Consider the following 72089-nt stretch of genomic DNA (forward strand, 5'->3'; position numbering starts at 1 on the left):
TCTTTGGGGCAAGGGATCACCAGCCCATTTCAAGTTCAAGTAGCCTTTATTGGCATTAAAAAAAAAGAAAGAACAGTAACATAATAGACTGACAACATATTTATATTTAGTGGACACCTAGCCTTTTGGGGTCCCAACTACTTGTTGGCTAGGTTTGTTCTTTTTTTTTTTTTTTGTAACACTATACCCTGTTTGTTTTCCTTGATTTTGGGCTTTGGGCCTGGGGATGTCAACATTTGAGGTGAGGAGCAACCTCAGCAAGGCATTGAGACCAGCCTCCAAAGCACCAGGGGAACTGAACAGACGGTCTTTAACAGCATAGGACCGTTCCTTATCATGGACGCTTTAGGCTGATCCTGCACTGAGTAGAGGATTGGACTAGGTGGCCTGTATAGCCCCTTCCCACACTGAGATTTTATGTACTTCATAATCTAGACTCCAACAGCGAGTGCTACCTAGAGGTTGGCAACCCCTCCCACAGATGAGTGCTGCATATTTCTCAGGATTCGATGCTGGGTCCTGCAGACCCACTCTGCTGTCCTCCAGAAGAAGGAGCCTTCCCATGATGCAAAAGGTTCTTCTGGCAGGAGAAGGCTCCTTCCACCCGAGGAAAGTGCAAGCACAAACAATGCAAGGAATTCAACACATGCTCAATATGCTTGGAAACACAGTAAGGCCCCAATGCATTGCTGTAGCTTTATGGATGTGGATTAAGAATCATAGAATCCTAGAGTTGGAAGGGGCCACACAGGCCATCTAGTCCAACCCCCTGCTCAACGCAGGATCAGCCCTAAGCATCCTAAAGCATCCAAGAAAAGTGTGCATCCAACCTTTGCTTGAAGACTGCCAATGAGGGGGAGCTCACCGCCTCCTTAGGCAGCCTATTCTGCCAATGATGTCATGCATCAGCTGAAATGCTGAAGTAACTTCCAAATTATGCCCCTTCCAGAGGCAGAACGGAAAGCTGGAGACATACAATGGAAAACTGGGCGGGAGGAGCAAGTCACCTTAGTAACTCGGCGATGCAGGAACAAGGATACAGCCAGGCAGATTTAAAAACCATTAGGAGTCCCCCCCCCCACTCCCACCCTTGCAGCAGAACTGGTACCCTCTTTACTGAGTACATACAGTTTTGTAATCACTTGCTGAGTAGCAGCTGTTATTTGGATCATACAGAGGCCTCATGTACCAGATTGCATCCAAAGTACTGTGTGTTTTCGAATGCTTGGCACGGCCTGAAGATGGAACAACAACAACTCATATAGGAACAAATGTAAATTATCAAGTGGTGGAGTATACTTTATCGAATGTCAGGACTGTGTTGCAAATGCAGTCCCTCAGCTTTCACTTGATCATTAGCTTGGAAAGAAAGGGGGGGGGGGAAACACGGTGAATTGCACTTTGCATAAATTTAGCAAGCAGCATTCCCTCAGCATGCGTTTCCTGTGTCCGAATCTGGCTCCACCCACATGCAGCAGCTGTCACCAAGAGTGTGTGATCCCCCTGCCGACCAAACAATGCATCCAACCAGTACAGCGTTCCCCATTTAAACACTCTGACATAAAGCTACTTTTGCACAGGTGTCCTTGTTTAAGAGCCTATGCAGTATTATGGTCACAGCATCTGACTAGTATCTAGGAAATTAGGCATGGATCTACCCCATTTTGCACCTGGGGCAAGTGAATGGGCAGGGCTTGGTGATGTGAGGGGTGGGGCTTCTGCAGAGAAACACCTGCCCGTGAACCAGACCCCTCCTCAGTGCCCAGCATTCTGACACTACCTACCTCTTAGGGGGCAGTGGCAGAGGGGCCAGCCACCTCAGGCCATGAATCCCTCAGCTCAAGAAGGTGGGATGGGGGACTGGCAGCCATCAGGGAGTGGCCCCCGTCAACACCTGAGCCAGAAGGAGGCCGCTGTCAGGCATTGTTCCATCTGAGGTGAGCAGCCTCTGGTCCACAGCAGTGGGAGGAGGGGCCAGACCGCTCATGTTCCGGCCACAGCCTGCCAAGCCATCCTCCGTTGTCAGTATGAATGTCACTGGGCCTGGGCCAATTGTGGACCCTGGCTCTCACAGGCCTGCAGGGTCTCGACAGGGCCCGGGACACCCCATCAAGTTTGGCACCTAGGGCGTGAGCCCCGGCTGCCATACTCTAAACCAGGGGTAGTCAAACTGCGGCCCTCCAGATGTCCATGGACTACAATTCCCAGAAGCCCCTGCCAGCATTCGCTGGCAGGGGCTTCTGGGAATTGTAGTCCATGGACATCTGGAGGACCGCAGTTTGACTACCCCTGCTCTAAACATTCCATTGTAGGAAACCCAGGTTCAGAACCTCTGCCATGGAAGTTTGTTGGGTGACCTCGGGCTAGCCACATACTCTCAGCCTAACCTACCTCACAAGGTTGTTGTGAGGATGATGTGGAAGGAGGAAGGACCAAGGTGAAAGGTACCTCGTGCCCTCAGTGGGCAAGGAAGCAAGGGGTGAATGAATGAATGAATGAATGAATGAATGAATGAATGAATGAATGAATGAATGAATGAATGAATAGACTTGCCTCACATTCCTCAGGTTCCGATTTTCATGACATAATTCTGCCAGACCTACCTTCATCATTCCTTTCTCCAAGCATGTCAATCTTTGCACTGAAAATAGATTATGACCTTGTGAACTAAACGTTTAAAACACTATCCAACATATTTTACTTGATTTCCCTTTGTCTATGGTCCAACGAAGGCATGTCATACTTCTTATACCTAAATGGAGAACTCATCAAAAGATCTGATCTTCCAATGTTTAAAGGTAAAGATATCCCCCTGTGCAAGCACCGGGTCATGTTTAACCCTTGGGGTGACGCCTTCTAGCGTTTTCATGGCAGATTCAATGCGGGGTGGTTTGCCAGTGCCTTCCCCAGTCATTACCATTATCCCCCAGCAAGCTGGATACTCATTTTACCAACTGTGGAAGGATGGAAGGCCGAGTCAACCTTGAGCCAGCTGCTGGGGTCGAACTCCCAGCTTCAAATAGCATGTCGGCTGCCTTACCACTCTGCACCATGTTTACTGAGTGATAAAGATGCTAATGTCACTTTTATTATGGCTGATGTTTTTGTCTAAAGCTTTCAGATCTAAAATGTCTGGTGTATTATGATGATTTTTATTTCTGTTCCCTCTGCTCCCAGCTTGTTTTATGCTAATAAACGTATTATGTGTGTGCCTTAAAGTTACCCAGTAAAGTAAATGACATCCTTCTAGGGTACTCGTTTTAAAGTACCTTGAATGGTGGCATCAAAATCTTCAATTTCCACCTCTGTTTTTATCACGGACGGCACCCACCCCTTTCTCCTCCCAACTTGGCCTTAGGGCTTTATTTTATACCACAGAGCGGTTACAGATGATGAAGAGAGGGCTGAACTGCTTAACTCCTATTTCTCCTCAGTCTTCTCTTGTGAGGGAAATAGTAATCAATGTGGTAAAACGAAACACAACACGGGGGGACGGGAATGGTGTCCTAGGATCACTGTTGGAGCAGTCCACAAACACCTAGTTTCTTTAAGACCATTTATGCACTGGAGGTTTCATACCAGTCTGCAGGCTGGAGTTTTAGTCATGGCAGGTTGGCCCACCTCTTCCTGTACCCACATGGGAGAGCATTTGGACTGGTGCACCTCATCTGCCCCCGATTTGTTCTCCTGCACAGGAGCTGGGGCAGTGAAGTTCCCAGTGCATAAACGGTCTAAATGAAACAAAGTCTTCTGGGCCATATGAACTGCATCCAACGGTACTAAAAGAACTTGCAGATGTCATCTCTGAACCTTTATCCATTATTTTTGACATTTCTTGGAGAACTGGTGAGGTGCCAGATGATTGGAGATGGGCAAATGTTGTCCCCATCGTCAAGAAAGGGAAAAAGGAGGATCCGGGTAATTATCGACCCGTCAGCTTGACATCTGTAGCTGGCAAAATTTTGGAACAGATAATCAAACAGTCCTTGAGCAGCTGGAACTGAGAGCTGTGATTTCTAAGACTCTGTACGGGTTTCGCAAGAAAAAGTTATGTCAGACCAACCTTATCTCTTTTTTTGAAAAAGTGACTACCTTGCTGGATCAGGGGAATGCCATGGACATAGTTTATCTGGATTTCAGTAAAGCTTTTGATAATGTTCCACATGATATTCTTGTTTACAAGTTGGTAAAATGCGGTATGGATCCTAATGCTGTCAGGCGGATCAATAACTCATTGACAAATTGTACCCAGAGGGTACTTGTTAATGGTTCAACATCTTCTTGGAAAAGAGTGACAAGTGAAGTACGCCAAGGATCTGTCCTGGGGCCTGTGTTGTTCAACATATTTATAAATGATTTGGATTAGAAGGAATACTTTTTAAATTTGCAGACAATACTAAACTGGGAGGGGTAGCAAACAAAACTGAAGAGCAACAGAATACAGGATGATCTTGATAGTCTCGAGAAGTGGGCTAAACTGAATAAAATGAAGTTCAATAGGGACAAATGTAAAGTTCTGCATTTCGGTAGGAAAAACCAAATACACCAATATAAGATGGGGGAGACTTGTCTTGGTAGTAGCATGTGCAAAAAGGATCTACGAGTCTTAGTAGACCATACATTGAACATGAGTCAGCAGTGTTACTCAGTGGCTAAATAGGCAAATGGGATTTTGGGTTGTATCAAACAGAGTATCGTGTCCAGATCACGGGAGGTGATGGTACCGCTTTACTCTGCTCTGGTTCGGCCTCACTTGGAGTCCTGTGCTCAGTCTTGGGCACCCCAGTTGAAGGGTGATGTTGACAAACTGAAACATGTCCAGAGGAGGGCAACAAAGATGGTGAGGGGTTTGGAGACCAAGACGTATGAAGAATGGTTGGGGGAGCTTGGTCTGTTTAGCCTAGAGAGGAGACAACTGAGAGGGGATCTGATAACCATCTTCAAGTATTTAAAAGGGTGCCATATGGAGGATGGAGCAGAATTGTTCTCTCTTGTCCCAGACCAGAAGGAATGGGATTAAATGAATTCAGAAGAAAATCCATCTAAACATCAGGAAGAAGTTCCTGACAGTTAGAGTGGGTATCTCAGTGGAACAGGCTTCCTCGGAAGCTGGTGGGTTCTCCATCTTTGGAAATTTTTAAACAAAGGCTAGATAGCCATCTGACGGAGAGGCTGATTCTGTGAAGGCAAAGGGGTGGCAGGTTACAGTAGATGAGTGATTGGGATGTAAATGTCCTGCATAGTGCAGGGGGTTAGACTAGATGACCAATGAGGTCCCTTCCAACTCTATTATTCTATGATTCTATGAGAGTTGAATGAGGTTAGCATTCGTAGTGAGATAAGAAACCTATATCCTTGTTGAGTTGGGTACTCTGCTGTTTTGAGTGTTGTAATAACTTGCATTTCTGCAGTCTCCCTTTCTAGTCTGTTCTTGTAGTTCCTTTGCAATAAAACAGCTACTTTGAAGTCCCTAATTGAATATCATGGAAAGCCGAAGTGTTTCCCTACAGGTTTTTCAGTCCTGTGATTTTTTATGTCATATTTATGCACATTAATTCTTTGGTGGAGCGTTTGACCTCTTTGCCCTATGTAGATAAGAGCATTGTTGGCAATTAATGGCATAAACAATGTTATGTTGGTACAACCCAGTTACAGTTGTGACCCTCTCTTCCCGTAAACTCCATTTTCCAAACATGTATTCTGCTTTTCCTTAATGTGCCTTTCATTCAGGGTATAACAGAATGTTGTAGCAAACATTAATAATTTGGGCCAAAGAAAACACGATTAAAAGCAGCAGAAGATAGCAAAACAAAGCAAAACAAAACAAGAATGTTTCCTCCTGAAAAGATCTCACTACAGCCAGTCACTAAAAGCAGAGGACAATACAATACAGAACTATAATTAGACTGAACCTGCACTGATCAGGGGGTTGGACTAGATGGCCTTTATGGTCCCTTCCAACTCTAGGGCTCTGTAATAAAGCCCTGTTACATAAAGTCCCTCTGAAGGGAGCACTGAATGCTTGCAGCATGCGTGAGCTACAGGAGAAAATGGAAGATTCACATGCCTCTTACATTCTTGTCCTTTTGGTTTGGAAGCAGACAGAGAGAGCTGGATGAGGAACTGGGTGTCGAAGAAAAGAAGAAGAAGAAGAAGAAGAAGAGTTGGTTCTTATATGCCACTTTTCTCTACCCAAAGGAGGCTCAAAGCGGCTTACAGTCGCCTTCCCTTTCCTCTCCCCACAACAGACACCCTGTGGGGTGGGTGAGGCTGAGAGAGCCCAGATATCACTGCCTGGTCAGAACAGCTTTATCAGTGCCGTGGGGAGCCCAAGGTCACCCCGCTGGCTGCATGTGGGGGAATGCAGAATCAAACCCAGCTCGCCAGATTAGAAGTCCGCACTCCTAACCACTACACCAAACTGAGAGGTGGGAAGTCTGCTCCCCCCCCCCCATCAAGCCTTTTAAACAACATGTGCGCAAGCAAAGAGAGACAGGGAAAAACTGATTTTAGGGCATTTTTTCAGTCAGTACACCTACAAGTGGACTGCCTTCTGCCCTACCTGTTTATTGTCTGTTCTCTGGCGTAAGACTCTTTTTGTCTAAGTAACAGCATAAACATTTGAGAATGAGTAAATAAACCCAAGCAGAAGGAAGTAGCTCATCAGACTTAATGTGTTTTCTCCTGCGGCTTTCAAAGCCAGTCCTAATTAACAATGGCTTAAAATACGCTGAGATGAAGGGAGTGTGTTCTGCAGAGCCTGCGTGGTTGCTATCGGCTCTAAGCAAAATAGACTCCGCCCCCCAATCAAGTACAATTATTTACCTGGGGAATGCAGTTCCATTGTATCATTTGTTCCAGAGCAGAAGTGCTGGTGCAAGTTGCAGAAGTTATTTTCAAATGTTTGCATCTTGTAATTGTTTCTACGAGAAAAGCCAGAAACATCAGCAGCCTTTTTGGGGAGAAGGGACAGAATTTTAAATAGTCGCTTTCTGACTTTGCACACGTCGGTAGTTAAGATGCTCATAAAACAACTCCTCATGGTCTCATTGTACTTCTTGCTCCTCATACTCCTGACTCAGCTCCTCATAGAATCCTCATACTTCTGACTCCTCATATTTCTGACTCTTCATCCTACTGACTCAATCCTCATCGTCTGGTAATTTTGACTCTTCATACGTCTCATAGTCTCCTCATACTTTGAACACATTGGTAGTAAAGAATGTCAGGATCAGTGCCTGCTCTCTGCCATGAATTGTCTATGGGCAGGGGTGACTCCATCTTGCCTGTATTTTGGTGTCCCTCTACTTGTATTTCATGTAACCCAAATCTATTCTCTGTTCCCATGTTATCATGTTTTGTAGTGCCCACTCTGAATTGTTTGTACTTTGATCTCTGACTGCTCTGCCGGCTCGCTCTCCATATTGTAACAGCAACAGAGTAACTGAAACCCTGGGGTGCCTGTGAGCGGCGTTATCTTGTTGCTGGCGCCGCCCAGTCCAAGGACGCGTGAATTGTAGCACCTCTGGCAGGAAGCCTGGGATGGCACCTGGGAGAGGAGATACTCCTCCCCTGGGAACATTCAAGTGGCAGTAGGCTGGATATGGGCCCTCCAAGATGTACCTATGAGGATCCTAGCTGCTGCATTCTGCAATAGCTATTTTCTGCACAAGCTGCTATTTTCAGGTCAAGTCAAGGGTAGGCCTGCATAGAACAAGTTACAGAAGTCCACTCTGGAGGTGGCTATTGCATGAATCACTATGGCCAAGTGATCTGAAGACAGATAGGATACTAGTGACCATGCCTGGTGAAGATGGTAGAATGCTGAGGAGGCTACTCTTGTGACCTGGATCTCCACAGTTGTACCCCAGCCAAGATGCACTTCCTGGTCTGTCCTCTTCCCATCCGGCCACAAGAGGAAGAGTTGAATTTTAGGTAACTCTGCTCCAACCATCCAGCCGCTGCTTACAAACATCTGGCTAATGACTCCAGGGGAAAGTCTGGGTGGCCGTCCATCAGGAGATAGTGCTGGGTATCATCCACATATTGGTGACAACCCACCCCATAGCTCCAGACCAGCTGGGCCAGAGGTTGTATGTAGATGTTAAACAAAGTGGGGGAGAGAATACCCCCCCTGTGGTGGATGGTCTAAGGGGCCCCCTTGTGTGCTCCTTAGCATCTTTTTTAGACACAACCTCAGGAAAATTGCTGGCGGATTTCAAGTTATCACAGTCCACAGAAACCCTGAGGCCTGTAAATGGGATCTGGAACCAACCCGTAAACCCCTCCCTCGGGTATTTCACAGTGGTTCAGGACATTTAGGTATTGTGACCAAAGGGACAACAGGGCCCACAAGCAAACTGGACTTCTTGCAAGGCAGCCATCAAAAATTGACAGTCCCATAGAACTACATGCCCTTGGATGCTGCTGCGTGGTCACTGGTCCCTAATCCTCATTCCTTATTAATACCAGAGCCAGGGGATTTAGGGTTATGATGACCCCCCCCACACACACACACACAGAGGCAAAATAGTTGAGGGTGTGGTCTAAAGCAGGCACCCTCAGCTATTGCTCAAGCACGGAAAACATTAGCTAGGTGGCTGGACAAGCTATGGACAAGATATAGATATAGGACCCATTCCTGGTAAACTGATTGTACGGTGCTCATAAACATGATGTATCCTGATAACCAGTTCTGAAAGGAGCATTCACCAATCCCTTTACAGAAACCCTTCATGTTGGTTCATCGGCCTGCCCTGACAGCTTTAATCTGTGGCCTCAAGAGCATAAAACACATCAACACAATAATATAGAATTCGCTCCCAAGCCTTATGAGTCAGGAGGATCCCAAGGGGATGCTCCCCCTTACCATACCTGGCTATAGCTTGTACCCTCATCAGCTGATCTGTTTGTTTTTGTTTATTTATTTATGGGATTTTCAGTCCACCCTGTCATGGGGAACTCAGAGTGGATTACATTTTATAGTCCAGATATAATCCCTGTGTAAAATTTAAAATTCAAATTAATACTCTAGATATAGATATAGATATAGATATAGATATAGATATAGATATAGATATAGATATAGATATAGATATAGATATAGATATAGATATAGATATAGATATATATCCTGCATTTTACTACCTGAAGAAGTCTCAAAGTGGGTTACAATCACTTTCCCTTCCTCTCCTGACAACAGATACCCAGTGAGATGGGTGGGACTGAGAGAGCTTTGACAGAACTGGACTAGTCCAAGGACATCCAGTTAGCTGCATGTGGAGGAGGAAGAGTGGGGAATCAAGCCCAGCTCTTCAGACTAAACTGCTACTCTTAGCCACAATACCACATAGGTACCTCCTGTGTAAGCTTAGCAGCCATGAGATAAAAGGATGAGTCCTCATAGATTAAAGATTGGTTGGGCAACAGGAAAGAAGGAGTAGGGATGAGAGAACAGCTTCCTCAATGGAGAGAAGTAAGCAGTGAGGTCTCACAGGGATTGGTGCTATTTTATGCGTTCCTAAGTTACCTGCAACTTAGGGTGACAAGTGTACCAGTCCGTTTGTAGATGACACAAAATTATTCAGGATTGTAAAAGCCAACTGTGAAAAACTCGAGGAGGATCTTTACAAACTGGGAAGGGGCCAGGCAATCTCAATTGGGGTCTGGATTCCAAGGTTGAGAACCACTGGTCTACTCAGATTTGCATCAGCTCTTCAAGTGAAGATTTTTCCCATCACCTTCTAACAGGCCCTTTTAGCTGCAGATGGCAGGGATTGAACCTGGGACCTTCTGCATGCCAAGCAGATGCTCCACCACTGACTCAAGATCCCTCCATGGGAAATGAGCTATAATTGTAGGAGATCCCTGATTCCCACTAGGAAACTGGCATCTCTAGTTACCTCTGAGCCATGACCTCTTCCAATTAATGGAGAAAGCTGTCTTATAGAGAATCATTAATGTCCTTTCTTGCAGTTTCCCATTGGGCTCTCTGGCCAAGAAAGGTCCTCCCCCAGACCCTCTGACCAAGAGTCTTTAATTTGAAGCAACAGGATTTGAACTGCTGCATACACAACATTTATCCCACCACCAAATCATTGTCTCTGCTTAAACAGCTGAGTTATTGGTGCATGACCCAGTTGGGATAACTACTGCTAGATTTCCACAAGGCTGGTAAACCAACATGGAGCACATAGACCTGGGATACATTTACAAAGATGCAGAGGTGAGAACAAGAGAAGTGCATTTTATATGTACAACAGTGAGGGTAATGTGTTTTTATCCTCCATAAGGCACTTACTAGTAACAGTACTTCTACCCCATAACTGATCATTTATTACTATGGGAAATTAGCAATAAATTTTCCATTTTATAATTAGGTGGTTATAGATTGCTGGCAAGTGAACACTTAAAATAGTCATCCCGAAGCTATTCCGTTAAAATATAATAGTAACATGTATTATTAACAATCACCAGTTGGCCTATAAGAGCAGGTATATTTTTTTAAAGTAATTGATCATCATGCAATACATGAGAATGGGCCAAAGGGTTTATAGCATGGCCTACCGTTAACCCAGAGGAAGAATAGTTGTAATTGCAGTGCTAGAGAGACAGGATTGGATAGAACCTAGTTTAGATCACCTGGATAGAAATATTCATGATGAAGCTTCATATGCACATATAGCACATGCAATAAGACAGCAGTCATACACCTATGATCAGGGAGTGTGTAAGTGGCTGGTCCAATATTTTCAAATTTTAATTGGGACCTTTTAAGTGCTTTTTTAATAGTTGCTTTATTTGTAATTATTTTATTTATATCATAAGCCATCTTGATTTCCACAAGGGAGAAAGGCAGCTGATAAATATCTGTAAACCGCTCCAGGAGCGATATAAATAAAGCAGTAAGGGGGGTTGCAGTGGGTTCAGTCCAGGATGAGGAAAAGAACCCATTGGCCCCTTGCCCCTGGACTGACGAGTCAGGAGGCACGAAGCGCCCACCCCCCAACCTGGGTCGCCCACTCCCCAACCTGGGCCACCTTCGGCCCACAGCCGCCATTACGCAGCTGCACGCCAACACGTGCGACCCTCGGGGGGGAGGCTTCAAGACAGGCCAAGGGGCAGCACCGCCGCAACGCAGACGCACCAGGGCTGTCCCTTGGCCCGCCCCGAAGCACTGGAGTCGGGCGGGAGGCAGGCGGGGGGGGGGAGGCTTTGTGGCGGACCAAGGGACAGCCCCGCCACGTCGCAGACGCTCCGGGGCTGTCCCTTGGCCCGTCCCAATGCCCTGGAGTCAGCCAGGAGACGCGCGGGAGGGGGCCATAGAGACGGCCAGGCGAGAGGGCAGGGGGGGGGGGGTCTTCTAGTGCCCATTGTATTCCAAAATACAATGGGCTTTAAATCTAGTTTTAAATAAATCAGTAAAATATGCTGGTTCCCCCAGCTTAAGCTCAAGGCATTGGTGTGGGTGGCTCGTGCCACAATGTATGTTTTGAATTCGAGTGAGTAGCTAAAAAAAATCACTGGCTGGAATACATTAGCAGGTAGCACCTCCTCAGTGTAGTGTAGTAGTTAAGAGCAGCGGCTTCTAATCTGATTAGACAGGTTTGATTCCCCGCTCCTCCACATGCAGCCAGATGGGTGATCTTGGGCTTGCCACGGCCTTGATTGTGCTGTTCTCACAAGAGCAGTCCTGTTAGAGGTGTCTCAGAGACGCATTCATGCAGTGAAAAGCAGGGTATAAAAACCAAATCTTCTTCCTATGGAAGGAATGGTATACAATTTTTGGAGACTATTTCCTCCTGATGCAGACCCCTGTGCCTCAAATTATCTCAGAGGGTCTCCTTCTGAAGAACAGAGTGAGGGGAAGCTCCCTTGTATGCAAAGAACCATACCATATCTATGCCAGTTAGGAGCCAAGCCCTCATTCTGAAAAGAAAACACACAATGCTAATTCAATGGTATAGGTCCTCTTTCTTGGCTCAGATGACCGTCACACCAACCGACCTCTTGTTTTTTCCATTCATCTGTTCTAATCGTATAAATGCTGCAGAAATGTAGATGAGTGACTCAAGACAGTCCAAAGCTCTCCATGCACAACAGAAGAAGCCACGTGGAAGCAGAAACACAGGATCTGGCTTGCCTTTACACAATGCCCCACACCCTATCCTCCATGGGAGCTTGGAGTTATTTTCCTGCCATGTAAATAAACCATTGTCAGGATCAGAACCAATGGGTGGAAATTAATTCCAAAGAATTTCCAGCTGAACGTCTGGAAGAAATTTGTGACAGTTAGAGTGGTTCCTCAGTTGAATAGATTTCTCTGGGAGGCGAAGAAGAAGAGTTGGTTCTTATATGTTGCTTTCCTCTACCCAAGGGAGTCTCAAAGGGGGTTACATTCACCTTTCCTTTCCTCTCTCCACAACACCCTGTGAGGGAGGTGAGGCTGAGAGAGCCCTGATATTACTGAAGAAGAGCTGATTCTTACATGCCGTTTTTCTATACCCGAAGGAGTCTCAAAGTGGCTTACATTCACCTTCCCTTTGCTCTCCCCGCAACAGACACCCTGTGAGGTGGGTGAGGCTGAGAGAGCCCTGATATTCCTGCTTGGTCAGAACAGCTTTAACAGTGCCGTGATGAGCCCAAGGTCACCCAGCTGGCTGCATGTGGGGGAGAAACGGGGAATCAAACCCATCTTGCACACCTAACCACTACACCAAGCTGGTAGTGGGTTCGCCTACTTTGGAAGATTTTAAGGAGAGGCTAGACAGTCATCTGAAAGAAATGCTGATCTTATGAACTTAGGCAGATTGGGAGTGGGTGGGGTGAAAGGGATATGCCAGTGTTTGTGTCTTGTGAAATGCTGATCGCCACTGTGGGAAGGAAGGTGAATTTCCTCCAGAATTTGTGGGAAAATTTTCATTCAGACTTTCTGGATCCTGGAGATTTTTGATGGGGGATCACTTAGGCATGGAACTGGGGTCAATGTGGTTGGACAGATAATTGTAAGTTCCTGCATTGTGAAGGGAGTTGGACTAGATGTTCTTGGAGGTCACTTCCAACTCTATGATTCTATGATTCCTTCCATTGCAATACCTTTTATCAATTTAATCCGGTACTACTGTAAACAGATGGGAGTTTACAGAAGTGACCTTACTACTGACTTCCTCTTCCCACTGTGCCCACCCAGCTACCCAAAAGTTGATGAGAGGAGAGGCTCAAAGGATGCTTGGAAATGATTTGAGAATCAGTAGGGGAGGGTTGAAAGAGAATTGCAGAAATCCTCTCCACCCAACCTTTTGCACAAATCTCAGAACAGCTCTTGTGGATGCAGTTAGCGAAGAGTGCATTGGGTAAGAAAAATGACCCAGAAGTAGAAGTATTTTCTCAGTCCCTGTCTACAGTCCGATCGGCAGGGAGATCATTTTACGACCCACAGGCTCCCACCAAGCAAGGCTTGTTTACATTCATAGTTAGACTTGCATCAGAATCGGGCAGCACCCAAACAAGAGGGAGCTTACAGAATAGGGGCTCCCTCAAACACCGCAGCCTTGAGCCCTGAGCAGCCTCAAAAAATCTAGTTGGCAGCCTGTGGGGCTCTTAATTTAATTCTGTGTTGTTCTGTGCAGCCAGTTCTCAACAGTACTCCTGATGCTCCATATATACTACACATAATTTCATTAGTGTTAGAAAGAAATGTGGTGGTGAGAGAACAATCCACTTAAAGGGACATTTCATCAAAAGCTCTATTCCCTTTTGGTTCTCTTAGGACTCTTAAAAAATTGGCTTACTTCTGTTCCATTTCTTTTCTGTTTCCCACAGCCCCTTGACAGGGACCAAAGTCCTTCTGTTGATTTCCCTCACCTTTTGAGAAAAAAACTAACTTACATGCAAAGTAGAAACAAGTTGGTAAAATGGGGTATGGATCTCAATTCAGTAAGGTGGATCGATAACTGGTTGACAGATTGTACCCAAAGGTTACTTGTCAATGGTTTAGCATCCTCTTGGGAAAGAGTGACAAGTGGAGTACCCCAATGATCTGTCCTGGGGCCTGTGTTGTTCAACATATTTATAAATGATTTGGATGAGGGATTAGAGGGGATACTTGTTACATTTGCAGATGATAATAAACTGGGAGGGTTAGCAAACACAACAGAAGACAGAATCAGAATACAGGAAGATCTTGATAGGATCGAGAACTGGGCTAAAAAAGTAAAGGTAAAGGTATCCCCTGTGCAAGCACCGAGTCATGTCTGACCCTTGGGGTGATGCCCTCTAGCGTTTACATGGCAGACTCAATACGGGGTGGTTTGCCAGTGCCTTCCCCAGTCATTACCGTTTACCCCCCAGCAAGCTGGGTACTCATCGGAAGGAGGGAAGGCTGAGTCAACCCTGAGCCGGCTGCTGGGATTGAACTCCCAGCCTCATGGGCCGACAGCTTCAGATAGCATTTCTGCTGCCTTACCACCCTGTGCCACAAGAGGCTCTTCAAGAACTGGGCTAAACTGAATAAAATGAAATTCAATAGGGAAAAATGTAAAATTCTGTATTTAGGTAGGAAAAATCATAGATACCAATATAGGATGAGGGAGAAATTCAATAGGGACAAATGTAAAGTTCTGCATTTAGGTAGGAAAAACCATAAATACCAATATAGGATGAGGCAGTAATATGTGCAAAAAGGATTTAGGAGTCTTAGTAGATCATACATTGGTCTACTCTCTTTGGGATGCCAAGGTATCTCCTGAGGGCAATGTGTGGTGGTTTAACCTACAATAAATAGGACTAGGAACCAGGTATAAAACAAAGAGTCAGATGTAAGAAATGGAAGGGCACCCTGCTTCAGTTTGGTGTAATGATTAAGAGTGGTGGCTCCTAATCTGGAGAGCTGGGTTTGATTCCCCGCTCCTCCACATGCACCCATCTGGGTGATGTCAGGCTAGTCACAGCCCTGATAGTGCTGTTCTCACAGAGCAGTCCTTTCAGAACTCTCTAAGTCCTACCTAACTCACTGTGTCTGTTGTGGGGAGAAGGAGGGAAGGCGATGGTAAGCCATTTTGAGACTCCTTTGGGTAGAGAAAAGCGGCATATAAGAACCAACTCTTCTTTCAGCTTGTAGTGGTTTAGTGTGCGGACTTCTAATCTGGCAAACCGTACTTGTTTTCCTACTCCTTCCCCACATGCAGCCAGATCGGTGACCTTGGGTTTGTCACAGCACTGATTGGCCCTCATTGGCAGAGTGTTCTTTCTCTATTAGTGGCGCACACCTGGGGAGTGCCAATCAAGTAATGGGTGATCAGTATGTTTAGGTTTTATAAGTTTTACTGATACTGACGAACAGGAAGAACTTTTTCTCCGTTCAGTAAGCAATTACTTTGTGGAACCTATTGTACCACCAGGACCACTAGCATAGCTAGCCTTAAAAAAAGATTAGAACAAGGGATGGCAGGTCTAGCCTGTCAACCAGCCAAGCAGTGGGGTTGGGGGGGGGGGCAACCATCAGTGACACCATTATGTTACCTCCTGGTTTTTCTGTATATTACATCAATCTTCTCTAGAAATCACAACAAAAGCAAACAAACTCTATGATGAAACCATAGGGCTTCCAGTGATTCCCAGAGAGTTTCGTTACTTCTGAGTTTTCCTGGGAGTGACATCCTGCCATCACTAATGGCAGGATGTAAAAAACAAATCTCCTGCACCAGGGCAGGAGATCTTCCACAACCCTAAATACGACAGATATGTAGAGAACATGTCCATCAAAGGTTGCTATAGCGAATCTCCAGATCTAGAGGCCTCTGAATATATGGCATAAGGTGGTGAGGCTTTGGCCTCTACGTTTTCTTTTTTGGCCATCTAAGATAGTTGTGGGCACCTCTAGATCCAGCTGGGCACCTCTCAGTTAAACCCAGTTCAATGAAATCAACTCAACACACTGCAAAGTAGTATTTTACTCAAAAATTTCAAATTCTAAAACCTTTCCTGAAATAACAGTACTTTATTCTCTGAAATATTGTACCTGCCATTCACAGTCTTTTTGGGAAAAAAACCCTGCTTTTGTAGGAGTAAAAATAGTTTTTTATTCCTTCAACAGAACTGCCAAAAAAAGAGAGAAAGAAACCTATACAAACCCCCCAAATCTAAAGTGCTTTTTTAAAAGTATGATTGCTTCTACAATGACCTTATTACTATCTCCCAACTTTTTCATTTGCCAATGTTATGATAATAAAACTCATTTTAAGCATAGGGCAAAGCTAGAGTGTTAGACTTGCTATAGGCAGATATAAATAAGTAGCATTTGTTTAGCGGTGCACCATCTCAGGAATGCATGAAGCTGCTGTATCATCAGAGTCAGGTCTGGGTATCTTGGTTCTGGCTGCTCAGAAAGGCAGCCATTCTCCAAGAGCCTTTCACAGTTGGCCAAGAAATCCTTTCAAGAGAGACGGCAGGAACTGAATCTACATGAAAAGCAGATGACATACCAATAAGTACTGGGACGCTCTTTTATGTCTAACAGCAGCTATTGTCTTTTTTTAAACGTTTGCATAGCAAAGAGAAAAAAAACAGGAAACCACCAGTTCTAATTCATAGACCATTTCCGCATGAGCAATCTGCCCCTGGACATCCTTTGAATGTTGGCAGCATTTAGAGCCTCCTCCACATGACATCGCCTGCATCCCAAATGTGTCAAAGAACTGGGCCGAGGTTTGGCCATTCTTAACTCACAATGAGGGAAATCGCCAAATCTGGATTTACCACCCTCAATTGCGCGTCCCATCAGTAGGCAATAGTGAACAACTGGAGACAAGCCCATATGGAAGGGGAAATGCACGATATTCTCTGCATTGTTGTCCCACCCTCATACCCACCCTCCCCGCTCCCATTTTCTACCTTGAGTAGGTTTTTTTTTCATGATGCTGTCCACATTGCAGGTAAAATAAAATCTTCTGCAAAGTGTCCACAGTCTTTTTGGGATCAGACAGGCAAAATACAGGGCTGCTTTATCAATTAGTATGTGCTAGGGGCTCCACATTTCTAGAGGCCCTACGCAGTGCCTCCCCCCATGGATCAGGGCCATAGCCTTTCTCCCCCACCCCTTTCCCTCTTTAAGGAGGGAAGTAATCATTGACCAGCAACATTTAAAGCAGTGGTCCCCAACCTTTTTATCACCGGGGACCACTCAACGCTTGACAATTTTACTGAGGCCCACTGCCCTAACGCTCTCTGACTCTGGTCGCTATGGTAATGTTTAAAGATCCCTTCAAAATAAGATACAGACACGCCACAACAATGAACATAAGGAACATTTTATTTCCATGGAAATTTTAACTCATGACAATGACAAATCAATGGGAACCCTGAGCTTGTTTCTCTGCAACGAGATAGTCCCATGTGTGCCTGCCGGATCGTGGATGAAGTAAAGGGCCGGGGGGGGGGGGAGGTGTCCGCGGCCCACCTCCAGTTAGTCGACGGACCACATGTGGTCCACGGCCCACAGGTTGGGGATCACTAATTTAAAGGACACAGAGACATGAGCAGTAAGCAGCCAGGAGGATGGGCATAAGGTGCACACTGCACCAGTGAGCCATACTCTGGACCAGGGGTAGTCAAACTGCGGCCCTCCAGATGTCCATGGACTACAATTTTTCTAAAATATAAAAGCATACAATTAATACAGGCTTATCAACCATTTTTACAAAACAGAAGAGAACATATATTGTACCTTTCATTCACAGTCTTTTTGGGAAAAAAACTGCTTTTGTAGGAGTAAAAATAATCTTTTTACACTGACAGAGCTGTTCTCAGAGAACGGTAACATCAGGGCTCTCTCAGCCTCACCTCCCTCACAGGCTGTCTGTGATAGGAAGAGGAAAGAGAGGGGGATTATAAACTGCTTTGAGACTCCTGGTAGAGAAAAGTAGCATATAAAATGAACTTCTTTTTCTAGCATATGCTTCACAGTCATTTAATAAAGCAGAGCAAGGTTATTCAAAAGTGGAGAAGCAGGGCCTAGCTGTTATTTTTGGTATTAAAAAAATCCCATCAGTATCTGTATGGGAAATAAGTTCACCATTGTCACAGACCATAAAATACTGATTGTTGCCCGGCCGCAACATCATGTGGAAGCGGGGATTAGCTATATCCACTCCAGGATATAACGGGGGAAAGGTAGAGTCACTCCAGATAAATCATGCTTGTTGCAGAGGGAAAATTTAAATCCCCCCAAATCAAAATGGAAATTGCATTCAGTGTAGTCAGCAGGGATTGAATCGACCTGGGATTGGAATAAAAGCACCGTGCAGATTCAGCCCTGGATGGGAAGGCTGGAAGCTTGGTGAGCCAGGTAGCCTGTGTGTCCAGAGGAGGTTGGAACATCTCCTGAAAGGGTGACCCAGTGGCAAGGGAGACCTGTGTTCCCAGGGATGGGGGCAGATGGCTCCTTGGTGCCGCTGTGGTCAAGAGATGCAGTTAACACTGCTAGTGCAGGCTCTCCTATGCTGTGCCTAGTGTGGGGCCAACAATTTGTGTTCTAATAAAGCTGTGGCCATGTTGAAGCCATTCACGAGTCTGTGTCCTTATTCCCGCCAAAATACCTGCCTGCAAGTCAATTGTAATCTGCAGGAAAATGCCACCTCCTGAATTTGTTCTTCTTCCTTAGTTTCAATGCCTATGTTAGTCTGAGTTGGGCTGCAGTAAGGGGAGTTGTGTTCTACAGCTGATGAGATTACAAAAGGAATAATCTGAGATGAGCAATATCCCTTCCTTAATTAAGAAAGCAGAAGACTTGCTTTGTACAACCAGGCCTGTTTTGGCAGTGCCAAAATGGTGCCAAAGTGCTGGGGTGTTTGTGTGCACAGATTAAAGTTCTTCGGCAGCTGATTTCATTACAAGCACTGGGACTATCACCTACTTCCAGAAAAAATCACTGCCTGGGCCATGGATGGCCAGACTGTGGCTCTCCAGATGTCTGTGGACTACAATTCCCTTGAGCCTCTGCCAGCTGGGGGCTCAAGGGAACTGTAGTCCACGGACATCTGGGGAGCCACGGTTTGGCCATCCATGCGATAGATGATATCTCATCACAACTTGTCATCGTAGCCCTGACTTGGAAAGTTGCTTTCAAACAAACTTGAGGTTGTCCTGGGGTACGGGGAATATGATGGCGATCTGGGTAGTATCTGGGATACTGGAGCTGAATGCATTTTCTTTGATAGAAGTCACAACTTAATGATCTCCGAGAGTTGAAATTTAAATAGTTGAGTGGATTTTTATTAGGAATAAGTCCTGGAGAGTGATTCAGATGTCAAAGGTTGACAGCCAGATGAATAAAAAGCCAATGACGTGGCCTTATCTTTGAACTCTGATGCCATCATGTGACAAGAAATAAGCAGGATAATTTTATGGCTTGTTTTTTTCCCCCAGTCTGAAACGTAGCTACATTCATGTGAACGACAGGTGATTTTTCAAGGTCAAAAGAGCTTGGCAACCAATTGATGAGCTTTTATTCGTATGTCTTGATGGTGCTGTATTAGTCAGATGTGGGAAGAAGCCATAAACCCCACATTTCAAGATATGAAGACATCCTGGGGTACTTGATTCTGACAGGTGAGATTATTACTTAGGATTAATATTTTCAAACAATATTTTCAAATGATAATAGATTTATAAATCTATAAATTTTAAAACAGTGTTATTTTATTTTAGATCCTTTTGAAGGACTTCATTAACAATACAATAAGTATATATATATATATATATATATATATATATATATATATATATATATATATATATATATATATATATATATATATATATATATGGATACTTAAAGAAACAATGACTGCATGTTTATACAAATTATAGGAGGTATGCACTATTGCAGACTGGAATAATGACTGTGTTCAGTTAAATTTCAGAGAATAAAGTACTGTTGTTTCAGGAAAGGTTTTAGAATTTGAAATTTTTGAGTAAAATACTACTTTGCAGTGTGTTGAGTTGATTTCATTGAACTGGGTTTAACTGAGAGGTGCCCAGCTGGATCTAGAGGTGCCCACAACTATCTTAGATGGCCAAAAAAGAAAACGTAGAGGCCAAAGCCTCACCACCTTATGCCATATATTCAGAGGCCTCTAGATCTGGAGATTCGCTATAGCAACCTTTGATGGACATGTTCTCTACATATCTGTCGTATTTAGGGTTGTGGAAGATCTCCTGCCCTGGTGCAGGAGATTTGTTTTTTACATCCTGCCATTAGTGATGGCAGGATGTCACTCCCAGGAAAACTCAGAAGTAACGAAACTCTCTGGGAATCACTGGAAGCCCTATGGTTTCATCATAGAGTTATGATGAACCGAAGGTCACCCACCTGGCTGGGTGGGGCATGGAATTAGAAACTGCCTGTCTTAACCACTATGCCAAGCTAGCTAGAAATTGTTCTTCCTGATTTTCCATTTTATGATAACACGGCCCCCATACTATCAGAGGAAGCATCACAAGATAGAATCCATAGAGGGTCAAAATGATCTAGTAGATCAGTAGCCTCCTGGGTTTTGGAAAAGCTTCTTCTTGCCTCAACCCCAGCTCCAGGCAGTCTTTTCCTCAAAAGAAAGTGCAGAGGTTCCTATAGGGCTGAAAGATTTGAGAGGAACCAATAGTAATAATTCAACATCCCCAAGTAGGCATATTGTATTTTGTGGTTCTGGTGCTTTATCAGTAGTCGTAACTATCAGCCATGGGCTGCTCCCTTTCTTGGTTGATTTTATATCCCAAATACTGTTCTTCAGACTTCATGAAGGAGCATTTATTCTGTCTTAAGCCCAGGGTGGATTCCTCCAGTCTTTGAAGCACTAGCTCAAGCATCAAAAAGTATGTTTTCTCATCTTTGCCAGTGATAAGGATATTATCAATCTTGACCACAGTTCCTGGAATCTCTTTCAACAAGTGTTTGATTACTCTCTGAAATACACCCAGAGCTGAAGAAATGCAATAGGGCAATCTGTTGTATTGGTACAAACCTTTATGAGCGTTTATTGTGGTAATTTTCTTGGAGTCCTATTACATTTCCATCTGTTGGTAGCCTTGTGACATTTACAACTTGCTTAAGTGTTGACCTCCTCCCAGCAAGCGGTTCTGGAAAATACAGTGTAGGAAACAGCAAACGAAAAAGGACAAAAATAACCTGTGTAGGCTCAACAATTTAAACATGAAATAAAGTTCATGCAGTAAAACTTGTGAAGTAGTCTCTTCTTTTATTTATCCTCCCACCACTGACAGCATGTACTGTACATGGTAACTGTCCAGTTTGGTTTACCATAACTTTGTAGTCCCCATAGATGTGAATAGTTTTGTCAGGAGTTGCCCATTCCAAAAACTGCACAGGAGAGATAATGTTCCTTCTCCATTTGATCAAGTCCTGCCTCTATCTTGTCTCAGGGGACATATGGAACTAGCCTAGGTTCAAAATACTTTGGCTGACACCATTTTTCATATATAATCTAGAATCATAGAATCATAGAGTTGGAAAGGACCTCATGGGTCATCTAGTCCAACCCCCTGCACTAGGCAGGACACTCACATCCCTATCACTCATCTACTGTAACCTGCCACCCCTTTGCCTTTTAGTTTTAATGTCTTTTACATTCCCTAGTCCTTCTCAAAAGGATAGGATGAGCACTCAGGATTTTTTGTACCATAAGCATTGCTTTCAGGTCCAATTTACATAGTTCTTCCCAATCTAATCTCAGTTCTTCCAACCAGTTCTTGCCCAGTATATTTATTACAATGGCTTGTAAATCCCACTGTTATCCTTAATACTTCACTAGGATCTACACTGACCCTACAACAGGAAGATTTCCCCCAGTGTAAGTCTGCAATTTCACTTTCACCTTTTCCAGGGCTTTCTGGTTTACCTTGCTCTGTTGGTAAGTCTTTTCTTTAATCACCATCACTGAAGCTCCTGTTTCTATCTCCATATTGCAGGTTTCTTATCCAATTTTACATAAAGTTCTACTCTTATGCCTTAATAGAATATATTGGATGGGCAAGGCCTTCTTCCCCTTTGACTTTTTCCAAATAGCAAGCTTCCAGCTTCTTCCCCTTGTTGTTAGCAGTATGCAAGTCTTTCTGTAGGTGTTGTTGACCTCTCTGATACCTGCTTCTATATTTCCTGGCTAGATACCCCACCTTTTAATGTTTGTGACATTACAAACTTTTAGACTGATTATGCATGGCAGCAGCCATGCTGGGCCACCGCCAATTCCTTCCCATGTATAAGTGGGGATTAGCCCTGCTATCATGCAGGCACTGGCCCGCACCTCCCTGCCTTATAATCAGCCTTATAATCAGCCTTATATTGGCAAACCATGGCTTCACACTGGAAACATTCCCCTTACATTGGAGACTCCCAAGGAGGTTGGCAACCCCTAACCTAATGGAAAAGTTTAGACATGACAAGAAGCTGAGTTTTACCCCAACACAGAGACTAAAAAGCTGACCCTTAACTCAATGCAGTAATCTGTCCACCATCTGTGGAAGACTGGGGCAGAAGATGATGATGATGATGATGATGATGATGCCGACAATGATTTAGGCCTCACAATGTCGAGGTTTTAAAGACATAAATCCTAGACCCCTTTTCTTAGTCAGTTTGGGTTCTGCCCGAAGGAGGCTCAAAGTGGCTTACAGTCGCCTTCCCTTTCCTCTCCCCACAACAGACATCCTGTGAGGTGGGTGAGGCTGAGAGAGCCCTGAGATTACTGAAGAAGAGTTGGTTCTTAGATGTTGCTTTTCTCTACCCGAATGAGTCTCAAAGGGGCTTAAAGTCGCCTTCCCATTCCTCTCCCCACAACAGACACCCTGTGGGGTGGGTGAGGCTGAGAGAGCCCTGATATTCCTGCTCGGTCAGAATAGCCTTATCAGTGCCGTGGCGAGCCCAAAGTCACCCAGCTGGCTGCATGTGGGGGAGCGGGGAATCAAACCCAGCTCACCAGATTAGAAGTCCGCACTTCTAACCACTACACCAAACTGGCTCTAATTTCAGCATTAGAGTCCCTAATGCTGAAATATTTCCCATAATCCAGAGTTTCAAACCCCTCTCTGCAGGCATCATGACCTGGCCAATGAGGTCTTGCAACATCCTAGCTCTGACAAAGAACTTCATTTCTTCCGCTCAGAGCAACACCGTGTAAAATTTGTCTCACTTTCCTCAGGGTCTCAGGCAACATCACCATGCATATCAGTAGTCATCCATCTTTGAAGAGGGTAGAATTGTCCTACGCTTTTCTTGCAACCTTCAGGTTCATCCGTCTTATTTCTTCAAGCAACACACAACTCATTTCAGACCATCCGGAGGGTGATTCCACACTAGCAGCGTCACTCCAGGGCATCACTGGTGCATTGCAATGGAGTAGCATGCTCTGTCACATCTTGTGTCCCAATGGGGACACGTTTTGGTGGCGGAGCTGGTCCACCACTTTCAGTGTCCCCATGGGGGACACAGCCGTGGTGGAAAGGTTCTTCTGTACAGCGGTGTGGTGGATATTGTTCTTTTCTCTCTTTTTTTGGCAATCCCATCTTCCTGAAAAGAAAAGCTCCATTCAGCCCTGTGGCACTGTGAAGCGCATTTTTTGCCCCCTCAAGTGGGGCATTTTTTGCCCCCTCACATGGGTCTTTACTAGGCTAGGCCCCAATGGCCCCCAGAATGCTCAAAGCGGGGCAACAGTGGCCCAGAGGGGCCAGCCCAGCCACAACATCATGTGGAAGTGGGGATTAGCCTGGCTTCCGTATGAGCACTCTCCCGGCCTTTTCCACCCACGTGGAATCAGCCTGTGAGACCCTTTTGCCCAGCCTTCTACTTTTGGCATTGGAGGAACTGTAGACTTACCACTGAAAGGCCACAGTTCCAATCTTTGAGCAAGAACTCCAAGGGACCTTCTTTTTAAAGCAACTGGTTGATGAACAATTGCATGTTGTTTTGCTATGCTGCCTGAATACGATGTCTTAATTTTAAAAAAGCTTCGTCATTTCCTGGTCTCCAGATCAAAATCCACCACTCCTAACCACCACACCACACTGGCTCCTCAGAGTCCATCTTCCAAAGCAACCGGTTTCTCAAGGGCAACTGATTGTTATTGTCCAAGATCAGTCCAGAGATCAGCCTCCAGGTGGTACCAGAGAATCCCCTGGAATTACAGCTCTTCCCTAAGCTACAGAGATCAATTCTCCTGGAGAAAAGAGAGGTTTGGAAGGTGGACTCTATGACATTGTACCCCAGCAAGGTCGGTTGTCTCCCCAGACTCCATTCCCAAATCCCCAGGAGTTTCCCAACCTAGCAAACATACACCCTCCTGTCCCCTGCCAGTGACCATGGAGAATCCAGCAATTCTACCTCCAGTCCCTGCAGCATTTCAAGGTAGCAGTAACTGATTTCACTGGAACATAGGAAAGCTGCTCCATTGGAGAGGTGGTATGTCCAAGTGCCACAGACAGAATTAGTTCTGAGTAAGAACATAGGGGATCTCTGCTCCAGTCCCATTCTTTTCATCAGTAGCAAAATCCTGCCTATCGTATAATCTGGCATCACTGATTCTGCACCCACGGAGAACCTCCTCCACCCCCAATTCCTGCATGGAGCTGGCTGAAACGCAGAAAAGACTATTCCTCACACAGCCGCTCCTGCTGATGTCAGTTTTCGGGTGAGATTGCTGTGTGGCCCTGGCCCTCTGCCACATGGAGCACTTCCTCTTGCTGACTGACAGGCAGTGCTGACTCAAGTGGAGCATAGAGTTCAGCGCAATGCAGCAAGCAGGACTTGGGGAGCAATTCCTGGAACTGCAGCAGCTGAGCTGTCAAGCCTAATAGCCTTATTTTCCTGTAGATCATATCTTTGAGACCCAATGAAAGTTCAGTCAGTATTAAAGCAGGTTCTGAGGAATGAGAAAACAGAGGGTCAAGCATAGAAGGCAAAGGATGAGAAGGCACACCGGAGAGTTAGCTTATAATTTCTGGTGCTCAGATATCACATGCCCATGATGATCATGCAATCATCACAATAGGTGTGATCAACATTTTATATGCCAAGGGAAAAGCACCTGTGGGTTTGGAACATGCAAACTTGTACCCTTAAACTTTTTGGTCTCAGGTATATATTCAGTATGAAGCGCTCTCCTTACCTTCTCCATTAAACTATTCCAAAACACTGGAGCTACACTGAGATAACTGGCCAAAAATCAATGCACTCGCAGTAAGCTGTATCCTTCTGTCTACCATATTGGTCAGAATGCACCTGGAGAATTGTGCACAGTTCTGGAGGCCTCACTTCAGATGGATGTAGACAAAACTGAGAGGATGCAGAAGAGAATGATGAGGATGAGGCCTGGGAACCCAACCCTATAAGAAAAGGCTAAGGGACTTAGAATCATAGAATCATAGAATAATATAGCTGAACTATGCAAGACACTCACAATCCTATTGCTTATCCATTGTAACCTGCCACACCCTTGAACCTTCACAGAATCAGCCTCTCCGTCAGATGGCTATCCAGCCTCTGTTTAAAATTTCCAAAGATGGAGAACCCACCACCTACCAAGGAAGCCTGTTCCATTGAGAAACTGCTCTATCAAGAACTTCTTCTGGATGTTTAGACAGAATTTCTTTTGAATTAATTTAATCCCATTGGTTCTGGTCTGTCCCTCTAGGGCAAGAGAGAACAACTCTTCTCCACCCTCTACACGGCAACCTTTTAAGTACTTGAAGATGGTTATCTGATCCCCCTCTTAGTCGTCTCCTCTCCAGGCTAAACAGACCAAGCTCCCCCATCCTTTCTTCATATGTCCAAACCCCTCACCATCTTTGTTGCCCTCCTCTGGACATGCTCCAATTTGTCTACATCCCTCTTCAACTGGGGTGCCCAAAAATGAACACAGTACTCCAAGTGAGGCCGAACCAGAGCAGAGTAAAGCGGTACCATCACCTCCCGTGATCTGGACACGATACTCCGTTTGATACAGCCCAAAATCCCATTTGCCTTCTTAGCCACCGAGTCACACTGTTGACTGATGTTCAATGTATGGTCTACTAACACTCCTAGATCCTTTTCGCACATGCTACTGCCAAGACAAGTCTCCCCCATCCTATACTGGTGTATTTGGTTCTTCCTACCTAGATGCAGAACTCCAGGCAGCGGAGGTGGTGTTCAATGTATGGTCTATTCAGACTCCTTGATCCTTTTTGCACATGCTACTGCCAAGACAAGTCTCCCCCATCCTATATAGTTGTAGATGGTTTTTCCTACCTGAATGCAGAACTTTACATTTATCTCTATTGAATTTCATTTCATACAGTTTAGCCCACTTGGGAATATTAAGTCTGGAGAAGAGGTTGAGAGGAGACATGATTGAAAAGTCGTCACTTTAGTGGAGGGCAAGAAGTGGTCCCTGTTGGCAAGAGAGGATAGAACCCACCGTAATGGTACTGGCTAGATAATAGATAATAGGCAAAATAGGAGAAAAAAACACACACAGGCTAGTTCAACAATAGAATCGGCAGCCTAAGGAGGTCGTGAGCTCCCCCTCATTGGCAGTCTTTAAACAGTGGCTGGACAGATACTTCTCATGGATACCTTAGGATGATCCTGCATTGATCAGGGGGTTGGACAAGATGGCCCATATAATCCCCTCCAACTGTATAAATATATGATTCTAAGCAAGGAGTAGAGGGAAGAATGAAGCTGGTATATATCTCCTTATCAGGAGAGATGGACTTAGATCTTCAACTGTCTGTCTTCTCACAATAGTAACTTCTACTTGTGGGGAGGGGTGGGAGGAGGTCCATTGACCCATAGTGGGGGAATAATTTTTGAAGCAAGGGGAAAGGGGAACTGGGGAAATTGCCATTTAGGCCGTGCAGCTCCTCTCACACTACACAGGGTTGAAACCACAGCCTTTCCGATATAATGTTAGGACCCCTGGACTCCTCCCTGTGCAAAAAGGGGGATTTGTTTACATACCTCCTTTCATAATAATATTTCTGGTACAACTTTACGAGGGCCAGGGAGCTTGCACAGTCATGTTTGCATGCAAGAAACAGGACACGTTTATTCTAATGAGAGGCCATTTCTTTCAATTTATCACAGAGTAGCTTTATTCATTGTACAGGGGGCCCGGTCAGCAAACTTTCTCTCATCCAGGGATGCCTCCAACAAAGGAATCCTTGACCAGGGGCAGTTTGCTAAGTCTCTCAGATAGCTGTCAGCACTATCTCAGCTCCAGGAACCGTTATGTTCCTCATTTCTTCCCTGGTTATCAACCCATCCATTCTCCTGAACTCATTTGGGAGAGGTGGTTTATAAATATGATGATGATGATGATGATGAAATGTGTGCCAAGTCATCAAAGCCAGTTTATCATAGTGGTTCCATGACAAAAAACACCTATTTAGATATGAATCCAGTGTGGGAGACCCCTTTTTGAATGATCTCACTCCACTGAGGTTTCCCTTTAACTCAGTCAAGTTTTTTTTTCCCCCACAGACTTGCTAAAGCCATTAGTAGGTTTCCAATTTTTATTTCACTCCGGTAACAAATTGTTTTAGAGGCTAACTGCCCAAACCTGGCCTTAGGATATATTTTTGTGTATTGAAATGACATGCTGGATCCAGTCTTGTGTGTGCTGTTCCTGGATCCAGCACACATACCAAGCTCCACGTACTAGTTCATCTGGCTGATTCTTTCTTCACAGCCATCCGCAGATGGGAAGCTAGATCATGATCTTTCCTGATCCGAAATATCGGTGCTCTTTTTTACTGTCTCAATTCTTTTCTTTCTTCTTTCTTCGTTTTTTAGAATAAATAACACGAAAGTGTGCTGGGGACTTTCCCCCCAATAAAATCCTTTTTATATTTGTTTGTTTGTTTTTATATATCTGGATTTATTAGCTGCCGCTATCAAAAGATTGTCTCACAGAGAATGACAACATAAAAGATAAAGACCCCCATGGATTAGAACATTAAAAACTCCAACATACTTCCGTGGCAAGAAAATAAACAGAAGAAATTCAGCTTCCTCCCTCTCCCTTCCAGCACCTCAGGGGGGTAGACTCTTGGGGTGCCAGTTTTTCTGGTGTATGTTCTTAAAAGTTCTTAAATGCGAAGGGGCCCCTTGATCTTCTGTGCCCCGGCCTCAGCCAAAGACCTTCAGAAGAGCTCTGTCTTACAGACCCTGCAGAACTGTGAACATACCTACAGAGCCCTCAGCAATTCCATGAGCTCATTGGAAGATCCAACAACTGGCACCGCAGAAAATATGGCTTAAACAGATTGAATAAGACCTTAGAAACCAGAGATTGCCTATCCACATGGCCAGAACTACTGCTACCAATCACCAAGGGTGGAAACATATTATAAACAAGGCACCTACAGCAGTGTTTTGGCTGAGAGGACAACCTGCTCACCCAATTACCAGCCAAAAGATAAAAAGAAGAAATAAGAAATTGATGAATTCAATCCACTAGGGCCACCAAAAAGGCCCTGACCCTCGTCAAAGATAGGCCAGGAACTACCAACAAATTAATACCCATGGAGTACAAAGCCCTGCGGGGAGCATAATGCGATAGGCAGTGCCTCAGATCTGTGGGTCCTGGGTGTAAACTGCACGGAGCTTTTATTAGAATCCCAGATCGATTCAGTCCCTCCTGTCTACACAGAATGCGATTTCCGTTTTGATTTGGGGCAATTTAAATTTTCCTTCTGCAGCAAGAAGGATTGATCTGGAGTGACCCTACCTTTATTGTGCGATATCTTAGAGTGCTTTTAATATTTTAAGATTTGGAGTAGAGAAAGCCAGGCTGTTTTGAATCTGGGCTTTGCTGCGTGGTAGAGAACCCTTGATTGGCCAAAGCTTGCCTTAAAGGAGAAGCCCCTAATTTCTCTCAACTTCTGTTAGTCTTGTATTTCTTTTCCCTCCTCGGCCTTCTTCGATCCTCTCCCCTCCCCCAAGAAAAGAAAGAAGCTCCCTACTTGACTCCTCCCCCCGTTCAAGAACAGAAAGAAAGAAGCTTAGCTCCCCCCCCCCCCTCCTTCTGAACTACCCTAACCACGTACAGAACACTTTCCTGTTTCAATGGGGAGGGAGCGGAAAGAGGAAGACCCGAGTTCAAAGCGATTTGAATTCAACAGGATTGACAATGGAACAAACAAAGGAAATGTAGACTCTGCCCTAGGCCACAAACAGCCTTAAAGTTTAACACCAAAACCTTGAACTGGATCTGGACCACAACTGGCAACAGCACTGGCTGGATGTGGGTCCTCCAAAGTGTTCCTGTGAGGACCCTGGCAGCTGCATTCTGCAGCAGCTGCAATTTTTGGATCAAGGACAAGGGAATGCCTGCATAGACCAAGTTGGTTTGGTTCATTTCTAAATTTGCCTCTGCCTGGGATTTGCTATTAGGACCCTCCTAAATGGGTGGAAGAATCTCACTGGTTACCCCTCTTGCTCCACGAGTCTCCTAGAAAAGCTATTCGCCCATCATATATTTAGGAGATAAGTCTACCTTAGGTAACAATAGGACCAAACGGTCTTTCAGATGCATCCCATATAATGAAGGATTTGATGAATACTATTTGCATTTGACTAGGACAGAGTTAAGTGTGGGGGAAGAACCACTTTAATACTATTTTTGCCCCTTTCCAGTCACATGATTCCATTATGTTTAATACTTCACAGCATATTTTCTGTGTTCCTCTTTCTAATTCACACCTCTATTGGTTGCTGGGCTTAATTTGTCCACAACTATTTCTTTCTCTCCATTTTTTAGGGCAATGTGCACAGAAATACACACAGGGGACTTTAATTAGAACCCCAGCGTTGTTGTTGTGAAAAGTTGGTCATTAAAAAAAACAAAAACTGTTTTGTTGACTCAGCTGTACAAACAGATTTGCTTCCCCATGTTTTCAAAGTGATGGCAGATCATAGTATATTTGGCTCTGTGCAAGGCGACACGTACACATTTTTAGCAGCCTTTATTTATTTTCTTCAGTGCAACCTTTTGCAGACGAACAAACTGTGATGTGGGAGGCAGCATGAAAAGGCAAGTGTGGATTGTTATGGCTGGATGTGGTAAGTCTTAAAACGAATGTCACCACATTTTCGTTCAGGTAAAAAAAATAGAGGGTGAGAAAGAAGCAAACGTCTGGCTCATTATTACAAATGGCCGTTACTTTTCCCATGTGAGATTAGCAATGAGACTGAATTTCCCATGCTCACCCATTCAGTACTACTCCCATGTTTGATTCACTTCTCCCTTGCAAGAAACAATACCACTGATTCATTGGTTTGTTCGTTCGTTCATTCATTCATTTTATTTCCTACTACTCCCGAGACCGACTTGTGGCAGGTTATAGATGTCCATTAAAGGTAAAGGTATCCCCTGTGCAAGCACCGAGTCATGTCTGACCCTTGGGGTGACACCCTCTAGGGTTTTCATGGCATACGGGCTAGTTTGCCAGTCCCTTCACCAGTCATTACTGTTTACCCCCGAGCAGGCTGGGTCCTCATTTTACCGACCTCAGAAGGATGGAAGGCTGAGTCAACCTTGAGCCGGCTGCTGGGATTGAACTCCCAACCTCATGGGCAGAGTTTTCAGACTGCATTTCTGCTGCCTTACCACTCTGCGCCACAAGAGGCTCATTAGATGTCCATTAAAAACCCCAATAAAAAGGTAAAGGTATCCCCTGTGCAAGCACTGAGTCATGTCTGACCCTTGGGGTGACGCCCTCCAGCATTTTCATGGCAGACTCAATACGGGGTGGTTTGCCAGTGCCTTCCCCAGTCATTACTATTTACCCCCCAGCAAGCTGTGTACTCATTTTACCGGCCTCGGAAGGATGGAAAGGCTGAGTCAACCTTGAGCCGGCTGCTGGGATTGAACTCCCAGCCTCATGGGCAGAGTTTTCAGACTGCATTTCTGCTGCCTTACCATTCTGCGCCACAAGAGGCTCATTAGATGTCCATTAAAAACCCAATAAAAAGGTAAAGGTATCCCCTGTGCAAGCACCGAGTCATGTCTGACCCTTGGGGTGACGCCCTCTAGCGTTTTCATGGCAGACTCAATACGGTGTGGTTTGCCAGTGCCTTCCCCAGTCATTACCGTTTACCCCCCAGGAGGCTGGGTACTCATTTTACCGACCTCGGAAGGATGGAAAGGCTGAGTCAACCTTGAGCCGGCTGCTGGGATTGAACTCCCAGCCTCATGGGCAGAGTTTTCAGACTGCATTTCTGCTGCCTTACCATTCTGCGCCACAAGAGGCTCTTAAAACCCCAAATAAAACCCCATTAAAACAGACAACAAAATCACAATGAAAACAGAACAGCATGGCAGTAATAACTCCAAACTCTGCAACCCCCCTTTCCTACCCCTGGAGGGATGGAAAGAGGGGTCAAAATTAAACAGACTAACTGCTGCCTAACACCAGGGTGGGGACACAATTTTCCTCACTATCCTGGCCTCAACTATAGAGCTCTGTTTTACAAGCCCTGCGGAACATTGAAAGCTCCCGCAGGGCCTGCAGCTTAGCCAGGAGCTCATTCCACCAGGTCGGGGCCAGGATCGAAAAGGCCCTAGTCCTGGTTGAAGCCAGGCATGATTCCCTGGGGCTGGGAACAACCAGTAATTTGTCACCCATAGAGTGTAAGGCCCTGCAGGTGGCATAGAGTGGTAGGCAGTCGCTCAGGTATGTGGGTCCCAGACAGCAAAGGGCCTTAAAGGTTAACACCAAAATCTTGAACTGGATCCAGACAGCAACTGGTTACCAGTGCAGCTGTCTCAGCACTGGCTGAATATGGGCCCTCCACGGTGTTCCTGTGAGGACACTAGCAGCTGCATTTTGTACCAGCTGTAGTCTCCAGATCAGGAACAAGGGCAGGCTTGTGTAGAGCGAGTTACAGAAATCTATTCTGGAGGTGATCATCGCATGGATCACCATGGCCAAGTGTTCAGGGGACAGGTAGGGTGCTAGTAGCCAAGCCTGGCGAAGATGGAAAAATGCCTGACTGGCTACCTTCTTGACCTGTGCCTCCATGGTTAGTGAGGTATCAATGGTCACACCCAAATTCCTGGCCTGGGGGATGGTCATAAGTTACATCCCCATCAGGGTGGGCAAACGCGCTTCCTGGACTATCCCTCTACCTCCCAGCCACAGAACCTCCATCTTGGAGGGGTTGCGTTTCAGATGACTCTGCTCAAGCCACTCAGTCATTGCTTCCAAACATCTGCCAAATGGTTCTGGCAGGGAGTCAGGGCTGCCGTCCATGAGGAGAAAGTACTGGGTGTCATCCGTATATTGGTGACAGCCCAGCCCAAAAATTCACACCAGCTGAGCCAGAGGACACATAAAGATATTGAATAATGTGGGGGAGAGAACTGTGCCCTGGGGGGCCCCACATGGGAGTTGGTAGGTATGTGACAGCTCCTCCCCCACAGCAACCCTCTGGGTCCAGTTATGGAGAAAGGAGCATATCCAGCTAAGACCTGTGCCCGTATCGTTGTCTTGATGAGGCGGTGGGCCAGCAGTTCATGGTTGACTACATGAAAGACAGCCAACAGATCTAACAGAACAAGCACAGCCGACCTGCTCCAATCCAGCTGATGGCGGAGATCATCCATCACCCAACATCATCTCCATCTCATGGCCTGGACAGAAGCCAGACTGATATGGATCAAAAGCTGAAGTTTCCTCCAAGAATGCCAGGAGCTGGTCATAGAATCATAGAATTGGAAGGGGCCATACAGGCCATCTAGTCCAACCCCCTGCTCTATGCAGGATCAGCCCTAAGCATCCTAAAGCATCCAAGAAAAGTGTGCATCCAACCTTTGCTTGAAGACTGCCAGCCCTTTCAACCAACCTACCCAGGAACGGCAAATGCAAAACCAGGCAGTAGCTGGTCGGGTCCCACGGGTACAGCGATGGTTTCTTGAGGAGAGGTCAAACCATCTCCCCCTTCAGCAGCTCAAGGAACTCCCCAGTACCCAGGGAGAGGTTGATAATATCCCTGAGCTGACCTCCTATCATGCTGTGTTCTGCTGCTTCATCCTCCACAACACTTGGCTTTGTGCTTGAGCGTCAGCTTGGCCTGCAGAAGATCCCAGGTTCTCAGGCATCTCCAATATATCAAGCAATAAGTGATGTGAAAGACCTTGGCTTGATTCCCCAGAGAGCTGTCAGTCAGAATACACAAGACTAATGTTGAAAGACTGATCGTTTGATTCAGTGTAAAGTAGTTTCATGTGTTCAGATGGGTGTTCATGCATGGTGCTATGCCCAAAGCTCCTGAACCAAGTAAGCACTAAGCTATGTTCAGCTATGCTCAGCTATGATTCATATTGAATTAGCTATGATCAGCCATTAGAAGGAAGGGAAAGGAATCTGCTTCATTCATGTGCATGAAGAGGGGGAGGGGTCAACTGCCAAACTTTTCTACAAAGCTATCTGTTGTCTGCTTTACAGCAGCATTCTAGGCAGAATTGACCCTCCTATGTCCGGAAGGGTGGAACTTTGCTTAGAATAGCTATATTAATCAGCCAGATAGTTCATATTTCTTTTAAAGAGAGTATTTAAAAGATGACTGAATAGATAGCCAAGGAGTTAAAGAAGAAGAGTTGGGTTTTTATAACCGGCTTTTCACTGCCCAAAGGACTCTCAGTGGCTTAAAATTGCCTTCCTTTCTTCTAGTTGATGCTGAGAGAGCTCTGACAGAAATGCTTAGTCAGAACAGCACTATCAGGGCTATGACAAGGCCAGGGCCACCCAGATGGCTGCATGTGGAGGAATGGGGAATCAAACTTGGCTCGCCAGATTAAAAGCTGCCACTCCTAATCACTACACCGCACTTACTGTGCAATCCTATCAGAGTTACATCCTTCAAAGATCATGAACATCAATGAACTGAGACGGTTGTTGATGATTCTATTGGTGATTGTTCCACTGCTGGAAAGAAAATGAATGGATATCCTGAAATATAGTCAGCAGTTATCCTTTTCTGTTCCCTCCAAACTTTAATTCTAAGGATTTCCTGTAGCTACTTGAGTTCCATCTGTGATAATCTCAGCTTCTTGTGGTTATTAGTCTAAAAAAAGAATGTTAGTACTATAGGAAGTAATTAGCAGTGCGATCCTGTGCAGAGCTACGCCCATCTAATCTAATAAAATGTGGTGGTTTTAGGTGGGAGTAACTCCACTATGGATTGCAGCCTGGATAAGCCTATTTAAGTTGTGTTGCCATTGGATCGGAAAGATTGTGGGCTTGAATGCCGACGGAGCAACAAAAATACCAAACAAGGATACTTATGTATTAAAATGAACTTAACGTTAATGGAGCCTTACAGAAAGAGGCATGCTGGCTGTTTCAGCATCTTCTCACAATGGTATTTTCCTTATGTTAAGATTCTTAGTCATTGTCTTTTTCTGAGTTTTGTGAAACTAGCCATAATATCTGGAAGAAACAACCTCTGGCTTGCATCCCATGCTGCACTAGCACAAGACTTAATGACCTGGCTGTTTCTCCCTTAGCATGACACAAGCAGAACCACTCGCATTAGTTCTATTGTTCGTGCAAGCATTAGCGCTACATGAAAATGCCCTTTCCTGCTTATACAGGACAAAAGCGACAGGACATAAAACCCACTAAGCTACTGTTGTATGACACCAATAATAAAACCTGCTTGGCCAATGAGAAAAACACCAGTGGAATGATACATAAGATCCAAGCCCCGATTTGTACTGAGTAAGATTATTTAAAATAGGATGGCAGTAAGAAGAGATAGTTTCCAATATACAATGTGCAATAGAGAAATACAAAGAATTATAGAATCATAGAATAATAGAGTTGAAAGTGACCTCCTGGATAATCTAGTCCAACCCCCTGCATTATGCAGGACACTCAGAATCCTATCATTCATCCACTATAACCTGCCACCCCCTTGAGCCTTCACTGAATCAGCCTCTCCGTCTGATGGCTATCTAGCCTCTGTTTAAAAATTTGGAGAACCCAGCACCTCCTGAGGAAGCCTGTTCCACTGAGAAACTGCTCTAACTGTCAGAAACTTCTTCCTAATATTTAGACGGAATTTCTTTTGAATTAATTTCATCCCATTTGTTCTGGTCCATCCCTCTGTGACAAAAAAGAACAACTCTGCTCCATGCTCTACGTGGCACCCTTTTAAGTACTTGAATATGGTTATCAGATCCCCTCTCAGTTGTCTCCTCTCCAGGCTAAACAGACCAAGCTCCCCCAACCTTTCCTCATACGTCTTGGTCTCCAAACCCCTCTTTGTTGCTCTCCTCTTGACACAATCCAGTTTGTCAACATCCCTCTTCAACTGGGGTGCCCAAAACTGAACACAGTACTCCAAGTGAAGCCGAACCAGAGCAGAGTAAAGTGGTACCATCACCTTCTGTGATCTGGGCACAATACTCCATTTGATACAGCCCAAAATCCCATTTGCCTTTTGAGCTACTGAGTCACTTTGAAGAAATGGGACACGCGCCAGAAAGCCTGCATTTTTTTGGACTTGAACAACTCCATCATCAGGGACACAATAAAATAGACACGAACAGACTTTTAAGACAACGTGAATGTTTCTTTATATACTCTCTTGATACACTTAGCCCTAGAGGACTGAATACTTCTTTAGAAATGTCTTGCTTTCTGTAAGTTTTGACTTTGGAGTACTTTTGTTTCTGTAAAAGAGTAGTGTACCTTTAAGAACGTTGCTGTGGGGCCTGTTAAGATTTTGTATTTAAACCTGGATGGTAGCTCTAAACTATTGGGAATGTTTTTTGACTGACATTCCCCACAATACTTTACAGAGCCTGTGGCCTATTTATATACATAAAAATTGTTTGATAAGAGTATAAGGTAAGGTGTGATGCTACAAACTGGTTATGGAGGTATGTGGGAGTAATTCTTTACTGCATTGTTTAAACTTAAATTTAATTTTATTAATTTATACATTTTGTATTTAGGAATCAACCACTGAAGAAAAATTGTGAAAACGGAGTATATCTAGAAACCGTTTGGGTTGGTCCTTAAAAAATTATTGATACATAAAATTTATTGTACCAATTGCCTTGGAAAGGTTCTTTTTTTTCTCTGTATATGTTTTGAACCTTTCTTCCTTTTTCGTATTATGATCGGGAGTTGGCATCCCACAACTCTCTTTCATGTTGGGACCTTAAACACCACAACATGTGGATCATCCAGGTGGGTCCCAGCGTGAGACAACAGAAAGAACAGGAGAGACCCGCTACAACAGACAGAAAGCTCTCAGGGCTTGTTTCCTAGGATTATAATCGAGGTGGGTTCAAGCAGTGAAAATGTAAGTTTGAGCACAAGCCATGGCCACCTGCTACAAATAAGCCAGGAACCCTTTGAAGCAGGGGACCCCAACCCCCGGTCTGCGGCCCGGTACCGGGCTGCAAAGGCCATCATACCGGGCCGCCAGCAGCCGCGCCTGCCTCCCCCTCCCCTGCAGCGAGAGGGGGGGAAAGAGGCCGGCACGGCAGCCGGTACGGCACCCGGTGCGGCAGGCACGGCAGCCGGCGCGGCAGCTACGCAAACGCGCATGCACGGAACTGCCGCGCGTGCGCGTTTGCGCCCCCTGGTGGCCAAAACGCACCTGCGCGGCAACTCTGCGCATGCGTGTTACCGCCACCTGGTGGCCAAACGCACATGTGCAGCAATTGGGCATGCGCGTTTATGAGCAACTGCGGCAGCCGGTCCGCTGGCTCTCCCCCACCCCCGGAGGCGGTCCCCGACCAGAAAAAGGTTGGGGACCGCTACTTTGAAGCTAGTATATGTATAACTCCTAATACAGAAATGGTCTGAGAGAGTTCTGACAGGACTGCTGTGTGAGAACAGTACTATCAGGTCTATGACTAGCCCAAGGTCACCCAGTTGGCTGCAAGTGAAGGAGCAGGGAATCAAATCCCACTTGCCAGTTTAGAATCTGCCACTATACACCAAGCAGGCTCGTCGACCATTTCAATTCGTAATTTAAATTTTTATATATTCAGCTACTTTCTTCATTTCTATCCCACTTTTGTCTCCAGTGGGAAATGAAAAGCAGTTTACATCAAGGAATATTCTCTATATATTTCTAAATCTCCGACCCGGCCACTTATTATTAGGAATGCTAACAACTTCGACAAAACCAAGCAATACCACTCTCCCCCCAGTCTCCAGGAATTTCCCAACCCATAGTTGGCAACCCAGTGTCAGCCTCAGCCTTGTAGACAGAGTTATTATGACACTCATCTTCTACAATTGAACAGAATTAGTGTGCTATGTCTGTGGCTGCTGTTAATTGCTTCCTTCACATGGAAGCTATTTCTTCAAATTTCAGGCCTCAGCTCCTGAAAATGTAAGGGAGGAACAAAAAAAAACAACAAAAAACGAGGAAGTTCAAAGCAGGATCGCTTTCCCTTCAAGACCATAAATTTGATGCCAGCGTATTAGCATAATTCCATTCCCACTTTAACCTCTGCTCAAAGACAGCTTTAAAAAGATGCTTGCCAAAGGATTGATGATTTCTGGGAAATGATTTCTGGAGCATGACGTGCCTTTGAAGGAGGACTAAAATGAATTTTGCTGAGGCAGTGGAAAGGCTGCCATATTGTTAATCAGAAGAAGGCGCTATCATTAAGATCTTGGAACAATTTCCAGCCTATTGGGTAATTAAGGAATATCATTGTACACCTCTCAGAAAGGAATATAACTTCCAGCGCTTGGTGGCTTTCATCATTAAATAATACCAGCTTTGACAGCACTAGGAAAAAAAACATTGGTCAAACCTTTTCTAAGTCCCTTATGTGGGCATATCATTGTAATGCTTTTTCAGGCTATTTAGAGAAACGTTGAGCTACTTAGAGTGGAACACTATGGAAAAATGGAAGGGAACATTCTGGAATGACAGGGATAGAGAAATCCGGAGGAAGGCCCATTTTACAGAGCACAGTGCAAGCCTATACTTTTAATATCCATGTTGTGCTATTTATATATGTATTAAATCACATGATCACTCACATTTCCATGACCAAACACTGATCTATCTCAACTTAAAAGAACTGCATTTTAACTATGGCTGCCAGGTTTTCAGATTGGAAGGAGTCCTCCTGCTTGCGGCCCTCTAGAGCAGTGACTCTTCTGAACTGTACTAGAAACGACATCACTGTATCACCACCAATGGTGATTCCTTCCCATCACCCCCCTCCCCCAGGCCGAGGATTGCTAGCTTCCTGATGAACCTGGTGCTATTCCAGAATTCAACCAATCTCTGAACACTGGAGATCATTTCCCCTAAAGAAAAAGGCTGCTTTTGAAGGCAGCAGCCCTACCAATAAATAGCCCATCTAAAGACAGTGGGGAAGAGGGCTGCTGGTTTTACTATGCCCATGGAAAGTCTCCTGCCGATGTGTTTCAAGTGTCGAGGACAGGGCAGAACCTGGATCCAACTGAGCCCCTGCACACATGCACACATAGAAAATCTTGCCTTTCATATGGGCAGGTGAACCCCTAAGAAAACCCAATCCTTATCCATTGTTCTTAATAATTGTGAAACGGCCTGGGAGGTGGAACATGTCCGGGTTGTCCGAGTTGGAATAGGGCCAATCAGGGTTCAGCTGCACCCTGATTGGCCCTACCCCTACAGCTCCTGCCATCTGTTCCTAAATGCTAACCACTTCACTCTCAAGATGCCAGCAGCAGGTCAGGGGAGAGGGCCCTGGGTGAAGGTTGGTGGTGAAGGGGCCAAGTTCCATATTATTAATGAAAAAATTAAATAGTACCAGTCACAGTACTGATCCTTGTGAGACCCCACAGCTTTCATAATTCCATTGTGAGAAATGTCCATTGATTTCTACTATTTACTCCCTGTCATGTATCCAGTTTTTTGTCCATCCTCTTGTCCCATGACTGCTGTGTTCATTCAGGTATCTTTGCTGAGATGTCTTTTAAAAAGCCTTTTGAATATTCAGGTAAGGTAAAGGTAAAGGTATCCCCTGTGCAACCACCGAGTCATATCTGACCCTTGGGGTGACGCCCTCTAGCGTTTTCATGGCAGACTCAATACGGGGTGGTTTGCCAGTGCCTTCCCCAGTCATTACCGTTTACCCCCCAGCAAGCTGGGTACTCATTTTACCGACCTTGGAAGGATGGAAGGCTGAGTCAACCTTGAGCCGGCTGCTGGGATTGAACTCCCAGCCTTATGGGCAAAGCTTTCAGACGGCTGCCTTACCACTCTGCGCCACAAGAGGCTCTTTGAATATTCAGGTATATAATGTCTATCAGGTCACCGCTTGGCTATATGCTTGTTCACTTTCTCAAAGGACTCCAAAAGGCTAATGAAGCCGGACTTCCCTTTGCAGAAGCCATGCTGATTTCCCCTCATCAGAATTTGTTTCTCTAAGTGCCTGGGTTCTTTCTGCCATCCCAACTAGCTCAGTTATTCTATTAGACATGGCTGGCTTTCAGAACTGTAATGCTGCCCCCTCTCTCCCTCCCTACCAACTATTCTCATTTGTTTGGAAAGATGCTACCCTCTACAGCATCTTTGCATGCTGGTGCAAGAGTAAACTCTGCTGAACTAAAAACTTTGTAAAACAAGCCCCCTCCCCTCACCCCCTCCCCTTGTTGAGTCTGTCAGCTCAGGAGTTTTTGTGTAAGTTCATATTATCACAACATGGCTGCCATGGGAAGTGGGACTAATCACAGAATGGCTGACAAGGGCAGAAGGAACAGGCTTTTTAATTTGGAAAAGCAACACTGATTAACTTGTGTTTCCAAAGAAAGGGAAGGATTTGCTCCTTGCGCAGCCACAGGGAGAGGTTGCCAAGACTAGAGATACAAGGAAAAATGTGTTTGTGGCATCTATGGCCAAGCCAGTTTGGAAGGAAACCCTCAGTGCTTTGCTAGCGAGCTGGCAGGAACCAATCCCCATTTCCTTGTGTTTTGTCCTCTGCAGAAATAAATGCACTGGAGGCAGGAAAACAAAACAAAATCTATCATTAAGGACCAGGAGGCATATTCTTATTTTTCCCATTTCTCTCTCTCACACACATGAACACATACTGGATACTCTTCTTTCTTTACCTCATGCTTATCTATTGTTGCTCCTCTATATATTTATGAAACAGACTGGGAGGTGCAATGTGTCCGGCTGTCCAAGTTAGAATAGGGCCAATCAGGGTGCAGCCAGCTTTGCCCTGACTGGCCCTGCCCCTGCAGCTCCCGCCCTCCGTCCCTGGACTCTAGCCACTTTGCTCTCAGACATGCCTCAGTGCCTGAAGCCAGCAGCAGGTAAGGGGAGAGGACCCTGGGCAAAGGATCGTGGTGGAGGCCTTGCTAACGGGAGCCTCTTGGCCTGCTAGGCTGGGTCTGCTGACGAGGGCCTCCCGGCCTGCTGACTGCCTGCTAAGGAGCTCTGTCCCGGCCCTGATAATGAGCTGCCCAGCCCCCGCCTTTCCCCCTTGATCTGCCTGCGATCTGCAGCCCAAAGCCACCTTGAGCTGCCTGGCCAGGGGCCAAGGAACAGGCTTTGAAGCTAGTCATTCAATAAAATTAAGGGTTGCCCCATGCCACAGAAATGAAAACTGGCAGTGCATTTCCAATCACACTTTAGCCCACTTTGCCTTTTGGAAAAGTGCTGGAGTGGAAAACGTGGATGCGCATCCTGGGGAATCCAGCACATGCCATAATCTATCATGTTGCTCGGGGTAATCAAATTAAGACCCACAGTGTCCTTTTGTTATACAACACAACACATCAAACAAAGGCTTCACTCCTGTGAAGTCAAGACAATGCCAGACCCTGTAGAGCAGGGGTAGTCAAACTGCGGCCCTCCAGATGTCCATGGACTACAATTCCCATGAGCCCCTGCCAGCGTTTGCTGGCAGGGGCTCATGGGAATTGTAGTCCATGGACATCTGGTGGGCTGCAGTTTGACTACCCCTGCCCGAGAGGCATGCTGCTGCATTGTTTGGAAACAGATTTGGCATACAATAAGGCATTCTTCTACACCCTGCTCATCTGCATGGGCACAGAAATTTAAACGGCCTCTCCAATAAAGTTTCATGTAGTTGGGGGAGTTATAAAATATGTCTTTTCTGATTTCGATGATGCCAAGAAATTCTTGGATTGGAAACTGGCAGTCTCCCAGGGAACAGGAAGCAGGTGATTTATGGAAGGGGGAGCTATAAAAAGCTCTTATTTGCTTGAGTTTTAATTAACTACTGTGCCATTGGCTCCCTCTGTTAAGGTACAGAAGGGGGATTGCTTTTCTTTTCCCTGACTGCAGATTAATAACTTTAATGTATTTATTTTAACACTTTTCCTCCTACGTAGCAATCCTGGAGATAGAGATTATACAACAAGGGAGACAATGTTCTTCTGCCTCCTCCTGCAATTCTTCCTGTAAGTGGGCATAACTGCAGGAACGGGGGAGGGGGGAGGAATGGTCTTATAAATATAAAATCTTAGGGCCTTTCTAGCTGATGGGGGAGGAAAGGCTAAATGCATTCTTGGCTATAAAAGGCAGTTCAATTCAGTAGCATAACCCGCTGTCCCTACACAACAGAAGGAGAAAGTCTTGCTGCAGAGAAGAAAACCATGGAAGAGGGCCAGGTGATTGATTGCGTGTGGCTTTATTGTAAATTAAACGACATCAACCAAATTTCCACAATCCAGCAAACCTGTTACTTGGTCAAAAAAGGAAACCAGGTTGGTCTGACCGGACCTGGTCCAATAGGTCCTGTCAGACCAACCTGGTTTCCTTTTTTGACCAAGTGACAGGTTTGCTGGATCGTGGAAATTCGGTTGATGTTGTTTACTTGGATTTTATTAAAGCTTTTGATAAGGTTCCCCATGATGTTCTGATGGATAAACTGAAGGACTGCAATTTGGATTTTCAGATAGTTAGGTGGGCAAAAATGGGCAAATGAGAACAAGATGCAGTTTAATAAAGATAAGTGTAAAGTTCTGCATCTGGGTCAGAAAAATGAAAAGCATGCCTACTGGATGGGGGATACGCTTCTAAGTAACACTGTGTGTGAACGAGACCTTGGGGTACTTGTGGATTGTAAACTAAACACGAGCAGGTAGTGTGATGCAGCGGTAAAAAAGGCAAATGCCATTTTGGGCTGTATCAACAGGGGCATCACATCAAAATCACAAGATGTCATAGTCCCATTGTATACGGCACTGGTCAGACCACACCTGGAGTACTGTGTGCAGTTCTGGAGGCCTCACTTCAAGAAGGACGTAGATAAAATTGAAAGGGTACAGAGGAGAGCGACGAAGATGATCTGGGGCCAAGGGACCAAGCCCTATGAAGATAGGTTGAGGGACTTGGGAATGTTCAGCCTGGAGAAAAGGAGGTTGAGAGGGGACATGATAGCCCTCTTTAAGTATTTGAAATGTTGTCACTTGGAGGAGGGCAGGATGCTGTTTCCGTTGGCTGCAAAGGATACGCAGTCTCTCCCTCGCCTCAGTCAGGGAGTCTTATAGGTTCCCTTCGCAGCAAGCCTGAAGGGAAGTGTGTGTGTGTGGGGGGGGGAGTGCGGAATCCAGAGCAAGAGCAGCAATTGGCCCTGGGGGAGGGGAGATTCCACCAATAGGAGTCTTTGGAACCTTCAAGTATGAAGTATTAATCGCCTTTGATGTATAAGATAAACCTGTACCCCACCTTTCTGCCCTTGCAAGGGCCACCCACTGGGATCCATTTCTCATATTAAGACCACTTGACCTCCTCTTGTGGACAGTGAACATGTGGGAGGAAGAGCAACCGTGAGTGAGCTGATTGTAGAGTGTTGCAGATTGCTGCGACTTCATGCAGGCATTTCCTCATTGCAACTATCCCTGCAGAGGATCATGTGATCATGCAGACATACGGGGTAGACCTGGAACACTCACTCCCCCTCTCTTTCCCTGCACATCCACTGAATGAGTGAGGCTATGCACCTGGCTACAGTGGCTAGGTAGTATCATAATGCAGGCTAACACAATAGGTGACCCATTGAATGTTATGCTTCTTTGCTTGAGAATCCAGAGCAGCAACAGTATCAAGACCATTTTTCATTCTCTAATAGATCATAATGCTCCAGGGCCAGGTAGGTGTAGTACTTTGTCTCAGTCTAGGATCTAAGAAACCCAGGCTCAAATATTTATTCCTCATTGAAAGGTTGCTGGGTGACGTTCAGCCTGTCCTGTCATCCAAGCCAAGCTTAGCTAATTCGGTTTTCATGGGGTTTTTATTCCGTTTTTAAAGTTTCATGTATTGGGGTATTATTCTTGATTGTAACCCACCACGAGTCAACTCTGAGAGCAGCGGGTAAGAAATCCAATAAAGGATAATATCTGTATTATTATTATTAATGATTAATGATTAATTCATATCTGTGTTATTATTATTAATGATTAATGATTAATTCATATCTGTGTTATTATTATTAATGATGAGGTGGTTGTTGTGAGGATCAAATGGAGGAGGAGAGAATGGTACTGGAAGCCACTTTGGGCCATCATTTGGGAGAAAAGCAGGGTACAAATAGCCACAGGAATAAATAAGCCAGCCTTTCTCATCCTTTTTATCCTTGAGAAATCTGTCAATCATTCCTCAGGCTTTGAGAAACCCCGGAAGTTAGGTCAGCAGAGCCCCTCCCCTTTCCAACCCCTCCAGGCCCATTATTGGCCAGGAGGGTTGACATAACCATATATGGTCTTATTACCAGATAATTTTGATTAAAAAAATTAAGAATCAATAAAAATGATTTAACTTCTAGCCAATCAGAGAAACTCCAGAGTTTCACAAAACCTTGGTTGAGAAAGCCTGAAATAAGCAAACGTGAGTATCAAAACTCACCCAGGCTAGCCAAAGACCTTTTCCTATAATGGTGTTTGATTTTTTTCTTTACACTTTGTTGATTTAAAACATCATGTGTGCACACATTTCCCCATTCCAATAATGCAAATAAAAATGCAACCAGCAGACATTTCCTGGGATATATCGTGGGTCGCATTTGTAGAAACATTCCTATGTTAACACACATTAATAAGATAGCAGCAAGCTAGGATGAAATACACTAGTAGCTTTTCTGGCTTCCTAATGTAGAATCAGTAATGCTTCAACCATAAATAGAAGAACAGGAGCAGCATTATGAATCTTCTGAAGTAGATATAAAACAGATATAATGAAATATCTCTTATACTAGCAAAATAGATTTTTTTTTTTACTTTCCAGAGTGAAAGTTATAAATAAGTACAATGCATAGCCCCTCTCCTCCCTGATCCTAATCTTACAAGACTATAAATAGACACTCCCATATTCCCCAGGATGATTGTAAGACTCGGGAAATAGAGATAAAAACTGCTAACCTGTCTTAAGCCACAGCTTTAGGGGGAAGAGGCAGGAAAATATGGAATGCACGATTAGAGAAATTTTGGCCCAGAAGGAGAATGAACTTTTATTTCCCTTTCAGAGACTCTCTGTTCATATATCCTAAAGACCAGGTGGGGACTTCTAAACAGGCGATTTCCAGATCATTTCCATCTCTTCTCCTAGCATGGATTCTCATTGCTTAGTGGCAACAAGGCACAGGGCTCTGCTGCAGGGAACTTGCAATATTATATATATACTAGATATTAAGCCCGCTGTGGGCAAAATACAGCGGGCCCTAGGATGATGGATGGGTGGAGGGATGAGGTGAAGGAAGGAGGAAAAGGAGAAAGAGAGACAGAAAGACAGAAAGAAAGGGAGGAAGATAGAGACAGAAGAAGAGGGAGAGAAACAGGTAGCCAGAAAGAGGCAGATGGAAGAGAGGGAAGAAGGGAGAAAGGGAAAAACAAAAGGAATGCTGGGAGGAAGGGAAGGAGAAAGGGAATGCTGGGAGGAAGGGAGGAACAGAGTAAGGTAGGTGGCCTTGGGACCTTCTGCTGGGCCCAGGGGCAGGCTCGGCTGCCCCAGGGCCCGGCAGAAGGCTCGGGACGGGGGCGGCAGGCTTTGCGGCCTACTGCCGGGCCCAGGGGCAGGCTCGGCTGCCCCAGGGCCCGGCAGAAGGCTCGGGACGGGGGCGGCAGGCTTTGCGGCCTACTTCCGGGCCCAGGGGCAGGCTCGGCTGCCCCAGGGTCCGGCAGAAGGCTCGGGACGGGGGCGGCAGGCTTTGCGGCCTACTGCCGGGCCCAGGGGCAGGCTCGGCTGCCCCAGGGCCCGGCAGAAGGCTCGGGACGGGGGCGGCAGGCTTTGCGGCCTACTGCCGGGCCCAGGGGCAGGCTCGGCTGCCCCAGGGCCCGGCAGAAGGCTCGGGACGGGGGCGGCAGGCTTTGCGGCCTACTGCCGGGCCCAGGGGCAGGCTCGGCTGCCCCAGGGCCCGGCAGAAGGCTCGGGACGGGGGCGGCAGGCTTTGCGGCCTACTGCCGGGCCCAGGGGCAGGCTCGGCTGCCCCAGGGTCCGGCAGAAGGCTCGGGACGGGGGCGGCAGGCTTTGCGGCCTACTGCCGGGCCCAGGGGCAGGCTCGGCTGCCCCAGGGCCCGGCAGAAGGCTCGGGACGGGGGCGGCAGGCTTTGCGGCCTACTTCCGGGCCCAGGGGCAGGCTCGGCTGCTCCAGGGCCCGGCAGAAGGCTCGGGACGGGGGCGGGAGGCTTTGCGGCCTACTGCCGGGCCCAGGGGCAGGCTCGGCTGCTCCAGGGCCTGGCAGAAGGCTCGAGACTTCGGGAGTGGGCTTTGTGGCCTTCTGGCGGGCCCAAGGGCAGGCGAGCCTGCCCCAGGGCCCGGCAGAAGGCTCCCTGGGCGAGGGGAAGCCGGCCGGAGGACTTACCGCTGGGGAAGGCTTCTTCCTCTGAGCGGGAACTCCCCGGCCGGCCCAGGCGAGGCTGGGCCAAGCAGCCAATGGGGAGCCGCGCTTTGCGCGGCTCCCCATTGGCTGCTTGGCCCTCGAGTGACACTCGGAGGGCCCAATCAGGAGCCGCTTTGCGGCTCCTGATTGGGCCCTCCGAGTTTTTATCCCGGACAGGGCCCGCCCTAACTCCTCCCCACTTGCCCTTACTCCTTTATTCCTCCCGCTCCTCCGGAGCGGGGGGGAGGGTTAAAGATACTAGATTTAAGGCCCGCTGTAGCCAAATAGAGCGGACGCTAGCGGGCAGGCGGCTGGGTGCAGGAGGGCCCCCGGCCCCCCTCACCCCTGGGCTGGGTGCCTCCTCCCCCACCCCCCTCCCCCCTGAGGCCCCGGCTTCATCCCGGGGAAAGGAGCAGGCCCGCCATGTTGGGGATGCGGCGGGCCTGCTCCTTTCCCTGGGATGAAGCTTTCCACCCTCCCCGCGAGGCCCCGGCTTCGTCCCAGGGAAAGGAGCAGGCCTGCCGATGCAGCGGGCCTGCTCCTTTCCCTGGGACAAAGCCTTTCCCCCATCCCCTCCCCTGATGCCTCGGCTTCATCCCGGGGAAAGGAGCAGGCCCGCCGTATCTGCGACGCAGCGGGCCTGCTCCTTTCCCCGGGACAAAGCCTTTCCCCCCCTCCCCCCCTGATGCCTCGGCTTCATTCCCAGGGACAAAGCCTTTTGTCCTTTTGTCATTCCCCAGATGAGTATAAACAAATAACCAATAATTGTAGGGACAGTGTTAGAACAGCTATAGCTCAATATGAGCCTAGGCTAGCAAGAAGTGCTAAATATAACAAAAAAGTGGTCTTTAGTTATATTTCAAGTAAGAAAAAGAATAGGGACACCATAAGATAACTGCGAGGACAAGAAAGTGAAATTATAACAGATGATGAAGAGAGGGCTGAACTGCTTAACTCCTCTTTCTCCTCAGTCTTCTCTTGTGAGGGAAATAGTGTGCAATGTGGCAAAAACGTAACAAAACAGGAGGGATGGGAATGGTGGCCCAGGGTCACTATGGGGGCAGTCCATAAACACCTATTTCCTTTAAATGAAACACAGTCTTCTGGGCCAGAAAGAACCTGCAGATGTAATCTCTAAACATCTGTCCATTATTTTTGAGAACTTCTTGGAGAACAGGTGAGAGGCCAGATGATTGGAGGCGGGCAAATGTTGTCCCCATCTTCAAGAAAGGGAAAAAGGAGGATCCGGGTAACTATCAACCCGTCAGCTTGACATCTGTAGCTGGCATAATTTTGGAACAAATCATCAGTCGGTCCTTGAGCAGCTGGAACAGAGAGCTGTGATTTCTAAGACTCAGCACAGGTTTTGCAAGAACAAGTCAAGAGACCAACCTTATCTTTTTTTTTGCCTACCTTGCTGGATCAGGGGAATGCTGTAGACATAGTTTATCTGGATTTCAGTAAAGCATTTGATAAGTTTCCACATGATATTCTTGTTTACAAGCTGGTAAAATGTGGTATGGATCCTAATTCTGTCAAGTGGATCGGTAACTGGTTAACAGATCGTACACAAGCAATTGATTGGATAGGAAAACAAAGGGAGAAGAGAGATTGCAGTCAGTATATTTACCAGTTCTGTAGAGCTGAGAAGTCAACACAGCGAGTGCTTAGAGTGCTCTGAATGAGCCCTGAATCAGAAGCACATTTTGGCTTGGCAGAGCCAGAGATGTTATAGGTTTTTGGAGAAAGGAGGTTATGCTGAGCTTGTGGGGGCTTGATAGGGGCATCATGGGTGCATGATGGACTTTTCCATGGGTAAGAATTGGTGAAATGGCCTAGCCAGGTCTGGAGATGTGTGTTAATGGGTCTATACAAAAGGAACCATCATGTCAATGGATCTTTCTATGGAGGTGGGGAAAGTGATTTCTCCTGGCAGATTGGCCTAGGGTGAGTCATCAGAATGAAACAAAGGAAATTACCTAGAAGCATGTAGGCAAACCTGGCTCTGCCAGCCATTTGATCAGCAATACAATGGGGTATGGGGGAAAACAGAGGAGCTCAGCTGAGTCTGTCATTCCGAACCTGTAGCGAAGGATAGACTAAAGCGGGGGGTTGTCAAGATGGAGTCTTGCCCAGCAGGATCTTGGCAGACTTTAAGTGTCTGGCTTTGTAGGAGTGCCACTGGTTGTGGAAGACAGTGAGCCAGTCTGTAGTGCAGCGTCCTGCCATATGCACCACTATGGAACCAAGAAGAAGAAGAGCAGGTTCTTATATGATGCTTTTCTCTACCTGAAGGAGTCTCAAAGCAGCTTCCAGTCGCTTTTCCTTTCTCCTCCCCACAACAGACACCCTGTGGGCTAGGTGAGGCTGAGAGAGCCCTGAGATTACTGAAGAAGAAGAAGAGTTGGTTCTTATATGCCGCTTTTCTCTACCCAAAGGAGTCTCAAAGCAGCTTCCAGTCGCCTTCCCTTTTCCCTCCCCGCAACAGACACCCTGTGAGGTGGTTGAGGCTGAGAGAGCCCTGAGATTACTGCTCAGTCAGAACAGCTCTATCAGTGCCGTGGTGAGCCCAGCTGGTTGCATATGGAGAAGTGCAGTATCAAATCCAGCTCACCAGATTAGAAGTCTGCACTCCTAACCACTACACCAAGCCGGCTCTATGAGGAAGAGCTGAGGGACTTGGGAATGTTCAGCCTGGAGAAGAGGAGGTTGAGAGGGGACATTATGGCTCTCTAAGGATTGGAAATGTTGTCACTTAGAGGAGGGCAGGGAAAGGTTCCTGTTGGCAGCAGAGGAGAGGACCTGCAGTAATGGCTGTAAACTATGTGTAGAATGGTACTGGCTAGATAATCAGGGACAAAATTTCATGGTCAGAGTAGTTCAGCGGTGGAATGGGTTGTGTAAGGAGGTGGTGAGCTCCCCACACTGGCCATCTTCAAGCAACAGCTGAACAGATACTTTCCCTAGATGCTTTAGGTTGATTTTGCATTCAGCAGGGGATTGGACGAATGGCCTGTATGGCCCCTTCCAACTTGATTCTATGATGGCTACTATATGGTCTAACCCAGGGGTAGTCAACCTGTGGTCCTCCAGATGTTAGTGGACTACAATTCCCATGAGCCCCGGCCAGCATTTTCTGGCAGGGGCTCATGGGAATTGCAGTCCATGGACATCTGGAGGACCATAGGTTGACTACCCCCTGGTCTAACCCATGGAATTTGTGGTTCCCTTTCCTCTCCCACTCCCAGTCCCTATTTCATAACTTTCTCTCCATTCTTGCTACTCTATCTCTGCTTTGCTCACTTCCATGATTTGTCCTCTTTCCAACTAGCCTGCCTGCCCACCCCTGTTCTTTCCCCACTGACAACTTTTTTTGTTATGTAGTGAAATAAGTGACGGCCAGAATCTTGCAAGACTACCTCATGAGATTTTACAAGCTATTTCAGTTTACCTAAGCAATTAAAAATGACTGCCAAGATCTTATGAGGTTGCCTTGTTTTCTTAGCACTTAAATTATTTTATGTTTATTCCCACCCATCCATCCATTTTTTTGGTTAAACTTTAAGTTTCTTCTGTAAACCTGGAGATTATCCAAAAGTGCAGAAATACCTCTCCCAAACCTACGTGGAGCCATGGTGCAGTTTTTTGTATTTGTTTGTTTGTTTTTGATCCACAGCTGAAGCCAAATTGGGAAGTAAATTTATAATAGAACTTATAATGGTAAAGGTATCCCCTGTGCAAGCACCAGGTCATGTCTGACCCTTGGGGTGACGCCCTCTAGCGTTTTCATGGCAGACTCAATACGGGGTGGTTTGCCAGTGCCTTCCCCAGTCATTCCCGTTTACCCCCCAGCAGCAAGCTGGGTACTCATTTTACCAACCTCGGAAGGATGGAAGGCTGAGTCAACCTTGAGCCGGCTGCTGGGATCGAACTCCCAGCCTCATGGGCAGAGCTTCAGACTGCATGTCTGCTGCCTTACCACTCTGAGCCACAAGAGGCTCTGATACAACTTATGGTGGCTACTAAATGGCAGGGTTTTTTTTTTAATGACTCCTTCCTAGTAGCCAACAATACCTGGGCTTTTTAAGTAGAACAGACAGGCCAGAGAGTCATTTTGGGGACGGTGCTTTCGTTCCTGAGCCTTGTTGCATTCCTGCCTGGATTATAAGGAGGTGTGACTGACAAAAGGCCAACCATCTCTCTGAGGAAACGTTTTGTCCAGGGTGTATTTTCCCCATCAAACACTTATGTTCCAACAGCCAGCTAGCCCTCAGTGGGTGACTAATTTAAACATCACTTCCGCCCCTCCCATCAATGCTATAAAAATGACAGTTGGGATAACAAAATTCACTTGGGTTGTGTTTCAGTCACTTTCCCTAATAAAATGGTCACCCTGGACAGAGGCAATAAAGCAATTTGGAACAATGAGAGTCAGGTACTCCAAAAACGATATGACATGCGTGCTTTTGTTGCGACGACAATGTGCCCGTTTCCAGACAATTACCACCATAGTCCTTTCAGCACTCCATTTAGCTTGCATGGCAATCTCTATTGCAACCATGTCTGCTGTGCAAACAAGGACTAATCCCGGCATGGAAATGAAAGATCAAGAGAGCAGCAAGCATCAACTGCCCTCAAGAGACACGAAAGCATTAAACACTGGAAGCCTTCTTGATAAAAACAAAGCGGGCAGAATAGGAATGCTTAACAAATAATTGAACTTTCAAGGCATGACATGGTGGGCAAGCATTCTTCAGATGTCGAGTGATGCTATCCCAACTACAGGTGGTTACGGAATACTTTTAACAGTTTCTTTTATTAATACTTGTACCTGTTGCATGGCAAACCCCTTCTTTCTCTCCATCCATTTTTTTTTTGTTGTCTTGGAGTCTTGGACTGCCCTCTATGATTTTCTCTGAACGACCCCACAGGGGAGGTTAGGCTAATATAATATAGCAAGTTTTCATGGCCAAGTGGGAAGTTTGAATCTAAAACTTTTTGGTCCTGGCCCCTGACTGGTTGAATGAACTCTTGGGGGAGTTTAGGGCCCTGTCAGAGCTATCGTAGTTTTATTATTATTACTAGATCTAAAGCCCATTTTAATTGGGAATAAAATGGGTGCTAGATGGGCGCGGGGCTCCCGAAGGCTTCCGCATAGCCGCGGGTCAGCGAGGCAGGCCGCAGCGGCCGTGGGGCTGCAGAAGCCTTTCCCCCCCCAAGACTTTGGAAGGCTTCAGCAGACTGTGGCGTCCGTGGGGGAGACTGCAGAAGGCTTGAGCGTCGGCGGAAGCAGCTACCCGTTCTCGGCGTTGGCGGCTCCTGAGCAGCTGGCAAGGGCAGGAGTTTGCGGGGGTGTCATGCCGCGGTGGTGGCGGGCCCGTTGCGTCGACGGCCATGTTGTGTCGGGCCAGAGCCGCGTGCACAGGGCATTGGCAGCGGAGCGTGTAGGCGGTGGTCTGCATCTCAGCGGGTCCCTGGTGGAGCAGCGGGCTTGGTGGCAGCGGCGCCAACAAAAGGGAGCGGGGCCATGAGCTCGGGTGGTGCAGGCGGGGAAGCGGGCTTCGATCATCCCAGCAGCAGTCTACAACATCTTAACAAGTTGCCCAAGATCATACTACTCTAATGGCTGGAATGAGACATGAACCCAGGTTTCTGAGACACTGCCAGTCTCTGTATTCTAGACATGGCTGACTTATCCCTTAGCAACATTTAGTTTACTTCCTGATTTCGCTAACAAACAGGCTTCTGACTCGCCCAGTACAAACATTAACAAGATTTCATTCTACCCAAACTTTCCTGTTCTAAGCACAGATCCCGTTTATTTTTCCTACTGCAGACTAACATGGCTTCCCTACCAGAATTATCGAATTTCAATTTGTGTGAGTGTAGGAGAAATATTAAAAGAGCCTCTTGTGGCGCAGAGTGGTAAGGCAGCCGTCTGAAAGCTTTGCCCATGAGGCTGGGAGTTCGATCCCAGCAGCCGGCTCAAGGTTGACTCAGCCTTCCATCCTTCCGAGGTCAGTAAAATGAGTACCCAGCTTGCTGGGGGGTAAACGGTCAGACATGACCTGGTGCTTGCACAGGGGATACCTTTACCTTTACCTAGGAGAAATATTTCCCAGTTTTGCTTGGGAGTGATTGGATATTTATGTAAGGAAAAGAAAAACAAGCTTTAGAAATGTACTGCCACCCTCTATCCCCTGTTTATTAATGTTTACTGGGGTATTTCCAAAAAAGGTGTCCAACTCAACCATGTTTCACCAGACTTGTTATATTTGATGTACCACCATCATGTCACAAACCACATGGCATCCCAGGCATAATTAATGCTGAATAATGATCAATAACTGTCAGGTGGATCAAGAACTGGTTGACAAATCGTACCCAGAGGGTACTTGTCAATGGTTCAGCATCTTCTTGGAAAAGAGTGACAAGTGGAGTACCCCAAGGATCTGTCCTGGGGCCTGTGTTGTTCAACATATTTATAAATGATCTGGATGAGGGATTAGAGGGGATACTTATTAAATTTGCAGATGATACTAAACTGGGAGGGGTAGCAAACACAACTGAAGACAGCAACAGAATACAGGATGATCCTGATAGACTCGAGAAGTGGGCTAAACTGAATAAAATGAAGTTCAATCGGGACAAATGTAAAGTTCTGCATTTAGGTAGGAAAAACCAAATACACCAATATAAGATGGGGGAGACTTGTCTTGGCAGTAGCATGTGCGAAAAAGAGATGATATTATTATTATTATTATTATTATTATTATTATTATTATTGTTGTTGTTGTTGTTGTTGTTGTTGTTGTTGTTGTTGTTGTTGTTGTTGTTATTATTATTATTAACCTTTAATTTATATCCCGCCTCCCCCCGGAGGCTCGAGGTGGGTCACATAAAATCAATCCCCTAAAAACAGTAACAAGAACAATAAAACACAGTATACCAATCACAACAAGGCAAGACAAGAATGGCGGCCAGGTTCGTGCAACTAACTCAATTTCCAAAACCCCACTAAAAGGAAGAAAAAAAGGGGGGGGGCTGATGGCACACGCAACTGCCACATTTGTGAGTCATTGTAGTCTAGGAGTCTACATAGACCATACATTGAACATAAGTCAGCAGTGTGACTCAGTGGCTAAAAAGGCAAATAGGATTCTGGGCTGTATCAAATGGAGTATCGTGTCCAGATCATGGGAGGTGATGGTACCGCTTTACTCTGCTCTGGTTCGGCCTCACTTGGAGTACTGTGTTCAGTTTTGGGCACCCCAGTTGAAAAGGGATGTTGACAAACTGGAAAGTGTCCAGAGGAGGGCAACAAAGATGGTGAGGAGTTTGGAGACCAAGACATATGAAGAAGGGTTGGGGCAGCTTGGTCTGTTTAGCCTAGAGAGGAAACGACTGAGAGGGGATCTGATCACCATCTTCAAGTATTTAAAAGGGTGCCATATTGAGGATGGAGCAGAATTGTTCTCTCTTGCCCCAGAGGGACAGACCAGAACAAATGGGATGAAATTAATTCAAAAGAAATTCCATCTAAACATCTGGAAGAAGTTCCTGACAGGTAGAGCGGTTTCTCAGTGGAATAGGCTTCCTCAGGAGGTGGTGGGTTCTCTGACTTTGGACATTTTTAAACAGAGGCTGGATAGCCATCTGACGGAGAGGCTGATTCTGTGAAGGTTCAAGGGGGTGGCAGGTGACAGTGGATGAGCGATTGGGATATGAGTGTCCTGCATAGTGTAGGGGGTTGGACTACATGACCTATGAGGTCCCTTCCAACTCTATGATTCTATGATTCTATGAATATTTTTAGAGACAACGTAGCATCAGTGAGCAGATTTCTGAATGTGAGACCCGTGTGGAATTCCTAATGCAGTCCTATTGATGCAAAGCAGAAAGTTACTTTGCATACCATTAAAGTTAATCATGACATCTCCCGACTGACTTGCAAGTCAGACAGACTGAAAAGGTGGCTAAGTAATAAGAGGCAATCTAATAGTGACTAGGCACGTGTGCTTTGGACTGCTGCGGTTAAATAGCTGTATGGAAGGGTGGTATAAACATATAATAAATTAATATAAATAAATAGGCTCCGAAGCATGACTGCTTTGGAGACAGATTTATCATATAAGACAGAGCCGAATCCTGTAAGTGGCCATGGTTTAGGATTCGAGAGAAAAATCATGCAAGAAAATGACTGGCTACGTCACTGGTGTCCTCGGGAAAGGTTTGGATTTCTGGGTCATGGTCTATGACGTCAATATGAGGGGCTACTATCAGGCGATGGTGTGTACCTCACAAGGGATAGAGAAAGTATTTTTGGGAGAACCCTTGCACACCTGGTGAAGAGGGCTTTAAACTTAATCCAAAGGGGGAGCAAGACGTAAATTCAGGACCTGGTATGATGGCAAGAACTGAAGAGGGGAAGATTGCAAAGCTACAGGGAACGGCACATAAGCAGGGAACTACTAACTTGCAAGGAAGTTCAAAAGCCAAAACCATGGGGCACACAAAGGATGGATTATGATGTCTCTACACTAATGCACAGATTATGGGAAAGAAGTAGGAGGAAGTAGTAGTCCTACTAGAGGAAGGGGACTATGACCTAATAGTCAAACTGCGGCCCTCCAGATGTCCATGGACTACAATTCCCACGAGCCCCTGCCACTGAACACTGGCAGGGGCTCATGGACATCTGGAGGGCCGCAGATGAATACTAGAATTGAGGGGTACAATCTATTCAAAAGGGACAGACAAGTAAAGAAGGGGGGAGGTGGAGCAATATATGTTAGGAATCTTTATACTTGTGAAGAAATACAGGTACCTGAGCATGGAAGTTCAGTTGAGTGTATTTGGGTAAATATAAAAGGAGTAGGAAAGGAGAGTGGTATTATTGTGGTGGTCTGTTATAGACCACAAAGCCAGTCAGATTACTTGAATGAGATACTCCTAGACCCAGTTCTCAAAGAGGGGGGAAACAGTGGTTATGGGGAACCTTGCTAAAAATACAAACTCTGTTAATTTCTTAACTTGTCTTGCTGACAACTTCATTGCTCAGAAAGTACAGAGGTCAAACGGGGTCTGATATTTTAGGCCTGATCCTCATCAATAGGGAAGAACTGGTAGATGAGGTGGAAGTAGAGGAAGAAGAGTTGATTCTTGTATGCCACTTTAATCTACCAGGAGGAGTCTCAAAGCAGTTTATAATACTTTCCCTTTCCCCATAACAGACACCCTGTGAGATATGTAATGCTGAGAGAGCCCTAATATTACTGCTCGGTCAGAACAGCTTGATCAGTGCTGTGGCAAGCCCAAGGTCACCCAGCTGGCTGCATGGTTGAGGCCAGGGTCAGCGAATGAGTGCCAACATTCCCCCCCCCAGACCTAGCATCTCCTCCCCACCCTCCCTGCCACTCTGATAGCAGGGGTGGGAATACTAAGTTTCGCCATGTTGGGATTGTTTTAAAGTCTTTTAATGGGTATTTTAATGGAGATAGGACTGCTGTGAGCCGCCACGAGCCTACAAGGAGTGGCGGGATATAAATACAATAATAATAATAATAATAATAATAATAATAATAATAATAATAATAATAATAATGTAGGGGAGCACGGAATCAAACCCGGCTCACCAGATCAGAAGTCCGCATTCCTAACCACCACACCAAGCTGTACTGGGCACACTTGGTAGCAGTGACCATGTGCTTTTGGAATTTTCAATTGTGGGAAAGAGAAAACGTTTAAGTAGCCAGACATATAGATTGGACTTCAGGAAAGCAGATTTTAACAGATTTAAACGTATGTTGGATAGAGTCCCGTGGTTAGAAAGACCAAAAGAGATGGGAGTCCAAGAGGGCTGAGAGTGTCTTAAAAATGAAATACTGAAGGCTCAATCACAAACAATTCCCTTGAGAAGAAAAGATGGAAGAAGCCAAGGTGGTTCCATAAGCAGTTGTCAAATTATTTGAGGAATAAAAAAGAGTCATTTTGGAAATGGAAGGAAGGCCTTATTACCAAGGATGAGTATAAACAAATAACCAATGATTGTAGGGACAGCGTTAGAAAAGCTAAAGCTCAATAGTTGAAAGGGCTGTTTTGGACCAAATATCAGTGCTCCTGGAGGAAACTTCAGCCCTTGACCCATTTCAATCGGGTTTATGGCCTGGCCCTGGGATGGAAATGGCACTAGTTGCCCTGACAGATGACCTCCATCACCAGCTAGACTGAGGTGGGTCAGCGCTGCTTATACTATTAGCTCTGTCAGCAGCGTCTAACACTGTAGATCATGAGCTCCTAGCTCACCATCTTGCTGATGCTGGGATATGGGTGACAGCTCTAAAATGGTTGATCTTCTTCCTCCGGGGTCATGGACAGAGGGTTGAAATAGGAAAGAGAGTATCCAACCATCATCAGCTCAATGTGGAGTTCCACAGGGAGCAGTCCTCTCTCCTGTTCTATTTAATAACTCCATGTGCCCTCTTGCTCAGCTGGTACGAAGGTTTGGGATGGGTTGCCACCAATATGCAACATGCAGACACCCAGCTCTTTCTCCTGATGGATGACCAGCCCGATTCCCCCCCAGAAACCTTGGCCAGATGCCTGGAAGAAGTGACAAAATGGCTCAAGCAGAGTTGTCTGAAGCTCAACCCTTCAAAGACGGAGGTCCTGTGGCTGGGTAAGAAGGGACCAAGTGAGGAAGCGTGCCTACTCAACCTGGACGGAGTGCGTCTAACAGTAGCCCACTCTGCCAGAAACCTGGGGGTGATCCTTAATGCCTCCCTCTCCATGGAGGTGCAGGTCACAAGAGTAGCGCGGCTGGCCTTCTACCACCTACGCCAAACCAAACTACGTGCCCTACTTTGCACCAGAGCACCTAGCCACCTCCAATTAGTCGAAGGACCACATGTGGTCCACGGCCCACAGGTTGGGGATCACTACTCTAGGGGGTTTAGCTTGTTATGTTGTTATTGTTGGGATCACTGAAGTTGTGTTGTTTAGAACCACTGTTGGATTGTTATTGTTGTATAATGACTATGTTGTATGTTGACTCGTTTCATGTATCCCCCTATGATGTTATATGTAAACCTCCCTGAGCCATATGGAAGGGCGGTATAGAAATTAAACAAACAAACAAACAAACAAACAAACAAACAAACAAGAACTTAGGCTAGCAAGAAGTGCTAAACAGCAGAAAAAGGCCTCTTTAATTATATTTCAAGTCAGAAAAAGTGTAGGGACTCTGTAGGACAACTGCAAGGGAAAGAAAATTAAATTAAAACAGATGATGAAGAAAGGGTTGATCTCCTTAACTCCTATTTCTCTCAATCTTCTCTTGTGAGGGAAATAGTGATTAATGTGTCAAAATCGTATCAGAATAGGGGGGATGGGAATGGTGGCCTAGGATCACTCTTGGGGCAGTCCACAAACACCTAGTTTCTTTAAAGGAAACAAAGATCCCTAGGGCACTCCACTTGTGACTCTTTTCCAAGAGGATGCTGAACCATTAACAAGCACCATTTGAGAATGGTCAACCAGTTATTGATCCACATGACAGAATTAGGATCCATACCGCATTTTACCAATTTGTCAACAAGAATATCATGTGTAACCTGTGTTGTTCAACATATAAATGAATTGAATGAGGAATTAGAAGGTGTACTTATTAAATTTGGAGATGATACTAAACTGGGAGGGGTAGCAAACACAACTGAAGACAGAATCAGAATACAGGATGATCTTGATAGGTTCGAGAAGTGGGCTAACCTGAATAAAATGAAATTCAATAGGGACAAATGTAAAGTTCTGTATTTAGGTAGGAAAAACCAAATATACCAATATAAGATGGGGGAGACTTGTCTTGGCAGTAGAATGTGCGAAAAGGATCTAGAAGTCTTAGTAGACCATACATTGAACATGAATCAGCAGTGTGACTCAGTGGCTAAATAGGCAAATGGGATTTTGGGCTGTATCAAACGGAGTATCATGTCCAGACCACGGGAGGCGATGGTACAGCTTTACTCTGCTCTGGTTCGGCCTCACTTGGAGTACTGTGTTCAGTTTTGGGTACCACAGTTGAGGAGGGATGTAGACAAACTGGAGAGTGTCCAGAGGAGGACAACAAAGATGGTGATGGTTTTGGAGACCAAGATGCATGAGGAAAGGTTGGGGGAGCTTGGTCTGTTTAGCCTAGAGAGGAGACGACTGAGAGGGGATCTGATAACCATCTTCAAGTATTTAAAAGGCTGCCATATAGAGGCTGGAACAAAGTTGTTCTTTCTTGCCCCAGAACTAATGGGACAAAATTAATGCAAAAGATATTCCGTCTAAACATCCGGAAGAAGTCCCTGACAGAGCGGTTTCTCAGAGGAACAGGCTTCCTCGGGAGGTGGTGGGTTCTTCATCTTCGGAAATTTTTAAACAAAGGCTGGATAGCCATCTGACGGAGAGGCTGATTCTGTGAATGTTCAAGGGGATGGCAGGTTACAGTGGATGAGCGATACGGTTGTGAGTGTCCCGCATAGTGCAGGGGGTTGGACTAGATGACCTAAGAGGTCCCTTCCAACTCTATGGTTCTATTATTCTATGATTCTGTCATGTGATGCTCTTTTGACCTTAATGTTGTCGTAAATTTCCACTGATCTTTCTCAGAATATCTCTTGTGATTTGACCTTGCCAGAAAGGTTTCACTGTCTAGTGATGGGCTTTGATGGGCTTTGTGTGGGAATGCAGCTTGGGAAAAGTCTTGCTCTTGGCACAGTGCTTTGCATGCCAAGTGTCAAATTGGGGGGAGGATGGTATGAGACCATAAAGATATGCTAGGTTGTTAGCTATTCAGTTTCAACAATGAATTCCTTGCTTTTGTATGCCATTTCCTTTGAATAAAGACATTTCTTTGTACCAAAATGTCTGATTATTAGAAATTCAACAGGGCTTTGACAATACACAGACGATACATAGACAGGACTTTGATAATCAGTAGACAATGACTAGATCCCAGAGGAGAGGCCTAGCCCTTTTAACTAACATGACCTCAAAATATTACAGAACTGTCCTCCCTTCTGACCTTTGTTTTAGAACTTGTCCTAGGGCTGCCAGCTCTTTGGGAAATACTTAGAAATGTTAGAGGTTGACCCTGGAAAGGCAGAGGCTTTGGGAGGCACTCTAGAAGGATATGATGCTGCTCCAAAGCAGCCATTTTCTCTAGGGGAAATGACCTTGGCCATCTGGAGATCATTTACTCTAGTGGGAGATCTCACGGTGTCACTTGGAGGTGGAAAGTCCTATGCCCTTGCCATCTCAACCAGAGCTGGGGCAGACCGCCAGCTTACTTCTTAGGGAAAATTCCATTGTTCTAGGAAGCCAGTGGCAGCCAGGCACAAGCAAAGCCATCCCAGTAGCTCTGCAAGGGCTAGGCTTCCCAACCCCCAGTAATTGTCTGGATCACCCAAATAGACTCACTCTCCAGGACAAAATGGCTGCTTTGGCGGATGGAGTCCAGGTTATTATAACCCTCTGAGGTTTCTGTCCTTTCCAAACTCTTTCCTTTACGGGCTCCGCCCCCAAATTCCAGAAATTTCCCAACCCAGAGCTGGCAACCCAACCAAAGGTTTTTTACTTGGGCTGTTCAGGTGCAACAATGATGGGTGTTACCTGTCCAGTGATCTCCCCAGTTACTGGAAACAGTTGGTAGCAGTGTAGGAGGGGCTAACAGACAGAGTTAGAGCTGAGTGGCTGCTGCAGTACTCTCACATTGCACCATGGCACAGTTTGGCTTCGCTTGTTCCAGGACCATTTTACCACCTTAATTGGGCCTGATCAGAGATAAAAGGAAGATGATAAAATAAAACAATTACCTCTTTAGCAACTATATGCACCTGTTACCAGTGGATTCTTTTCTTTTCTTTTTTACAGAAAAATCAACTCCAGAAAACATCCTGATTTGTTAATATAATCAACCCTGGGTATTTCAAGCTCTTTGGAAATATTTTCTACAGCCACAACGAAGACAACAGATGCCGTATATATATTTAGCAGATGTGCAATATTGTTGTAATTATATTGTTGCCACCTAATGATCAATAAACACTCATTTGCATGTTTGTTGCAAGCCTACACTCCACATGTTACTTTTACGGAGCCAGTATATGGTGCAGCTTTCCACGAGAGGCTTGGTGAAAAAGAGAGAGATCATTGTCTAATCTTTGCAAGTTAGCAAGCCAGACTCAACAAATCTTCACCTGTTTTCTTTTATTTTCTTTTGTTGGGAGTGTCATAAGTTTCCTTTATAATCAGGTTTGTTTAATGTGAAAGACTGTGACACTGGTAAACTGCTGATAGAGAAGACTAGCCTTGATAGACCAGTTTCAAGCAGGTAACTTGGACTGCAGAAGAACAGCAAGATTCAAGTCCAGAAGCTTCTTAAAGATCAACAAGATGTTCAGGGCGTAAGCTTTTGGGAGTCAGATGGAAGTGTAGCCTAGATAGCTTAGGTCAACCAGGTCCCTGGTTTGGATTTGAATGGGAGATCACCTAGGATAGCAGTCCCCATCCTGTGGGCCGCGGACCACATGTGGTCCGTCGACTAATTGGAGGTGGGCTGTGAAGGACACCTTCCCCCCCCCAGCCCTGTACAACACACTTTGGGTGTCATTGTCTCCCATCACTCCCAGATGGGACTATCTCGTTGCAGAGAAACAAGCTCAGGGTTCCCATTGATTTGTCATTGTCATGAGTTAAAATTTCCATGAAAATAAAATGTTCCTTCTGTTCATAGTTGTGGCGTGTCTGTATCTTATTTTGAAGGGATGTTTAAACATTACCATAGCGATCAGAGGGCGTTAGGGCAGTGGTTGAGAGTAGAGGAGTGAACTACCCCCCCCCCCACCGGGCCTCAGTAAAATTGTCAAGTGTTGAGTGGTCCCCGGTGATAAAAAGGTTGGGGACCACTGATCTAGGACAATGGTTCTCAATCTTCTCAATCAGAAATTAAACTGAAACTGACCAATGGCGTGAAGATCCATGGTTCATAATTGTATATAAACTGTTTTTTCCCCCAGGATTTCTCAGTTCAGTTCTGCCTCTTGTCCCACCATGCTGACCTCGCTCTTTTCTGCTGCTCCAGACAGACAAATACTTGCTCAATCTAATCTGCAAGGCTGTTGTGTGGATGAAATGGAAGAGGAGTGATGTCGGCCACTTTGGGACCCCCTTGGAGAGAAGAGTCGGGTACAAACCAAGTAACGGAAACCAATGATTTGGAAGAACAAAAATTGAGTCCAGGGGCAGCTTTAGAATCATAGAATATTTACACCGCTCCATGGGAGCGGTATAAATAAAACAGTAAGGGGTGTGGGGGAGGGCTCGGTCTGGGATGGGGGGCCAATGATTGGCCCCTTGCCTCCGGATTGACAAGCTTATCAGTCTGGGTGTAAGGGTCCAATAGCCAGCCGTGCCCCCCCCCCAACTTGGGCTGCCATGCCTCTGCCCTGCTGCCTACAACACACTGCCCCACAACCACCGCCAGCCAGGCTGCCGCAAAGCTGCTGACGGATCTACCAGCCCCCAGTGCCCCCCTGCCCGCTACCTCAACGAAGGACGAGAAGCCCATACCAAGGACCGGCGACTGGCCCCAAACAGGGGCCTGCCATGGGGGACACCGCGGCCCCTCACTCCCCACACCCGCTTGCAACGAGCCATGGACTCGCTCCATCCCCGGGAGCCTCCGCCGCCGTGATGCAGCACCTCGCTGCTTTCGGCTCCCAGGACGGGCCCGCGATGAGGGACAGCTACATGGACCACCCCGAACCGCGGCAGGATGCCGCGCGCCCTCCACCAACCACAGACACCAGTCACGGGCTCCCGTGTGGTACAAGGTAACTCCGTGCATGGGGGACTGCATCGGGGGATGCTGCCTGGGCCTATACGGAGCATGCTCCAAGGAGCCTGCGGTGCCGCTACATTCCGCCGCCCACAGAGAGGGCGACAGCCCGGGGAACACTCTCCAGGCCCGCGGCCCGCTCCACGTGGCCTCGGGAGCACCAGTAATAACCGCAGGGAGGGCCGCAGGGAACCAGAGACCCCCCCACACACACAGCACATATGCGTCCTCCCTGCCCCACGGACCCAACGCTGAGGGGGCAGCCAGGGGCTCCCAAGGCCTCTTCAAACCCCGGCGGCTGTATGGACTAGCCCCGAGCCGTGCCTGGATGCCACTCTCCCCCAACACTGGACGCCAGCCATAGGCCCATGCCACGGATTGCCTAGGGCTGCGCGCGGCGGTGGCTGTTTCGGGCGGGGGGAGGGCATTGTCTCGGTTTTCCGTCTCCTTTACTTCTACTTTCCTCCTGCGCTCGCCTGTCCATGTTCCTCCCTTTGATAGCCCATGGAGGACGAACCATCATCGCCGCCGTTGAGCCCCTGGCACTCCTTGAGGTTTCCTTTTGATGCCCCCTGTCCCGTTTTTTTGCTTAGCCCTTTTCTGGCATCCTTTCTTTTCTTTTTCCCTTCCCGTTGCACGCCACGGCGCTTAGCCAGCACTTGGAGGGGGGGGGAGCCGGGCCCAACGGCATGTGGGGGGGCCACCAGAGCTGCAAGAGGGCTAGCCCCAGGACACGGACTGCTAGCACCCATTGTATTTTTATGCACAATGGGCTTTAAGTCTAGTCATAGAATAATAGAGTTGGAAGGGACCTCATGGGTCATCTAGTCCAACCCCCTGCACTATGCAGGACACTTAAGACCAACAAACATTTATTCAAGGCGTGAGCTTTTGTGTCTAGGCACCCTCCCTCTGACAAAATTGATTTGGAGACATCAGTAAAGGGATGTGGGCCACTTTGGGTCCCCCTTGGAGAGAAGGGTGGGGGAGAAGCCAAAAAAAACCCCATGATTTAGGGGAGGCAACACAGCAATGCTTCTTGTGGCGTCTGGGCCAGGCGGGGCATGTGTCCAGCAGGGGCCACTCTCCAGCTGCCTACTCTAGCCGTCCGGCCTCGTCCACCTGCTTCTCTCCCAGCCGGGGCCTGATCCAAAGCTGCTTGCCCTGCTGCAACCCCCGTGAAAAGGTCATTCGACCCCCAAAGGGGTCTCTACCCCTAGGTTGAGAAACACTGCTCTAGGACATCCTGGGTCACTACCAGGTTCAACTTGGATGAGCCCGAAAATACTCAAACCAGTGCTGGGTATTTGGGTATTTTTCCAGCTTATCTGAGCTGAATCACACATCCCATTAGCTTAAATGAGCCAAATCGGAGAAGTGATTGGTGTTTGATTCTGCATTTTTGTGATATGGCTGAGAAAGACTGGGGATCAGCTGCTTGGCGGGTTCTTTAAATGTCTCCCAGCTGACCCCTCTGAAGCTGCAGACAGCTCACTCTCCAAAGCCTCAAAGGGGTCTGCTGGGGAGATATTGAAAGACGCCACCAAACAACTGGTCTTCAGCTCTTTGTCAGGTTGTGGACTAGGGGGCAGCATTTAAACAGACCTAGGTACATTAAAATACCTTCTCTCAGCTTGCCTCCCTCCAAAAGCACAGAGCATGCTCTGAACTGTGTGTGGAGGCATTGAAATGTCCCACATTGCTGATCTGTAGAGAGAGGCTTATCTCCAGGTATCAGCTGTTTGTAGGGCTGTGTCCAAATCAATTTGGCTATACTCAAATCACCCACATCCCTAAGGGGATAATGGGATTTAGTGATTTGGGTATATCTGAATTGATTTGGTCTGAATTGAAACGGTACCAATTTTTTTCTTGGTGTGCTCTCTAGTCTTTGTACAGAAACTGGCAACAGCAAACCACTTGTAAACATCTCCTCTCAAAACCCTTCAGGTTTGCCATAAGCCACCTGTGATTTGATGACACTTTTCGCCACCTCTGCTGCCTGGAGTTCTGCATCTAGGTAGGAAGAACCAAATACACCAGTATAGGATGGGGGAGACTTGTCTTGGCAGTAGCATGTGCGAAAAGGATCTAGGAGTGTTAGTAGACCATACATTGAACATCAGTCAACAGTGTGACTCGGTGGCTAAGAAGGCAAATGGGATTTTGGGCTGTATCAAACGGAGTATCGTGTCCAGATCACGGGAGGTGATGATACCGCTTTACTCTGCTCTGGTTCGGCCTCACTTGGAGTACTGTGTTCAGTTTTGGGCACCCCAATTGGATGTAGACAAACTGGAGCGTGTCCAGAGGAGGGCAACAAAGATGGTGAGGGGTTTGTAGACCAAGACATATGAAGAAAGGTTGGGAGAGCTTGGTCTGTTTAGCCTAGAGAGGAGATGACTGAGAGGGAATCTGATAACCATCTACAAGTATTTAAAAGGCTGCCATGTAGAAGATGGATCAGAATTGTTCTCTCTTGCCCCGGATTCTTCTCCCCAAAAGAAATTCCATCTAAACATCCAGAATCATTTCTTACCCTCGACTCTTGGAGTACTGACTCATGGCGGGTTACAACATATAAAACATCTAAAAATCCCATAATAATAAAACCCAATTAAAACTCCATCAAAATAAATGAAACTTGGGTTTTAACATTAGTCATTACATTCTTCTTCTATAGCCACAAGATTAATTTATTAATTAAAACAGAGCATCTTTCTTGATAATCTAAAGCAGGGATTTTCAACCAGGAGTCTGTGGACCCCAAGGGGTCTGCCAGAGCCCCAGAGGGCATCCGGGGCCTTTCTCTTCCTGCCTTAGTGGACTTGGCCACAAGCTATGGAAGTGGCCCCTTCAATTGCTCCCCTCCCTCTCATGTTTTCTGCACCTGGGAGGGGCAGAGCCTGTATGCCCATTTCTGCCTTAAACCACCTCCTGTGTCTTCCCCCCTCAGTCCTCCTTGAGCCTGTCTGTTAGCATGGGTGGTAATGTCACTTCTGATGACATGTTGCTTCCAGGGGCATGGCACAGAGGCACGGGCAGCTGGTATCACTTCTGAGGCTTCCCCAAGCCTGAAAAATCATTTCAGAGGCTTCTCCATGGTCAAAAGGTTGGAAAAGGCTGATCTAAAGTTTTAAGAGTTGTCTCCTCTTTCACTGGGACAGCTTAACTGAGAATGTATTAATGTCACACTCCTAAGGAGAGTTACATCCTTCTAGGAACACTGACGTCCATGGTATACATCTGTTTAAGATTGCACTGTAGGTTACTTAAAAACAAACAAACCCCAGAACCTTTATCTTGGGGATCCCCTAATTGCATACGTTTATTGACATCTGCTTGCTTTCAACAGACAGAGTGTAGCAGATGCAGATAAACTGCGTTATCCCCCCTCCCCCGCCTCCTATGGTCGTATACTGAATTGCTGTCAAAAGGCATTGCATTTGTCTTCTTTCCTCCTCACTGGAATGTATGCAAATGTATCTATTGATTCAAGTCAGAAACAAGATGGGCCCTTTTTATTTCCAAGGGAGGCATGTCAATATTTATGCCACATTTGGAAACATTTTTGCCATAATTATAAATCCTAACTTAAATATAAAACATGTAAAAGAGAACAAATGCACAAGCTTCCCAGCCCAGCTGCGCATCCCCCTCCCCACTTCCCTGGGTGAGTTTTAAGGAACGAGATCGTCGCCACGCAAGGGAAATCAGTCTACTGGCTCATATGTAGATGTCTCTGTTATTTATGGTGCCCGTCATCGCTCAGTCACTCACGTTTATCTTTTCTTTTAAGATGTGTGGGAAATTTGCGATAGCATCCCCAACGCCTATTTGCAAATCTGTAAACAAGTTGAGACTTTGATCAGCCATTATTTTATTCTGTGCAAAATCGCTAGGCTGGAGACTGATACACAAAGCATGGATCAGGCAGCTATTTTATCTACGGCTTCATGATAGAGACATCTGCCAATTTCAACATGAACTGGCAGGTAGTCTTATCAGGAAGCCAGTCTGGATCTTCCCGGAGAAGCATCAGAAAATGAGAAAAAATATAGGTATCCTTCCATGGTTCCCATGTGAAAGAAGAAAGATGCCCTCTTGCAGGCTAGCATATTATCCTCATGTGCCTCTCCCCATAGGGGAAATGTCCTGTTACCTGCTCAGGAATGCATGGAAATCAGGAGATAGAGGGTGAATGCCATTTGGGAAAGGGAGAAGAAAATAACAGTACCAGATAATCCACATTGTTTCTTGTAGCTCCATTTTGTTCTCCCCAATGTGATGGGCATAGCTCTCCATCAAATCTCAAACTGATATTCCTCTCGTCCTGCAAACACCCATCTCAAATTAGAAAATAAATCATATTGCTTCCAAACCTGTTTCTAGTTCAGATTCCATTGGTACAATGAGTGTCAGCATTATGGGAAATGTAATGTCCTTATTATCATAGAATCATAGAAACATAGAGTTGGAAGGGGCCATACAGGCCATCTAGTCCAACCCCCTGCTCAACGCAGGATCAGCCCTAAGCATCCTAAAGCATCCAAGAAAAGTGTGTATCCAACCTTTGCTTGAAGACTGCCAGTGAGGGGGAGCTCACCACCTCCTTAGGCAGCCTATTCCACTGCTGAACTACTCTGACGGTGAAAATTTTTTTCCTGATATCTAGCCTATATTGTTGTACTTGAAGTTTAAACCCATTAAACCCATTATGGATTCAAGGAGGGCTGTAAAAAGGCACCATGGGCCCCAGGACAAAAATTCCCTCCCTTCCTCCCCCATGACCCTGATCCAAATCAGTTATCGTATCAAAATAAAGGATCCACATTATTTAATTTAATAGTCGGAGCAGTAAAGGAATGGAGAAGGGGTTAAGAGATAGTTAAGAGATAGTAGGGACAAGGAGAAAAATTCTTGATCATTTTGACAATGAATAACAATAATACATTATGCTGATATTATGTTAGTATTATTACTATGTTAATCTAGTAGCACCAGAAGATTTATGTTTTGGAAGTAGTTATATGAATTCAATTGCTAAGAAATTAATATGTAATTACAATGGAACAAAAAATTTTCCTAAAAAAAAAAAAAGATGATGCCAGGAACTCCAGAGCCAAAATGAAAGGAATCAGATTATCCTGGCCAAGATTATCTCCAAAATCAATGGGAAACATTAACTTCTGTTGTCTATTCATGATATTAACAAAGGTTTGCTGCTGTCCTACTATTAGATGTGTTCTAGGAGGTATTAGAAATGGAGAGAGAGAAATGAAGCAGATCTTGAAAGGGAGAAAGAAAAATTAAAAGGTGGAGAACAATGTGGGAAAGTGAAGGAAAAGACAACAAAAGTGCGTTTTTAACATTTTGCTACAAGACCCGAATAAGGTTGCGTCTTTGCACAGATAAAATTATGGAGCTTGGTGGAATCCAAAGAAGAGGGAAACACTAGGCTGCTGGAAAGAATGACCTTCATTTTGGCAGAGCCTGAACAGCACTGGCTGGTCTTTCCTTGCTCCAATGCTGGCTTGGTTTATATGTTTGATGATGATATCATCCGTTCAGTCGTGTCTGACCCTCGGCGGTTCTATAGGAAAGCTTCCACCATGCGTCTCTGTCAATGGCCGCTTGTTTTAGTCAGTTCATGGTCATCCCTGTATCGGCTTGGATTGTGTCGAGCCAGTGGATCCTTTGCCGCTGACCATGCCGAGCATTAATGATTTTTCTAACGAGTTTGTTCGCACGATGTGTCCAAAGTAAGTGAGCTTTAGCTGTAATATCTTGCCTTCTAATGACATAGTTGGTTTGCTCCTCTCTAAAACTCTCTTGTTGGTAACTTTGGCTGTCCATGGGATTCGCAGCATTCGTCTCCAACACCATAATTCAAAAGCATCTCTTCTCCTCCTGTCTTCCTTCTTCAGGGTCCAGCTTTCGCATCCATAGCTTGTTATGGGGAAGACAATGGCATTGACTAGCCGGCACTTTGTATTAAGGCTGATATCCTGACTCTTCCATATTCAGTTCATGCTTAACATTGCACCCCGGACCAGTGTTATTTGCCGTTTCATTTCACGGCTGCATCCACCACTTTGAGTGATCATAGAGCCAAGAAAGATGAAATCATCAATACATTCAATGTTCTCATTGTCGATCGTGACTTTGGTGCTATTGCAAGTCGTTGTCATAATATTGGTCTTTTTGATATTTAGGTATAGTCCCATCTTTTCACTTTCTTCTTTTAGTCTCTTTATCAGGGTCTTCAGATCACGCTCCGATTCAGCAAGGAGTGTTGTATCGTCTGCACAGCAGAGATTATTGATGTTACGACCTCCAATTTTGACTCCGATCGTAGATTCTTCCAGATTAAGCTTCCGCATAATTACCTCTGCATTGGTGTACAATGAACTGACAAGTTGGGTTAAGTGGGACGACACTCCCAATTCATGTAAGACATCCCATAGCTTCTTGTGATCAGCACAGTCAAACGCTTTAGAATAATCAATAAAGCACAGATATCAATAAAGCCTTTTGATATTCATGGGTTTTTTTTTCAAGAATCCAGCTCAAATTTGCTATGTGGTCTCAGGTGCCGCGACCAGGTAAAAAACCAGCCTGGACATCCGGTAGCTGAGCATCAATGGTTGATTTGAGATGGTTCTGAATTGGTTCAATAAGATTTACTCGTATGGGGGATCACGGCTATATTTCGATAGTTTGAGCAGATGCGAGCATCGCCTTTGTTTAGTAATGGGATAAAAACTGACCTTTTCCAGTGTATCCAGTCAATTATATGTTTAGCAGTATCTTATAAGCAAGGCAAGGGGTTGTCTCAGGCTAGTAATGAACTATGCAAAAAGGCACTGCTAGCCAATAGTTGAGGCTATGCTGTTTACTGTGTTCTGCCTCTCCTTCAGCCCAAGTCGCTGCAGTGCATTATTGCATTAACAGTTAAAAATATTGAAATGCATTCCAGGAACCTAGCATGAAGCTCCAGGGGCCTTCGAGCTGGCATGCAGCCTGGGAATTCTCCCCCCAACCCCTCCCCTTAGCAGCCCTGGGCTCAAGGGTCAACAGCAAGTCTGTTTCTCAGTGATCTTGAAAACCAGGTGTCAGTGAAGCTGGAAGACCTAGTGACAACCCTCCCTGTATCTACAAAGGGAGGTAGAATCAGTGGAGTGATTTCTATAAGAAAATCCATAAAGAGACCATAGACACAGTGCTGGGGGGGTTTCCCTGGTCGATCAAATAAAATCATCCAAATTTCTGGGAAAAGCTTCATAACCCCTGGGAAGCCATTTCTCACATGGTTGATCACATGCTACTGTTAGACCATTTGAGCTTAGATACAGAGATCAGATGTGCTTTAAGTCTTGTTTTATTGATAGGACACCCCTTAATGAGTTCATCTCTGAGTTTTGGTGTGGGCTGTCAACAGTATGAGGATAACACCTGGGTTTATATATCATTAAATAAGCCATGTTCCGTCCAGACAGGCAACCTTTAGCTAGAGTCCTGAGAAGTAGGAGATATTCTCCCTTGTTGCTCTACAGGATGCTGGGAAATGTAGTAAGTTAGCTCCATCCTTTGTTCCCCAAATGTGATTGGAAGATAAGCCCAATTTTCTGGCTAACAGCCAAGGTGGGAGAATGCCCCTTCCTCCTTCTTCCCAAAAACTCCTTTGTTAGTTTTCAGCCATCCATAGCAGATGGACACCTCACTCTTTTTCGCCAATCCTAACTTGTAAAGAATCATCTTCCCATTAGAACAGTGGTCCCCAACCCCCGGTCCGGGGACCGATACCAGTCCGTAAATCAGTTGGTACCAGGCCGCGGATCCTCCCTGTCCTCCTCCCCAGCTGCTGCCTCGGGGGCTGCCCTGCCACTCTGCCGCCGGCTCACCTTTAGTGCTCTCCATTGGCCGCCATGGCTGGGGCTCCCCCTCGGCATGGCACTGCGCAGTTGCTGCTGGGAGTGCCCCCCAGCGGGCGGCAGGAAGTCAGGGGCGCCGGTGGGAAAGCAAGTGGAGCAGGGGCTCCGGCGGCGGCAGCGAGGTCCCTCAACAAAAGACTACCCCCCCCCCCGGGCCTCATAAAATTGTCAAGCGTTGACCGGTCCCCGATGATAAAAAGGATGGGGACCACTGCATTAGAAGACCTCAGCCAGTATGTAAGTCTGCTTGAAAGTGAAACTAAGTGAATGGCATATAGAAAGCAGTGGGAGACACAGAAACAAAGGGAAAAGAAAAACGGAGTTCCTGGGATGGTAAAAGAATATCCAAGCCTTTATTCCCAAAACATATTTGTTATGTTCTTAGATCATGACCTAAATACCTTCTGTGGGCAAAAAGAGCTTTTCTTTTGTTTAAAGGTCATCAACTTGTGCAAGCAGAATTCCTTGTGAGGCTGGGGGAAAAGGTTCCATCATATCAGATAATGGAAAGACCTTCAATTAACTGAAAAGTCCTGCAATTATTAAAACTGCACACATTCTCATGTAATCTCCGTAAGGATTATTTTAGTGGGTCCGCATGAGGAAGTGGTGATTTAAATATAGGTAGGTGAGTTTGAGAGTCATCCCTTCTCTTAAGAAGCAGAACAGTTGGGGAAACCACTCTATACTGAGACATGTCAATTCTGTAATAGAAATTCATCATATGGTGTCTCCTGCTTTTTAATACTTTTAATGGGGTTTTATCGGGGGGGGGGTTATGAATGGACTGTCTGTAACTTGCTACAAGCTGGCTTCAGGAGTGGTGGGCAACAATAACAATAACAATAACAATAACAATAACAATAACAATAACAATAACAATAACAATAACAATAACAATAACAATAACAATAACAATAACAATAACAATAACAATAACAATAACAATAACAATAACAATAACAATAACAGTGGTGCCAAGGGATCTGTGGACTGTCCAGCAGCAAGGCAAAGGATGTTTAGAAGTTGTTTTCCATTGCCTGCCTCCCGTCATGACCCCGAGTCTTCCTTGGAGGAACTCCATCCAAATCCTTGGAGGTTTCTCATTCAAATACTCACCAGGGTCAACCCTGCTTAGCTTTTGAGATCTGACAGAATCAAGCTTTCTTGGGCTATCCAGGTGAGATCTGTAATAGAAACGGAAGCCTTTAAATTCCTTGGGATTGCATCATAGCTATAATCTGAAAAGCAGGACTGCGTGGCAAAAAAAAATGTGTTGCACATGACAGCATGCATTTGGATTAGGTTCTGTTGGGAGCTGACTGGAAGAATTTTAGTATTTGAATTTACGTGAAAACCTCCAGTGAAGCTGGAAACTGGTAAACCAAGAGAACTAAAATGAACACATTTAAGAAAGTGGTTAAGTTTGTTTCCTTTGAAAAAAATGTTTTTATCCCTTTTGCATTCTAGTTAGGTAAAGCCTTGACATCTATTTTTTTAATTCTCTTTTAAAGTCTAGAAAGATAGGCCTGATAATGCAAGCTGAGAACAGGAAGGTAATTTGATCGATACACAAAAGGTTAGAATGGCAAGTTCCATGGATCACATTGGGCTGCCTTGGCATTAAGGTCTTTGTTTCTTTATTGTACCTTCCTTAAAGAAACAAGACCTTGCGAGTTGAACGCAAAAGATGGTCCCACAGGAAAAGATGAATCAGTCATCTAGTGAAGAAACTACCAGGAGCAAATTATTAAAGAGAGCTCTGCTGTTCAGCTGGGCATGCCGGTGTTCTGGCATTGATTTGCCCCCCTCTTTTTGAACTCAGGATTTTGGTGACGAACCTCAGGGTGCCAAAAATAAATGGAGTAGAGACCTCATACTCAAAAGTCATGTGTGTGTCTTCAACAGGCTTTACCCACAATTCTGCTGCTGAATTTACCATGTGCGAGGGAGAGATGTTCACTATGAAGAACAAGGCATATTTTCTTTCAAATCTCTGCATGCCATTTTGTCCTGAGGCTCACTGGTCCTGATTGGCATCTGTGGATTTTGGAGAGCAGTATTTCCTCACTTCCTTGTTCTGCTGCAGCTTTCTGACACCCTCCCCAAAGTTGTGTTCTAAGTAGGGGACATCGGAGAACACTCAAGAGGGACGGTGGGAATTTTCAGTGGGAGGGGAAACTGATGCTTCCTCTTCTGCAAAGAGAAACTCCAATATGTCAGAGGAACTGTAAGGCAGGATACCTGCCCAGGTATTGAGATTATGAGATTATTTAAAACATTTCTAGCTCACCTCCCTTCTGATACAAGGCCCAAGAAGGCCTTCAATATGTATATAAAATACAATAGTTTAAAAGTTAGCAACCAACTACACTATCCAGTGGCACTGGCAAACCACCCCGT

General features: G+C 45.9%; 1 long non-coding RNA gene across 1 annotated transcript; it reads left to right on the forward strand.

The window, feature by feature from the left end:
* Window positions 1–30038: 30038 nt before the first annotated feature.
* LOC143828166 (uncharacterized) lies at window positions 30039–59974 on the forward strand. The gene is made up of 2 exons (XR_013227542.1): window positions 30039–30112; window positions 59787–59974. It is a non-coding gene; the product is annotated as an uncharacterized LOC143828166 (long non-coding RNA).
* The last annotated feature ends 12115 nt before the right edge of the window (window positions 59975–72089 follow it).

The sequence above is a fragment of the Paroedura picta genome, unplaced genomic scaffold, assembly GCF_049243985.1.
Source record: "Paroedura picta isolate Pp20150507F unplaced genomic scaffold, Ppicta_v3.0 Ppicta_v3_sca19, whole genome shotgun sequence".
Taxonomy (NCBI): domain Eukaryota; kingdom Metazoa; phylum Chordata; class Lepidosauria; order Squamata; family Gekkonidae; genus Paroedura; species Paroedura picta.